The sequence below is a fragment of the Aulonocara stuartgranti genome, assembly GCF_965226115.1.
Source record: "Aulonocara stuartgranti genome assembly, chromosome: 3".
Classification (NCBI taxonomy): Eukaryota; Metazoa; Chordata; class Actinopteri; order Cichliformes; family Cichlidae; genus Aulonocara; species Aulonocara stuartgranti.
Window position 1 is genome coordinate 76,472,840 of NC_138941.1, and position 60,948 is coordinate 76,533,787.

Consider the following 60,948-nt stretch of genomic DNA (forward strand, 5'->3'; position numbering starts at 1 on the left):
CGCTTGATACCATAAAGGACAGGGCTGTGGCTCCCCACACTCCCTAGCAGATCATTACATGGAGAAACCTTTGGAATGCAAGCATGCTGATCCACACAGGTATGCACACATGGGTATTCACAGACGCGGACTAAAGCTTTCTTGGCTGCTGCCTCAAAGCACACTGTGCGCTGTCTATCTTGCGTGCTGAACAATATCGTCTATTATTTAGTAACTATTGATATCTATGACTAGCTAGTTTATTGTGATGGTGCTTTTTTTTCCCTATTATTATGTTGCTCTTTGTTGTTTGCTGTCTCCTCTGTTTGTTTTTTTGCTTTTTTTCTCCATACAGGTGACCCAGGAGTTTTTTTTGTTGTTTTTTTTTTTTTCTTTCTTCCCCCCCTTCTCACCGTCTCTTCTCCCCTTTGGTTTTCTTTCTTTCTCTCCCCCTCTTTCTTTCATTCATTCCCCCTGTCCTATTAAAAAAAAAAAAAAAAAAAAGATGACAAAGGATGAACTGAAGCTCCGCCATCACGTGATGTCGCATGCTGCTGTTTCTGATGTCATTTTAAAAAAAAGAAAAAAAAAGAAAAAAAAAAAAAAGAAAGGAGCCAGCTGAGGTGGTTCGGGCATCTGACAAGGATGCCCCCTGGGCGCCTCCTGGGTGAGGTGTTCCAGGCATGTCCCACCGGGAGGAGGCCCCGGGGCAGACCCAGGACACGCTGGAGAGATTATATATCTCGGCTGGCCTGGGAACGCCTTGGTGTTTCCCCCGGATAAGCTGGAGGAGGTGGCTGGGGAGAGGGAGGTCTGGGCCTCTTTGCTTAGGCTGCTGCCCCCGCGACCCGGCCTCGGATAAAGCGGATGAAGAGAAGAAGAAGAAGAAGAAGACCACTGCATTTATAATGCAGATGCTGCTCTATCGACAATTTTCATTCTAAAGAATTCTGCTCATGTTTACAAGCTGCTCTGTTTCCCGGTCACTTTAAATCACTTCAAAGTGAATGTAACATTCCAACTTCCCCCTTAGTGTGTTTGTTGGGCAGCTTAGATAATGTCACTTCAGAAAAGAATATAGCCCATATGGTTTTCACTGCCCTATGCATAGCCAAGAAAACAGTCCTCATGAACTGGAAAAAAAAAAAAAATCTTAATTCTAACCAATATAGAAATTATCTATTAGATTACATTAGTCTTCATACAGCCTCTGCCACCACATCAGATCAATTGCTCTGGGCTCCTTTTATCAGCTCCATCACCTAGTGGGGGTGAGGGGGTCATAGTTGGGTCCCGCCTTCACTGTTGTGATTGGTGTGGGGGTAGGGACAGGCTTGGGGCGTCCTTGGGTGGTTCCCCGGAGGCATCTTCCTTGGGGGGCTCAACCTGGGGTAGCGGTCGTGGGTTACTGACCTGGTAGCCTGGCTGCCCCGGGGTAGGTCCGGGACGGGAGTGGGGTTGTGGGGGTGCTCCGTCTCCAGGCTGGAGCCGTGGCTGGGCCTCTGGGGCTTGGGTCCTGGTTGGTGTGTTGCCAGGGTTGTGGGCGGGTGGGTGTATGGGGCCCAGCCCTGGCGCAGGGTGCCGCCAGTGCATCGAGCCACCTGGGGGGCTCTTCAACTGGTGGGGGAGATTGTCACATCTTGCAGGAGCTTTCCTCCCCTCAGGAACTCTCTGCAGGAAGGGGAGATACAGGAGAGATGGAGGAAGATCTCAGCCTGGGTGTCTATTGTCTCGTGTAGTCTGGAAGATGAGTGGATGACAGGGTTGGTGCAGTTTTCTCTGTGGTGGTGTCGGGTGGGCTGTCCTGGGCTCTGTGGGGTCAAGCAGGCGCTGCTGTCATGGGCCCCGGTCTGGATGGGCCTGGGCCCCCTTTCCCTGGCGGGTCGCGGAGTATGGGGGTGCCTACTGGGGTCAGCGGGGGAGCTGGCCCTAGCGAGGGGTCACTTGCCCCTCCCTTCCTTCCCTCCCCATCTCCAGCTGCCTCCCTCTTCCTGCTCCACCACAATCACCCACACATGCAGGGCTGTTGGGTCTGTGTTTCCACAAACCCCGCTAATTCTAGAGACTTATTCATCATGAAGAAAACAAGACAGTCGATCGATCCATTACTTGCGCAAGGGAGGCCTCTCATCTGTGTCCAGCATGACAAAGACCCCGATGATGGCCTCCTCTCGCTGCCTTTTATTGACAAACTTCAAACAATAGTTTACTAAACACCTCCCCTTGCAACCCCCTTTGGTTACAAAGACAAGGCACTGTATGTAAATGTATATGTGTGATCGTGTGTACAGCGTCTCTTTATGTCTGTCTCCACGTTGGTTGAGTGTGGAGTAAGTGCATATGAGAGCATGAGGGTGGGAATGGATGTTTGTATCTGTGTGTGCCTGTATGTCTGTGTCTATATGTCAGGTTGGGTATCAGACGCCACCTCTCTGGGGACATCTCAGGCCCTCCAAGGTTTGGAGGGCCTATCTCCACCCACCACCACTTCCCCTGCCGGTGGCGGACTCCCTCAGACATCGGTGCGTTGGTGGGTCTTTGTGTCCAGAGATGGGTGTCCAGGTACACACCGGCTCACTCCTTGGCGGCTGCTTATCGGGGCCTGGAGCCTGGGGCTCGCTCGGGCCACTTCGGAGGTGGGGTGCCCCCGGCCTCTCGGCCTGGGGCTCGGTCACTCAGGCACAGCTGGCTGCGGCGGAGCTCACGGGCGCGTCACTGCAACTCCCCCTGGCTTCTGCTCCGCGGCTGCTGAGTGAGCCCTCATCTGGGACTCTCCTCAGCTCTTTCTGGGACAGTGGCGCGGCTGCCCCTCTGTGGGTCTTCCTTGGTCTCTTGTGTTCTGAGGGCCTCTGGATGTCTGGAGTTTTGATCTCCTCCATACCTGCTTCATGCCCTGGAGGACGGGGCTGTGGCCCCCCCACACCCTCTAGCAGATCATTACATGGAGGAACCTTTTAAAAACAAGCGCGTCCATGCTCACAGGTGTACACACGGGTGATCACACACACAAACTACACCCCTTTTGGTTCCTACCTCAAAGCACACTGTGTTCTGTTGATCTTATGTGCTGCACAATAATGTTTAACATTTAGTATTTACTCTCCATACAGGTGATCCAGGTGTTTTGTTTGTCTTTCTTTTTTTTCTTCCCCCCTTTCTCACCATCTCTTCTCCCCTGTATTTTTCCTTCTCTCCCTTTTTCTCTCCCTCTTCTTTCTTTCATTCTTTCTCCCTGTCCTATCCCCCAGTCATGTCTGTCCCGTCTTTAAAAAACGAAAATAAAATAAATACATAATTATAATAAAGTTCAATCAAATGGACCAATATGGCAAGACCATGATGATCCACTTGGTAAAGTATATCCGTTGGGCATCTTTCTTGGCCTTCAGACAACAATTCTGATGGCTAAAGATCCAAACGGGTCACAAAAAACAAAAAACAAAAAACAAAAGCCACTTTAAATCATTAAACTGTAAATTGTAGATTTCAAATTCTAATTTATTTTGATCCTTTAATCCTTAGTCTTAAGTGTATATTTATTTTCTTATTCCTTTTATATCTATTTGTTTGGTCATCGCATATCTCTATATACTTCACTGTATATAGCTGAGATCACAATAAAGTTTAAAGGTGGAAAACAGGAGGAGTGATACACCTCCTGCTTTAAGGCCTGCAGGTATCAGGTTGTGATGTTCCCCTTTATCTTATAGACAGGAACTATTTTTTGCATTGACACAAATAATTTGTGTGAAATCCTATTTGATGCAGAACACCTGATTGTTCTGTAAACAGTTTTAAATGGTTATCAAAATATACCTTAGCTGTGTATAGGAATTTCTTTTACTTGTGTATTAATCACATTATTTTATTGTCTAACGCCTTGATGCTACTGGATTTTAACAAGTCTCACACTCATACATTAAGACAAATGGTGGGGGTCTAGTAAGGAAGTTGGGGGAAGCAGACAGCTCCACAGGAAGAAACTTTTGTCTCTTCGAGGACTCTGGGAGGTAGCAAGGGAGTGTGAACCTGAAGGTGTGAAACAGCTGTGTACTGCCTTTTGTTCCTGAAGAAAGTATTTAACTGAGAGCCATGCTAGGCTCAGGGAGACTCTGCTGACCTGCCCTGCGGTCATGTAGGCGCTCCACAAGCTTGGTTGTCTATTCTTTGTGTGTTTTGATTAAAGAATGTTAGCTACCGCTCGTCTGCAGGCTTTATTTAATGGAAAACTTCCACAACAGCTGCATTTTTAGGTAAATAGCTAAATAGCTAGAAAATAACTAAGGTTTTTATAATCTACAATTTATATTTGAATTTCAAGTTGAAAATAAAATAAAATTCATTAAATGTGTTTGAGCTTGTTACCGTAAAAAAACAAACTTTTTTCTACGCAGAGTTTTTTTTTTGTCTGATTTTAGATCAATTGTGTTATTATACCAATGAAGTAATAACAGTAAATTCAGACATGTGAGGTTGTGCTGAAAAGAATGATACCAAACAAGGCAAAGTAAATAGTTTTTAAAGTTGAAATGTAGAGGAAACATCAAAAGCAGTCAAAAACGGCTCATTATACCCTGGACCTCAGAGGGTTAAAGTTATTTTTTAAGAAACGCAATAGTTACTTTTCCTAGTAATTAGTTACTTTTAAAATATTGTAACTCAGTTACTTTGTTAAAGAAGTAACTACTAAGTATAACTAATTACTTTTTGAAAGTAACTTGGCCAACACTGCTGATGCTGACCTCTCCCAGTTTGAGTTCTGACTCACTGTCCAATCAAAGGTCTTTGTTTCTCTCCTCACTTTCTTCCAGCAAAGTTTAAGAACAGCTCATGTTGAACCATCTTGATCACATCACTGTAAACTTGTCCAGTCATTTTCACTCCACCCTCCATTTTATTGATATTGTGCCATATTGTAAGGTGAATACAGTATTACAACAACAGAAAGAAAACTTGAAGACTAATCCAGTGTTGGCTGTGGTTGGGAGGCCTGTGCTGTCTGAGCATGATGCTGGATACTGGTTAACTTGTACGTGTCTGAAACACATGATCAGGACGCGACTGGCAGAGGTGTTTATCTAGGACAGCTTTTATTGTGGAGGTGCCTCCTGTCAGAGTGCTACAGCTTCCTGTTGAGAGTCTCCTGAGAGGAGGGTGAGGTCGGAGGCAGTGAGGAGCTCTGTAACGGGACTGTGAGGATGAAAATGAGGCTGCTGTCTGTGATCCTGCTGCACGGTAAGAATTTCCAACCTCTGATCCATCACACACACTGAAAAAGCAGCTCCTTCAGTGTGTGTGTCTCCTTTACACAAACACACACAGATGTTTGCAGGGTTTATGTTCAGCCTCTGTCTGCTTGGACTTTGTGAAAGTTTCTAAAATACCACAGGTGTGGTGGACAGCAGGTTTGTTCCTCTGGGTTTCTTACCTGGATCAGAGTGTGTGTTAATAACTCTAAACTCTGTTAGAGAGTCTGCAAACTTTGAGCTCATCCACATGTAAATGCTCGTTTAGAGCAGTGAGCACAGAGTTTGGAAAAACTTCTTAAAGAGAGAAGGTTGTCATGAACTCTGCTTTTTTATAAAGTCTTTATGCATCAGAGCTGTGTGCCTTTATTTGGCTACATGTGCTTTGTTACCGTTTGCAGGCTTTATTGATCAGCACCTTCCTGCGACGGTGCTGGAGATCGATTTTGTGCATTTTATGTAAAAAGACTGTTTTTTTTTTCGTTTTTCCAGTGGAAAGTCTGCACGTTCATGTGGACACAAGCCTGTTCATGATACAAGTCAGGGTGATGCGGGGGTGGGATTGACAGTTTCTAATGTAAAGGACACAGAAAGAGAAAGAGAAGGATGAGACCGTTACACTGCTAATCCAGACGACTCTCCACTAGTCTGTACTTGTCAAAACTGGCATCTTACACCATGAAACTGTTCTTACACTCTTGTTTTATAACCTGTTCAAAACACTGACATGAGTCCACTATCAGATAAGATCATTTGTAACCTTCACTAAAGCTGTTTCTGTGCTGTGATGAAACCTGACTGAAACTCTTCAAATAAGCCATTCCTCTGCAGATGATCTGTTAGCTGTGTGACAACTACTCTTTGATATAAAAGGAAGGTTGGATACTGGCGTATAATTGGCTAAGGCTCTAGAGCAGCGGTCCCCAACCCCCGGGCCACAGACTGATACCAGCTTCGAGAGTTGAGGCTCAGGTTTGAAATTTATGGTTTTCAGGGTTTTTATCTCTATATTTTTATCATTTTTATCAGTAACTCGGTTTCCATGGGCCTTTTCCCGTGTGTTATGACCAAATCTTCTATTTTAGGTACTGGTACTGGTTTTATTTTGTTGTATTTATCCGCAACACCTTAAAGGGTGGCCCGTAAAAACATTGTTGGACAGAAACCGCTCCGTGGCTCAAAAAAGGTTGGGGACCGCTGGTCTAGAGAGTAAAGGTTTAACTACAGCCAGCTTGAAGGCCTGTGGTGCTTAGTCGATTATTAGAGATAGGTTAATGGCTACCCTGGGTAACGAAATTCTAATAATCAAACTGGAAAAATGTGGGTTTAGGGGTGTAGTATTGGATTGGATAAAAAGCTATGTGATGGATCGACAGCAATATGTAGAAATAAACGAGTTTAAATCTAAACTGGTGGATATTGAATGTGGAGTACCTCAAGGATCAGTATTGGGTCCAAAAATATTTATTGTGTATATAAATGATATTTGTAAAATATCGAAGTTACTAAAATATTTGCAGATGATACCAATATACTTTGTTGAGGTGTGGAATTGCAAGAGGTTTTGGACGTGATCACACAGGAGTTAAACACATTAAAGAAGGAGTTAGATAAAAAGAAAATGTCATTAAATTTAAATAAAACAAAATTTATGTTATTTGGAAATTATAAGAAAACATTAACATTGAAATTTGTGTTGATAATGTATATCTAGAAAGGGTTAATACCATAACATTTCTTGGTGTGATCATTGGTCATAAGGCCTGTTGGAAATCACACATCACTTATGTGAGGGTAAAGTTAGCTCGGGGCATTGCTGTCTCGGGGAACAAAACAATTTCTGGATAGGAAAGCATTGTACATGCTATATTATGCTTTACTAATACCATATATGAGTTATTGTGTAGAGGTTTGGGGAAATAAATATAAAAGTAATATTCAGACTATAATCATAATGCAGAAAAGGGCTATTAGATTAATAAATCAGGAGGGGTATAGGGCTCACACAAACGTACTCTTTATTAAGACGCAAGCTACAAAATTCCAGGATCTGGTGAAGTTTAAAACAGTGCAAATAATATATAAGGCAAGGAAAGGTTTATATCACTACTGACCTTTATTTCTTCTTTTAACTCATTCTAGAATTTAACTCCCGCTGCTGAAATAGACATCCTTTTCAAAGTTGTTCTTCCTCTTTGTATTTCTCAATTCCACTTCCCTCTAAACTCAAAAAATAAATTTTAAATAAGTATAAGAATGAAGAAAATGCAAGTAACCCAACACAGTAGTCAAAGTGATGTTTATTTTCTTTTGCAAATCAGTAAATCTAAATATATTTTTACTTGAATATGAGAAAACAATTGTGTGTGTGTGTGTGTTTAGATAGAATGATGAAGAAATGATTAAGATGTCAACCTAAGGGGTCAGAGTTAAATAAGTATATACTTCTGACTACTCCCTTTCAAACAACTGCATGGGATGATATTATGAAATGTTGGTGAATGTATGTGTTTGAAATAAAAATGAACTGAACTAAAATATTATCACTTCTGTAGTTGGGTAAATATCTGCTGTATCACCAATAATGATTGAAATTATAAACTAACACCCTTTTCAAATGCTATCTGCTCTACATCATCATCATGTTGGCCAAGAGGAATCTAATCTGTCACCATGCCTGTTCACTAAGAGATGAGCAGCTTTATGATGGCGCTGTCTGTGATGACAGGAGATTATGATGGTCCATTTTATGTCTAATGTCTTTTCAGATTTAATAATAATAATAATGGATTGCATTTATATGGCGCTTTTCTAGGCACCCAAGGCACTTTACAATTCCACTATTCATTCACTGGTGGTGGCTACAGTTTTAGCCACAGCTGTCCTGGGGCAGACTGACAGAAGCGAGGCTGCCATATCGCGCCATCGGCCCCTCTGGCCAACACCAGTAGGCAGTAGGTGAAGTGTCTTCCCCAAGGACTCAACGACCAGGACAGAGAGAGGGGGATCAAACCGGCAACCTTCCAGTTACAGATACGCTTCCCAACCCCTTGAGTCACGGTCGCCCCATATGTAGATTAAAGCACTGCTTGCCTTACCCATCCAGACAGAGCACACAACACCCCATGGATGGAGTGTGGAGCATAAGTCCTTCCCTTAAATCTAAGCTCTCTACGTCCTCTCATGTGCTTCTTTCTTATCTTCTTATCTTTCTCCATCTCTGAGTGATGTTAGCTCTCTTTCTTTCCTCTCTTTGAAATACAGCAGCTGGACCTTTAACTGTAACACACTGTGAGACAAACTGCACACAAACAGTTTGTGTGTTTGCTGATGTTTGTTGTGCTCATAGAAACGCTGCATTTGAAATGACCTGACTTATAATAAACTGTTACTCCCTTTATGCTCACTCCTCTTCAGCAGGGCTAGCTAGATGCTGAAGTAGTGTGACTTATTGCCCCGCCCACTTTTACCCGAGTGCACTTAATTACAGTAACGAAGTATTTTTACTTTGGTAATGCCCACCTCTGTTGATGAATCATGTAGGATTTAAGAGAATGAAGCTCGTACACCAGGGGTGTCAAACTCCAGGCCTCGAGGGCCTGGAGTTTGATATCTCAGGTTTGATATCTGCAGGTTTTATATCTCACCCTGGGTCAACACACCTGACTCCAATGATTATTTTATTACCAGGTCTCTGCAGAACTTCAAGACATGTTGAGGATGTTTTAGTTATTTAAATCAGCTGTGTTAGATCAAGGACACATGTGAAACCTGCAGAACACAAGGCTTGGAGTTCCCCACCCCTGTAGTACACAGTCACACTTTCTCTGACCCTCAGTGACCTCTGACCTTCAGTGACCTCTGTCCTCCTGTTGCAGGTGTGTGTGTGCTGCATCTCTCTGCACTGACTGTTTCTGCAGGTGAGTAGATGGAAGTGAAAACCATCAGTGAGACTCCAACAAGAACACAACTACATTTAGTCTGTCTGTGTATCTGTCTGCCCTTCAGTCTCTCTGAGTGTAACTCCAGATTACAAGCAGTTCTTCAGTGGTGGTGCTCTAGCGATTCTGTCTTGTGATGATGATGATGAACAAAGAGTTGATGGATGGACAGTGAAGAGGACCAGAGGAGGAGTCACTGAGAGGTGTGGAGCAGCTGAAGGCCTTGTTCTTAAAAATTCTATGTGTCAACTCAAGTTGCGTAACCCCTCTGATGGAGCTTACTTCTGTGAAAGCTCATCTGGGCAGCGTAGTGATGAAGTCAACATCATTGTTTCAGGTACAGATGTTCCAGCTGTGTCTGTATGACTCTGTGTGTTGGTGGAAGTCTGTCTCTGTATCACTCTGTTTGTGTCTCTGTTGGTCAGCTGGTTCCCTGATCCTGGACATCCCTTCATCTCCTGTGTGGACAGGAAGTAATGTGACTCTGCTCTGTGAAAGCAGAGACGGTGAACCGAGGAAGTCTTATTTCTATAAAGATGGGGACATGATTGGATCTGATCTTGAAGGAACGTTGACCCTCACTAATGTTCAGAAGTCTGATGAAGGTCTCTACTCGTGCTCCACTGAGGATCATCCACATACTCATGAAAGCAGGCTGACAGTCAGAGGTCAGTGCAATGATCTTTCTTATTCAACCTTTTTTCCTGGACTTTAGTAGAAATGTCATAGAGATCAATGAAAGGTGGTAGGTTATATCTTACTTTATCGATACATGTTCTCTTAATGTATTCAGGTCACATAAACAGAGCAGCCAGAGAAAATTATCCCATCATTACAAAGGTTGGAATATTAAAGAAGGAACAAAGAAGTCCATCTTCACTGTGGTGGCACAAAACCTCTATTTGACTTTAAAACTCTGCTGGATTTACTAAAGAGACTCAGTGTCAGATTGTGACTGACAGATGTGAACATTAGTTTCTTTTCAGGCCCATGTTTCTCTTTCAAGAGGAGAATATTTGAATGAATCACACAAATGTGAGTCACTAAGGTTTAACCGCAGAGAAAAGCACATCTTATAGCTGCTGTGAAAGATGCAGGGAGTCTGTTTGGAATGAGACCATCTCCTCTGCTGATCGGGCCCACCACAGTTGACACACCTGTCCATTGGTATTGTAGGCAGGCTTGCAGTCATGTGTGTGAGTACAGTATAGGAGAGGACTCAGGATAGGCAGAATCACTCGATCCAATCGTCTGCAGTTGATCCTGATCTAACTCGTTTATTCTATAATGCTGATTTCTGTCTGCGGTCTTGGGATGAATATGAGAGAAGAAGATGGGTACGCCCAGACCATCACTGCACTCCTCTCCATCCTGTGCCTGATAAAGTCCATAAATAAAGACTTTCATGACAGACAGTCTCAGTGTATCCTCAGTGTAACCTGAAGATCCTTTCTTTAGTCTTTCAAGAATTCAGACAGCTCTGTCTATCAGTGAGGAAGCTTCCACAGACTACTGGAACTGATGAGCTGACCAGATAATAAACTGACTGAACCATCTTTGTCATTGTTCCTGCAGATCCTCCCACAGATCCTCCTCCTACTACCCCTAAAACAACCACTCATGCTCCCAGTACTACAAGCCCCCAAACTACCAAGAAAAAAATCCCTCCTGCTAACAGTAAATCAATAGAGGAAGATGAGGAGGTCGAGTTCGACTACACCTGGTCCCTAACCTATGGCGATTTTGTCCGTGCCTGGTTCTGGTATTAGTTCTGCTCCTTTGGAGGAAGCTAAAAGGTAAGAAGTGTGTCAGCTGAGTCACAGAGCACATACATGTGTGTGTTAGGGAAGGTCAAAGTTCACCAGCTTCGAGCTGAAATCACTGATGTTTGTCTCTGAACAGGAAAGTGAGGACGCACTCTGCCTTATGGACGACCTTCATCCTACTGTCTCTGATTGGCTGCTGTTCTGTGACATCATTGGCCCCTCCTGAAGCTCCAGTAACCAGTATAAAAGCAGGGGGTGTGTCTTCAGAGTGTCAGCTTTGCTGTTGTATCTTTACTGTCGGCCTGGGATTTTACATGTTTGGTCTTATTATGCAGCACTTCGTGGGTTTTTAAAAAAAATGCTTTTAAGTAAAATATTTTGGGACGTTTAAAGGTTTTCCTGCAGCTCTGCAATGACTTGTATTTTCAGACATGACAGCTGTGACTGTGTGTGTATTACACAGGTTTTGCATTGTAATAATAAACTATTAAAGTTTCTCACCACAAACACATTAATGTCTGAGTCTTTGTTCAAGACTGCTGGAGAACAGCTGGTCGCCAAGCACAGCACCATGACAGGGTGGCAGTCAGTAGAAAAAACAGAAGATGTTCCTGCTCATCAGTGGGATGATATGTGATTAAGACTGTTAAATGGATGTTAATCCAGCCACTGGCCACGCCCACACTGCCTCAGCTCACCATCATGTTTGCTGTAAAATGTTTTAAAGGTAAAATATGATTTCTTCAATTAAGAAATTTTTATCTCAACCACACAAGGTGACAGCTTAGAAATCCCCCCCTACTCCTCAGTTATAAAGCATCTAAATGGGAGAGGCCGAGTTTCTGCGTTGTATAAATTATTTATGAAAAATTCCAAAGAATCAACACAGTCTATTTTAGAGGCTCGGAGGAAAGATTTGCAAATGGATATATCAGATGATGAGTGGTATAAATCATGGTCCTTGGCCCAGAGTCAGACAATTAATGTGCAATCTCGACTACTTCAATATAAATGGTTAACAAGACAATATCTTACACTGTCAAAAATGTTGTCAAAAAAAATATTTCAATTCAAACCCCGAGACACCTGTATTAAATGTGGAGTGGACAGGGTCACTGCATATGGGAGTGTCCACATGTGAAAATCTTTTGGGAAAAGGTAATAAATCTGTTGAGTCAAATTATTGGTGATGTGATTCCACTTCATCCTAAAATATGTACTTTAAATACATATACCCGAATAATTTTGTACCTGCTGCAAACAATAGAGCTCTGTTAACGACTGGACTTTTGGAAGCCAAGCGCTGTATTGCTATGTGTTGGAAAAATCAAAAAATATGTGGAGTATCTCAATGGCTTAATGGACTGACATCTATACTATCTATGGAGAAAATAACTTATACATTAAGAAATAAACTGGACAAGTTTTGGGCTATATGGTCAAAATTCTGGAGAACTGCAGCGTGCACACTGTGGATTTAACAGCCTTAAACTCTAACTTGCTTTGTATATCTGTCCTTCCCTTCTGTTATGGTTTGCTTTGTTTTTGTTTCTATTACTATGTTGTTTCTGTTGTTGTAATTTTTTTTATTTTTTTATTATTTTTTTGTAATGTTCACGGTGCACCATGTAAAACCGGTTAAAACCAATAAATAAATGTTTTTTTAAAAAAAAAGTTAAGTATGACATCTTTCGATCTGGTTTACTTCCTGGAGGGTGCTAGCTTTCTTCAGTGTCTCTGAGTCATGTTGATGATGGGCAGTGAGGAGGACCAAATAAAAAAACATAACACATTGTAAATGTGATACCCGCTAAGATCATTTCCTTTAACTTTGATGATGTTTTCATTTTAAAATCCCTAAATTCACTAGTTTAAACTAGAGGCCTAGCTCACGTACAGTACGGGCAGACACCGCTCACACTACAGTTATGATACTTAAAGCCCCATCTTTCTTCTTCTACTGGAAATCTACAGCAGCATCATGCTTCCATCTGCAGACGATCAAGCTTGATTTGAACTTTCTTTTTAAAGATGTTCGTGTTTGGGCATTCTGTGAGGAGCTTGCATGTCCTCCCACAGTCCACAGATATGCATCTGAGGTCAACTGCTGAGCTACGTGGATAATTGTGGCTCTGAGTGGGAAAGTTCCACCTATGTTCTGTGAGCCAAACTCTGTGGTTCACATCAGAGAGGACAGTGCTGATGAATGTCACTGTCATGGTCCTGGGCCATGTTGGCCCAGTATTCTTAGTTTTCATGTATTTTTGTATTTTGTTCCTTATGTGTTTTCCTCTTGTGACTTTTATCCCCTGTGTGCCCCTCTATGTATCTGTGAGCCCTCGTCTCCCCTCCTTGTGTTTCATTCCATGTTTCCCCAGCCCACTATGCCCGTGCTCTCTCTCCTCCTATTTGCACCTCTGTACTTCCTGTTTTACTTTGGGACTCCCGCACCTGTATACGTCATGTTATGTTCACCCCGCCCTGTCTCGTTATGATTATCAGTGTCACCTGTGTTCCCCATGTGCTCCCACTTCCCTCGTTTACCCTCTGTGTATTTATGTCTGCGTCTCCCTCAGTTCTGTGTCGCGTTCTCCCTCATGCTGCGTGGATTTCCCTGTGTCTCTCTCCGGGTGTTAGTTTACTTTTCCCAGTTTAGTTTTGTATTTCCTACGTTCTGCCTCTCCAGCATTAAAGCTGTGATTTTTGAGTTCATCCCCGTGTCTGTGAGTTTTTGCATTTTGGGTCCTCCTCCTGCCTGCCACACAGCGATCCATGACAGTCACGAGACCTTTGCAAATGCAGTAAGGAAGCATTTTCCTGTGTATGCAGATATCCTTCATTCATCCTTTTTATATAGTCAATATGATTCTGAGAATTGTGATTTATTTTCAGTATATACGTTTTTATTGCAGCTTTTAATGACTTTGTTGAACTTGTTAGTGCTCCAGGATATGGTCTTTGTACACTGTAAAATCTAGTTAGTTCACGGAACTCATAAAAACTATGCAAACTCATTGCCTCAAAAAATTGAGTACAGTTTACTTAAGGTAATTAAGTTAGGGCAACTTACTCATTTTGAGTACACTGTACCACCTTGTTAGTTCCCAGAACTCTAAAAAAAAACAAAAACCTATGCAAACTCTTTGCCTAAAAAGCTTACTTAAGATGACTGTTAGGACAACTTATTCTATGCTAGTGTTCAGTATTAAGAATAACTTGATGTTTCTGACTGTACAATGCTAATTGTTTACCTACTGACAAACATTTCAAGTTCAACTAAATGAAAAAAATATTTGTGGTAACCTGAATATGATTAGAAACAATTAACAACACTTTTTGTAATGATGTTAAAATCAGTCCAACTTTTATTTTCAAACACAACAAAGTGTAACAGCCAACATACTGGACACTGTTCTGCTGAGCAACAAACAATTATATTGCCGTCACTGTTATAATCTTACAATGAAACAAAGTCTCAGATGTAATTATTCTGAAAATAAGTTTAGGCCTACCACAAGTTTGTTTTGTACTTGCATTACTTATGTAATCAAAATAGAATATTTATTGTTCTGTCACAAGTGCAGTCTCTGATTTAAACAACACATTTGTTTTTCATTCCAACACAGGAGCTGGAATGTTGTAATGTTTTAAGGATGCTTGTTTTATTGGGTGTGGGTTGGAGATGCAATGATAAGTACATCCTTGGTTCCTGTTGTGCTTTATCTTCTTCAGCCTTGCTCCTCCAAAAATGAGAACAAAATCAACCTCAGCTCAAAGTAGATTAAGAGGATTAGTTTAATTCAGGTGATTTATTACCAGTGTAAGGACTAATGTGTTATTAAGTAACGTGTTACAGTAACTATGTTATTATTGTGGTAATGAGCACGTTAACTAGTTATCATGCCAAAATCAGGAATGCGTTAGTTGTTGCTGAGATTTAGATAGGCTCATTATTCGTTACTTCGTGTGGTGGCTATGGTGGAGCTTCCACAGATTCAGTAACATTAGCAAGTGGTGGAGGCCAGCAGGTGGATGAGGGAAAGGGGAGGCAGGAGGAGAGACCCGAGGCGGCTGCCGGTCCGAGTGTCAGATCAACGATACACAAAATTCACGGTTCGGTTCGGTTCGATACTTTGGTGTCACGGTTCGATATTTTTTCGATACAAAAAAATGTTCATGCCTTTTTAATTTGTCATTTATTAAAATTATAAATATATATTTTAACTCAAAAGTACAGTTTTTAAATTTAACCCTAACCCTTGTGCATGTTTTTTATTTTGACAGCGAATGCGCACCTGCGGACCACTTATGTGCAGCCCCGGTTATATAGCTCGTCATATTGCAGCCACAGAAATTCTTTTGTCCATGAAACCATGAAGCTGCACTTTCTTTTTGCCTTATAGTCTGATTTGTCATAACTTCTCCGTTTTGTGGTAAGCTTTTCTTTGGCTGTCACTTCTTCACCCTGACCTGTCTTATTCGGCTCAGCAGAACTAAAATATATATCCTGCTGCTTTTACACACGCACTCACATAAGCTCAGCGATTCTCTGCGCATCAACCTCTCATATGTTTAAGCTTGCTGCAGGAGATTTCACTTGTCATGTTTGCGTAGTAAGCTAACGATTAATAAGACGATGTCAGAGGAATTGGTGCACAAATTATCATCACTCACAGATCAGTGCTGTCGCTCTCTATACACAGGTCGCACGATTGCAAAGTGAAAGCAAAAAAACAAGCGCAAATTCAAACGCGATTTCAATATGTCACATATTGACAGTGGCTCACTGATGCCAATGACATAATTACCCAGCTACATTTCTGAAAGAATGCAAAAGCATTGACATATATTTTTCCTTCCTACAATAGCCCGACGGGCAGGGCAGAGATAGATTTTGGTAGCCCGACTGAAAGAATCGCTAGCCCGGGGACGTCGGGCTAGCGATATTGCGAGCCCTGTATCTGATCGAGGAATCACTCATCTTTGGAAAAGAGAGTTTATTACAGAGAAATGTCTCTTTCCAAAATAAAAGCTATACTATCCGCTTCTTCTGGGCTATATTCTCAGCAGCATATTAAACATATCAGGTCTCCATAAGGAGAATCCTGTGCTAACAGCTGTCTAAATGACTCGGCTAAAGTTAGTAGCATGCTTGCTTGTTTTTGTCTGCTTCCACTTGTCTTTGCACTAGGATGATGTCGGCGTAAATGTGCAGTCATATTCGTTGTGTTCCCACTAGTGCTTTCAGGTTAATCTCGTTGAAATGACCTTAACGCCACAACACGGCAAATCTCCGTTAACGAGCTACCCCTGATCGCCCAGTGCGTGGGGCTACACGGCCAACACGTTAACGAGCTAACTGCGCTAACACACTAGTTCCCACCCATGTAATTGAGCATTGCATGGCACATCCAACATACTGTTTTACTTTAGTCCATGACTCGCTTAACTTCAGGGTCATACGTCACATGAAAACCAAAATAATTCCAAACGCCAGATCTGAATGAGGGTGGGCGAGGTCCATGTTGCAAGGAGAGCTTAACTTCTGTCTTGCTAGCTTGCCCTGCGCTCTTCCTTCTGACTATGCTGTCTGTGTTGAGCGCTCAGTGGATCTGCGCTCGACAGTGCAGTCTAGGCGGAGTAGTCGAACGCAGATTCACTGAGCGCTCAACACAGACAGCCTCGTCAGAAGGAAAGTTGATAAAATAAATTACAAATTTTGTATTGTTCGATACATATGCGTACCGAACCGAAAGCACTGTATCGAACGGTTCAATATCGATACGAATATCGTTGCACCCCTAATATATATATATATATATATATATATATATATATATATATATATATATATATATATATATATATATATAAATAAAGTTTAGGTGGAGTTTATTTTCATTGTGCTGACTTTCTCTATACAGCTGGGTGGGTGCTATGATGCTACTGATGTTGAACTTTATTTTGTTCATAAGGTTAATTATTAGAGTTGCCAACCGTCCCGTAAAAAACGGAATCGTCTGGTATTCAGAGAAAATATTACATGTTTCGTATTGAGGTGAGAAGGAACAGTTTGTCTCGGACTTCAGCTACAATGAAAAAGACACAAAGCTGGAGTTATTCTGTGTCTTTGCTGCACAGCTGCCTCTTCTCCCCCCTCCCTCTCCTGTTTCTACTTCAATCATGAAACTGATCAATGATCAGCTGATCGTCTCTCTTGTTTGTTTATCGCCCACTTTGCGCCAGAAAGAGGACACCAGCGGAGGTCGCGTTAAACAACAGCTGCACGTTTAAGCTTGATCAGCTGTTGTTAGAATTTATTTAATATTAATTTCTAGTATCAGCTGATGTTTGCTGGAGCCACAGCTGTAAAGCTGCTGGTCATGATGTCGGTTTGGATATGTGGTGAGAGGGAAACATGAAGATGAAACCAGGAGATGTCCTTACTGAATCATCAGAGCTGAACAGGTGATGGAGAAACAGGTTTACCTTTTAGGTGACATGGATGAGTTGAAGTTATCAACTGTTTCTGAGAGACAAATAACACCAGGATCCTTTTCTAAGCAGCTGACAGCTGGTAACTGTGCAGGGGTGGATCTAGCAAAGTGTTGCCAGGGGGGCAGGTAGGGCATTAACAGGGAAAGTTAGAAATATTTGCTTAAAAATATACTGGTGGCAGGGGTGGGGGCCAAAGCCTAAAGATCCTACACCCAACACCCCCAACCCTGCAAACCCATTGATCACAAATAATGTGGTGATAGAATATGGAATTTATTATTAAGACTTTATGCATATGGTGAGCTAACAAACAGTAGACACAATACACACATTCAAATACAGTGTGTGTGTGTGTGCGTGCGTGTGTGTGTGTGGGGGAGTCTTTAGGCTTTGGCCCACACCCCTGCCATTTTTACTATTATATTTTTAAGCAAATATTTCTTGCTTTTATTTGAACATTCAGTTTCCTACCATCTGCTCTTAAAGGGTAATAGCCAGGCAACCCGTCCTCCCCCATCGCGCACGCGCGCGCGCACACACACACACACACACACACACACACACACACACACACACACACACACACACACACACACACACACACAGTATAATTCACACCCTCATTATAGTGTATAAATATTTATGCCATTTTACACCATCAAACTTAGCTAAGGATGAAGAACCTTTTGTTCTATTTGTAATAGCTAAAGAACCATCTACAAAATTAAAAGGTTCTTTGACGTATGATGGTTCTTTAAAGAACCATGAAGACATCTGAAGAACCATTTAAGAACCATAATTTTTCTGAGAGTACTGTTACAGCAACACACATGCACTACTGGTGCCCCACACAACAACTCAATGTACACTATGTGAAGCAGCCAAACACAGGCCTTCTGCTCTCGTTAATCTATAGCACCACATCATCAGTCAGTCACCTGTGACTTTGCCTCTTCACCTCTGAGCTACAACATGGCAGAGCTGCCTCTGTCACCTGATGAATAACAGTGAGACACTCCACATACATGCAGTCACACATGTGCTTCAAATACAACAATGAACCAACAAGTCATCCTCCAGTTTCACCTGTGACCTTGTGTCACCATTACTCTCTGAGCGTTGTGTTGGTTCTGTCACCTGACAAATAGGACATACATGAGAATAAGAATAAAATGTGCAGCTGCTTCAGTGTTTCTGTCACTTTGTGCAGATCGTGACTCATCAGTAATGTTTGTAGGCTGAGTGCATTTTTAAAACAATTTGTGCAAACTGCACTACAAGGTGGAATATTTGCAAAATCATGACTACCTCATGATATTTTGTCTCTAAAATTTACCCTATGAATATGTCAGTGCCATTAGGATGAAATTATTGTGTCACCAACATTTTAACATTAGACATATCACTTTAACAGCCTCTGTAAACTAATATCCTGGCTGCTCAAAGCTTACTCGAGGCTGCTGTTTTCTCTGACAGTTTCAATCAAAATTAGAAAAATGCTGCTCTGTGACTGAGAGAAATACACAGTAAATTTCCTAGTGTTAAATCAGCAGTGTTAAAGTGTATTTACTCTAATAGAGTCATTATAACAACAGCTGGAGCAAAACGACTCATTTTCAAACCGAGAGGATTTTTCACAACGCCGTTTTCTTCACCTCAGTTACATGGTAAGTTGCTCATATTCACTTATTAAACTAACAATTTGACATTTTAAACACAGGTAGCACGTTAAAATAAGGTTACCTTCCTTTTGTCCATGTTTATTATATATTTCATTTTGTACCAGAAGCAATTGTGATACTGTCTGTATGCCTACGTAAGGTTGTTAATTAGCTAAAAAGTTGACTGATATCAGTGTTGGACTGTAAGACTTGTTATCAAAATTTATTTCCGAAATTCCATTAAATTAAACCCTCCATGTGTTGGGAGCTACATATTAACGTTAGCTAGCTAACTAGCATTTTGGCTAACCTTGGCGGGCAGTTCGCTCATTGGTTTGTATTTGTAGTGAGTTAACTTGATGTTAACTAATGAGGGTATTGACACAAGTTACCCCGCTACTTTTTCCATTTTGGTTACCCGACTGTTCAGTATTTTAAGCTAAAGATGAAAAGAATACTGACTCCCTAGTGATAAGTTAGATCAGACAAACGATTAAAAGTACTAGTAATTATTTTCGTTTTATATTGTGGATTATCTCTCATGTAAATGAAATACTCATTCAGCATAGGCTAAAAACTACAAAGAGCTGAAACACCTTGTTACACTGAAATAAAAGTAACATACAGTGTAAGAAATATCACTACAAGGCTGTTTTGCTGGTATTTATAGGACTGTTTTAATATTCACATTTTCTGTTTACTGTAGTTCAATAAAGAGCACTGACTATAAGAAATTACTGTGCACAGGAAGGATGTTGCTTAAAGCAAAATTGGGAGGTGTGCAGAAATTTGTTAGAGTATCTGAGCCAAGCCTTAAGGAGTTTTTGATTGCCGGTAAGAAACCAATATTCTATAAAAAAGGTGTACAAGGGGCTTTAAGTTCTTTTTGTTATTTAGTCTCTTCAAATTGCATTTTAGGATTAATTGAAAATGATCTGCGTTTGGAATCATCTTGAATGTATATTTAGTGGAAAAACTGTATAATGTGAGTGTCACTCCTTTTAATCTACCACTTATCAAGCATGTTAGCGGCACTTAATAATTTAGTTTTTATTTACCTGAGTCACTTTTGAAAAAGTATCTTGACATGATCTTCATTTTAGGCTACAAAACATTAAATGTCATGTAATCTTTTTGTTTACACAAAGTTGTGTGCTTGTTTCCAGCATTTGCAAATTTTGGTGTGCCAGCCATAACAAAAGGTGTGAAAGTTTTTGATAGTTCAGGGACTGAGTTGGATGATGATGTATTTGAGCATGTAGTAACAGATCTCTCAACTAGGGTACTAACCATCAAATATGAAACAGGTTTGTTTGAGTGATTTGTGTTTCATTGGATGTCTTTTTTTTTTGTATCATTACTACATTGTTTATTAAAAAGAGTGTATAAAATGTGTCTATGGACGGACCGTGTAAACTCATTTGTTTTGCTCCTGTTTTTGAGGTCTGGAAACAGCTTCTGCAGAAGTGTCTCTTGAGCAGTCCCAGTTATCATCGTCACATTCATCAGATTCACAGACAGCCCTTTGAGGAAACGTCAGCAGCTGGATGCAGAAGCTAAGCAAGTAACAGTTAACAGATTTCCACATTCTTCTAATTGTCATGGTCTGGTTGGGCACCTGCAGGTCTCAGACAGCGGCTCCTCCTCCTTTAGGCGGAGTCCGGTTGCCCCTCCCGGGCTGACCACCTGTGAGCAATCGTGCCAGCGGTATATCAGACCTGCGCTCTCAACCCCTCATCGCCTGAGTATCTGCTATTCCCATGTTAGTTCAGTGGAGCATCCTAAACCTTGTCTTAACGCCGTGTGATGACTCCCCTGTCCTTTCTTGTCCTCAGTGATAGCACCCGGAGTGGAGATTTTGTTCCCCTCGCTCCCATCCTCCTGGACCTGGGCCGCCAACTGCTTACACAACGTGGCCTGCCGGCCCACCGCTCACCTGCCTGCCTCCCCACGCCTCGACCGCTTCCGGATTTTCCGCTCCATCTGTCCCCTCCATCTGAATCCAAGTAAGGCAATTCAATTCAACTGCGGAGGATTGTTGGTTGTCTGCTGGATCCCTCTGATCGTGATCTCCTCTTGTTCCAGTGCCCCCGGCCCCTGCCTAGTCCTGTTTCTACCTCCCCGCTGTCCCCGCTGTCAGCTGTCTCCTAGAGGTGTCTAGGTCGCCCTCATTATCCCCGACGAACCCTACGCGCCACTAGTGTGGTGGCGTCGCTTTATGTTTTACCTTTGTTTACCTGTGGGCGGAATAAATCATTTGTTTTCAGTCACCTCGCTTCCGGGTTGGTTTCTGCGCCTGTGTCCATCTCTGTTCCCTCGTGCCGCTGGGCCGTGACACTAATAGTGTCATTTTTGTTTGTAGTTTAAGTGTTCTGAACTGCAGTTGTTATATCAACACGTAGAATGCTTTTATATTGTGTCTTCCAGTTGGTGGAATCCATTCTCACCAGCAAACCTGGTGGAGAATGGATTCCTCTCCAAGGAACATTATTATGATGTCGAGGGTGGCACTGGGTACTTGGCCTGGAGGATTAAAACCATACAGAGATGCACTGCTAAAGAGAGGCGATTAACATCTGGAGGTAACATTTATAATTCAGTGGAAATACATAATATAGTTCCAAATTGTGGTTCTGTATTAATAATGGTTATCAAATGTTGTTATTAGTTTTGATAAAGCTGTATTTCATATTGTCTAGCACCAGGAGATGGATCATCGGGTGAAGACCAGTGTGGTGGACCAACTGTCAGATGAGAGTTGCAGTTTGTTACAGAGAGGTTACTGAGTGAGGATGAGTGCAAGGATACAATCTCTCTGATGAAACATTCAGCTGATGAAGACACACTCAAGAAGAAGATGAAGTTGACATTTGTTTATCGGCACAACATGGTCCTTGACCCCCTGCTGTCAAGCAACATACTGTCTGTGTTTCCACGTTTCAAAGATATCAAAGGCTTGGTGAATATTTTTCATTACTTTGACAATGTAAACACACTTTAATATTTTGTAGAAAGCAGATATAATTCTCTATCCCTGTTACAGATCGAACAGGAGTGTATACTGATGTTTGGTGAGGATGTATCAGGCAGGTTGCTGGAGAGGTGGCCAACAACATTCAAAAGAAAGATTATCCAACAAGGCAGAAAGCTTCCTTCTACCAGTGACCTGGAAGAACTCTTGCTGGCAGCTGACTCTCCTGAGGATGCCACTGAAGTAAATGCTGACATTGGCATATATAATGTTTGTCACAGAACAGCTGTATTTTTTGTATTTTGGGTCTACTCATACATTTTGTCAATCCAGATGCATTGAAATTTGTTGTTGATGATGATTCAACTTTATTGAAAACAAATATTTTTTTCAGGCTGGGACAGCAATTCTATTGCTATTACATCTGATTCCACCATCTGGTCAGGGTCAGGTTGTGTTTCATCTGTGGAGACACAGCTCGTGTCACTACACTTGTTGCTAATCTACACTTTTTGGTTCATAGGCCAACATAAGGATATCTTTAACCTCACAGAACAGCAAATCAACAGCTTTTTACCAGCTTATATTATCTGAAACAATGATGATCATGCAGCAGTGTTTTTTTAAATCTACGTAGATTCACAGAGTTAACAAGATTCAGCTCTTTGCGTCACTAAGATTTACTGCTCTTATTAACATTATTTGCCTTCATTAAATTAGTCAGCACAGCTCTGTGAAGAGCATCTGTGCCCAGCTGTGATCAGCTGATTGTGGAAACAGGAGGTGATGAATGCGTCTCTGCTGCTTGGACTGATGTTCAGCGAGTCACACACAGATCCTACACTCATTCATTCACTGAGTGATTCCAGCTCCCACAGGGACCAGACTGAGTCCAAGTCCAGGTGAATGAATGCTGAGTTTCCTGGGTGCTGCAGGAAGTAAGTTTGCTCTTCAGTTGGGCAGAGCTGCCTTTTTGTCAGTAGCCAGCTGCTAAATGCTAACATACAGAAGCTCCAAGGGCGTAGATTTGGCATGGACGGAAGATAACAACAAATAATGATTAGCTCCCCCAGCTGGTTCAAATATCTGTCTGTGTTTTTTCTCCCCTGAATGTGTCCTTTCATAAAGGACGCTCCAGTTTCTCCTCAGCTAAAGGAGACATTAAAGGGCGCACTGAAGCTCCTTTCCTTCATGTTGGCAGATTGCACTGGCCCTGATTTTGGCTGCAGACACTCAGACACTTCCTGTCACATCTGTCACTGTGGAGCTCTCCTAAGCAACACCATCCAACCTCCACCTGCAGCAGCTTGCACTGTAAGCAGGAGAAGCTGGACAAAGTGTTACAGAGGGGCTGTGAACGCAGCAGCAGCTCTTCATTCTGCCTGCACATGTATCTGCTCCTGCTGGATTCCTCTTGATTTTATGATAAACATATATTTCTGAAATATTTCCTCATATCCTAACATGCTGACGCTCGTCCTCTGTGAGCGGTTGGTGTCTTGGCTCAGGTGATCAGTTTCTGTTTCAGGTCACTTTCTACATGCTGATCATAACATGCAGGTGACCTCAGTCAGGAGGATGATCCAGGTGTTGTGTTTACCTGTCTGCTGTGGTTTCTTACAGATACCAGACTGCATCAGCTTGGAGCTTTTGTCCACAGCTGTTGGCTGGACACTCAGATAAACACTAACTCAAAACTACACTCAGATGTTATGTTTGACCTTTGTAGAAAAGCCCCAGAGCTCTCTCGCTCTTCCTAACTTTGCAGAAGACCAATTAGTGATCAGAGTGCATCACACCTGTAGTCTTCACATGCCTGAAGCAGAGGAAGGGCCATGATGAGACAAATCACTGTTTCTGGATCCTTTATTCCTTTTCATTAGGACTGGATCTGTGTGTGCAGATGAAACACGTAGTTCCTGCTTTTCTTTATTTGTCATGGATTTGCAGTGTTAGTGAGTGATGGTTGTACTTGTAAGCTCAGGTCTGCAGGTTTCTGCAGGTGTTAGCATGTCTGGTGCTGGCAGTCACGCTTTGCTTCATAAGATGAGGCTAAGTTGTTGTTTCTTGCTGTTTGTTATGATCTACTTTATTCATCACTTTTCCAGAACCACAAGCAACTCCATGTCCCTGTGTGACCTCAGTCAACACTCCTGCCATTAGAATCAGACATCTTCTTATGTTCTGGTCAGTCATCCTGCTCCTGCTGGTTTCTTCTTGATATTAAAATAAACATACGCTACAAAAAAAGAGGGGAACACTTGAACAACACAATGTAACTCCAAGACAAACACACCTCGGTGAAATCAAACTTCCATTACACAACTGATGTTGTTAATGGAATAGACAACAGGTGGAAATTATAGGCAATTAGCAAGACATCCCCAATAAAGGAGAAGTTCTGCAGGTGGTGACCACAGATCACTTCTCAGTACCTTTACTTTCTGGCTGATGTGTTGGTCACATTTGATCAGTGATTTCACTCTAGTGGTGGCATGAGACGGAGTCTACACAAGTGGCTCAGGTAGTGCAGCTCATCCAGGATGGCACATCAATGTGAGCTGTGTCAAGAAGGTTTGCTGTGTCTGTCTGTATAGTGTCCAGAGCATGGATGCACTGCCAGGAGACAGACCAGTACATCAGGAGACGTGGAGGGGGCCGTAGGCGAGGAACAACCCAGCAGCTAGACTGCCACCTCCACCTTTGTGCAGGAGGAGCACTGCCAGAGCCCTGCACAATGACCTCCAGCAGGCCACAAATGAGCAGGTGTCTTCTCAAACAGTCAGAAACAGACTCCATGAGGTTGGCATGAGAGCCTGACATCCACAGGTGGGGCTGTGCTTACAGCCCAACACTGTGCAGGACACAAGATTGGCAACTTCGCCACTGGTGCCTTGTGCTCTTCACAGATGAAAGTAGGTTCACGTTGAGTAGATGTGACAGACGTGACAGTCTGGAGATGCCATGGAGAACGTTCTGCTGCCTGCAACATCCTCCAGCATGGCCAGTTAGGCAGTGGGTCTGTAATGGTGTGGGGTGGCATTTCTTTGGGGGGGCGCACAGCCCTCCATGTGCTTGCCAGAGGTAGCCTGATTCCCATTAGGTACCAAGATGAGATCCTCAGACCCTCAGTGAGACCGTGTGTTGGTACAGTTGGCCCTGGGTTCCTCCTAATGCAAGACAATGCTAGACCTCATGTGGCTGGAGTGTGTCAGCAGCTCCTGCAAGACCAAGGCATTACCGCTCTGGACTGGCCCGCCCATTCCCCAGACCTGAATCCAATTGAGCACATCTGGGACATCTTGTCTTGTTCCATCCACCTACAACACGTTGCACCACAGACTGCTGAGGGGTTGGTGAATGCTTTAGTCCAGGTCTGGGAGGACATCACTCAGGAGACTATCGGCCACCTCATCAGGAGCATGCCCAGGCGTTGTGGGGAGGTCATACAGGCACATGGAGGCCACACACACTGAGCCTAATTTTGACTTGACATTGGACATTACATCAAAGTTGGATCAGCCTGTGTTTTTTTTACTTTAATTTTGAGTGTGTCTCCAAATCCATATCTTCATGTGTTTGATTTCTGTCGATAATTCTTGTGTGTTGTTTTTTGGTTTTTGTCAGCACATTCAACTATGTACGAACAAAGTATTAAGATTATTTCATTCATTCAGATCTGGGATGTCTTATTTTTGTGTTCCCTTTATTTTTTTTGAGCAGTGTATGTTTCTGACATATGCTGACTTATTTCCTCAGATACTAACGTGCTGACGCTCGTCCTCTGTGAGCGGTTGGTGTCTTGGCTCAGGTGATCAGTTTCTGTTTCAGGCCACTTTCTACATGCTGATCATAACATGCAGGTGACCTCAGTCAGAAGGATGATCCAAGTGTTCTGTTTACCTGTCTGCTGTGGTTTCTTACAGATACCAGACTGCATCAGCCTGGAGCCTCTGTCCAGAGCTGTTGGCTGGACACACAGATGAATAAGAAAAGTTCAAGGTCAAATGAGGAGAGAACTATCCCTGCAGTAGACAGCTCTTTGGCGATGTGTTTCAGTACAGTAGTTAACTTATAGGTTATAACAGTCTTGCCTGGGTTAATGCACAGTTTTCACTATTCAACATCTGAGTAAAAATAGTTGATGTTGTGCTTTGATGATGAAGGTCCAAGAAAAGGAAAATCAACAAGTCCTGTACAGCGTAACACCCGCCTGTACACACGGCATCAAAAATAATAATCTGTTTGTGTTTTTTTTTTTAAGCCAAATAACTGTTTAAAGTGCAAACAAGAATAAACATGACATACAAGAACCAGTAGACTAAACACGTGGCCCCTCTACAGCAAACATACATCACACACTATATATGTCACAATAAATGGAAAGAACTGCAGTTCATAATGCTGTGACAAAGGATTCACATCTTTCCTCTTTTATTATTTTTTCATGTTTCAGATCATCAAACAAATGTTAATATTCAGAGATGGGCAGTAACGCGTTACTTTTTTCAAGTAACGAGTAAAGTAAGGGATTACTATTGCAAAAACGGTAATTAGATTACCGTTACTTTCCCGTAGGAACGCTGCGTTACTGCGTTACTAAAACCGTGATTTGTTTTGCGAGAATGTCTCATGACAGTGACGTAAGCGAGTGCGACGTTCGTGACAACAGCTGTGTGCAGATCAACAATGGATCACATATCGAGTACTGGATAGAGTATGAGTGTGCAGCGTGGAAGTTTCAGGTTGTAAATCGTGTTTTTAAAAAGTAACTAAGTAACTAAGTAATTAATTACTTTTGAAAATAAGTAATCAGTAAAGTAACGGGATTACTTTTTTGGGGAAGTAATTAGTAATTAGTTACTGATTACTTTTTTCAAGTAACTTGACCAACACTGTTAATATTAGACAACGATCACCCAAAATAAATATGGAATTCACTTTTTAAATGATCCTTGAATTCTTGGGGGAAAGTTTTTCAAACCTACCAGCCAAATGTGAAAAAGTGATTGGTAACAAGAACTGCAATCAAGCTCTTTTGTTAACTAGCAATGAGGAACTTTGGCCCACTCTTCTTCTTCTTCTGCTTTTTTATAACCTTGTATTTTGTCATTTTCATGACAAAAAAGCACTAGCAAAACAAAAACAAGTACAAGCAGGCAACCAGGATGTTAACATTCTCTGACATAGGACCATGGAAACCAAACAGACCAAGACCAACGAGAGAGAGATTTCATAAGGGGAGTTTATAACCTTATAGTACAGCGTTCCAGGATTCTGTTTCAGTCACTGAGGTATCTAGTCACAAAGCTCCACCTCTGTGGGAAGATGTCCAGTTTCAGTTGCAAACTTGCTGTCACTCTCCTCCTATTGTTTTTTTAGCTATCAATAGGAGTATTGTTAGAATAGTTTCTGTCGGGACTATAGGTCTATCTAGGTATAGAGAGAAATAAGTTAGTTAATTAGTGGAGAAATAAGTTGGAGGATTTTGTCTGTTTCTTTTTTGATTCTTGTCCAGAATCCTTGGATTAATGGACAATCCCAAAATGTATGTGAATAATCTCCTGTTTTCCCACATTTTCACCAACATAGTTCTATATCAGGTTCTTTATAATATGAGGAGATAACAAGAGCTGTATTAAAAATCTGAATTAAAATTTCCAGTCAAATTCTCTCCACAGTTGACTGTTTATTCCTTTGCAACAGCTTTTGGAGAGCTCTTCCCACACATACATCATCAGTAATTTTAACATTTAAGTTTAGTTCCCATTTCTCCTTAATACATCCCTATTTTAGCAGCATTTATTTATAAGCTTTTTGCATACAAATCCATCTAAGTCTTTAGAGGGGAGTTGGAACTGTTTCTGAAGCTGGTTAAATGACTCGAGCTTTGTTCCATTAAATACTTGATATATTGTATGAAGGCCTGGATTGGCCCACGTCTTAAAGCTACTGTCCCACACAGAAGGCTGGAATTCTAGATTGCCTCTCACTGGTACGGCCTTTAAAACAGATAAATGACTACAGATGCTTGTTTTCCACATCTTCAGAGTATGTTTTATCCAATCATGAATGCAAAGTTGGGTTTTTGACCAACTTTGCATTCATGAGAGGTAGTGTTAATAAGACATGTTCTTAGCTGTACTTTCTTCTATCTGGATCAAGATTTCTGATCATTTCTAAGTTCGGCAGCCCCAGGCAGAGTGCCAAGTCTTATTCTGCGTCTCTTTTTCTGCCAAATGAATGTGGAGATTTGTGTATTTAGTATATCAAAGGTGGACAGAGGGACTCTTAAAGGTAATGTTTGGAATAGAAACAAAAGACAAAGAAGGTTCATCCTCACCACTTTGGCTGCTCCAAGTAATGAAAGGGTCAGAATATCCCATTGTGTTATGTCTTTCTTTATTTGTCAAATGAGCTTATTATAACTGGCTTTAAAAAAATCGCTGGGATGTTGGTGTGGGCCCACTCTTCTTTGAAAAATAGCTTTAATTCAAACACATCATTCATTTTCAGCATGAATGGCCCGTTTAAGGTCACGTCAAAGCAGCTCGGTCCAGACTTTGACTGACCAAACCTTCATTTTGCTTATTTGCTGCTGTATTTCACATTGGTCTTTCACACAGGGCAGCTAGGTTTGGATAACTTTCCCCCCTTAATTAATCATGATTTCAAAACTTCTGTATTTACTCGCATCATCTTTGTCTAAAATGACAATCTGTATGCTCGAGCTAGCACCACTCCTGTGCCAGAGGCAGTTCCCAGCATTTGGTCTCTGGCACAGGCTCAGGTGCCTGACAGGTGTACCCATCTGTCAGTAGAGAATGGCGGGGGAGGGGCAGCAGCACATTGCATTATTGGTTACTCTGTTGGCCCTCTGCCTCCATCCTTCAAGTATTGACTTTCCTTTGATATGAATCTAATGTCAACAGGTTTTGTCTGAGGGAACATTTGGAATGAACACTCACTGAATTAAGACATGAAACCAGTTCTCCTCTCTGAGTCCCTGAATACTAGCAGATCTTGGGAAGCCAAACCTCTCTGATGTATGTAGTATATCATGATCCATAAAGATTATATAGACATATTCATTTTCCTTGTTTCAAATAATATGAACCAATAAAAAACAATTAATCAGTCTGATTGATGCTGAGTCTTCCCTCGGACTGGGGTTGTTGAACTTCAGGACACACATGGACACAATAAGTAGGAGGGAAGCTAGACAGGAAGTTGAAACTTATTTTCCATAATAAACCAGAAAGATGTAGGTTAAAAAAAACCCACACGTATAAGATAGAGGGAAACATGATGCATGAGAAAAACGACATGGATTTACAGTAAAGTCAAAACACAGTGAGGACCCAGAGCAACAACACAAGCTGGCATCTGTCTCACTCCATAGATGAAAAGCGCTGTCATGCCGCTTCACATCACTTATGAATTCATCAACAAAGAAGAAAGCATTTGCAGACACTGAGAATAAAAATGCTAACACCACCATCATCCAGCTGCAGACTCCAGGACAATGTGTCTGCAGAGCCCTCATCGCTCCTCTGTTTGTCTGGGCGTCACATCAGGAGGGAGTGATGAGCTATAATCATGTTCTGCTTTGAAGCTTGAGCTGTCTGGCTGAGGAGACTGTAGGCAGAGCTGTGCTCTCTGGGCTGAAAACATTTTTCATTGACAAGGGAAATAAAGCCCCGCAACAGATTTCAGACCTTTCCAGGGTGTACCCTCCTTTCACACTGTGGTAACTGCCATGGGTTCCAACCCCCTGAATTGGATAAGTATAAGAACATGGATGGATGGATAGAATTCAAAGAAAAAAAGAGAAATAGTTTTATCAACAGGTCATGAGAGGAGTTTTGTAAACTGGCTCATTTCTGACTAAAGACTGTGCAAAGAGCAGAGGCTCCATTTAAACTGCCCCAGTGGTATTGGTCTGTGGCTCTTTTCTTATCCCTTTAAAACTGCTCAGAGTGTGCACACTTCGTTTTGTGTAACTGTTTTTAAATCACTGTAGGAACCACATAAGCTAGTGCAATAATTTTTTTTGCCTATGAAACAGGAGGAGTTGTACTTACATCTTCCATCAGCTTGTCCTAAGTGACGGTTTCCTTCCACATATAGCTTTGCAAAAATTGCATAAAAAGCACTTCCATCCATCCATCTTCTTCCGCTTTATCCGGGGGGGTCGCGGGGTTAGCAGCCTAAGCAGTGAAGCCAAGACCTCCCTCTACCCAGCCACCTCTTCCAGCTTATCTGGGGAAACACCAAGGCATTCCCAGGCCAGCTGAGAGATATAATCTCTCCAGCGTGTCCTGGGTCTTCCCCGGAGCCTCCGCCTGGGGGAAAATGCCCAGAACACCTGACCTTGCAGCAACAAAAACACAATATTCCAGGAACACGCCTTGCCGATCCGATCAACTGTTTGTAACATTTCCTACATTGGAATAGACGTCAGCGCGAACTATCTCATGTCCGCCATTACCTGCGCCATTACCTGAAACTGGAAGTGACGTCATTTTTGCGGAAAATGTAGTTTTTTGCCTCCAGGGCCTCATTAGTTTAAAAGTTATGTTTGACTTTATGCTTTTCTGTATCGCTTCTGGGATGCCTAGAACTCAAATTGCTCTGCTGGAAAAACGACATGTTTGCTGGGTATATGTGCTGTTCAGTTGTGCATATTGCAGTTGTGATCAATGACCTTTCACACCGCAGATTTTCCTCAGATAGTTCAGGTTTATTCCCACAGTTGTTGAGTTTTACTGGGAACTTATCTGACCAGCATCATTTTAAACATATAGAATCTTTTTTGACAGCATCAGAGCTCACGGCCGATACACTTGCGTCAGATGTCAACAATCGAATTGCCCCCAAATTTTACAATACTTTTTACAAAAAAAGGTAAATATGAACCTTCTCCCTGTCTCATTAGCTGTCATCCATAGTGATGTTGTTGGTAATGGCAGTTTTACTGATGTTCAACCCAAGACAACTCTGAGTCTGCATGTTTGTGTTAAAGTGTGAACATCAAACTATATGATAGTTTTTAAATTGTGTAAATAGGCCATGTAAAACCAGAGTTAAGATTAAAAACTATGTGCAATTTTTTTTTGCCTGAATTGTTCCTATTGGTGGAAAAATATACCATGCCCACCAATCAAAACATTGCCATTGTTGTTCATCAAGAGACATGTCAAAGCACATATGAAGACTAACCTTCCCCTGCTCATTGGATCTGCTGCAGTCCCTAATGGCGAATTGGTTTGCAGTATGTCCATAAAAAACAAACAGACAACCAAACACATCACATACACACACACGAATAATATAAGCCTGAGAAAACAACCTAGATTTTATCATCAAAAAAGTGCAATGTGCAACGGCAACAACACTCATGGTTTAGTTTTATTAGCTATGATAATAGCAGTAGGTACAAAAGACAGTCTATGTCTCTTTGTCTTCACTGCAGACATTTTATAATGATGATCAAGGAGTTGAAAGTCATTAAAGAGAGAATGATCTGAACACAACAAGACAGAGGTTGCCTTCCTCAGCACCTGCCTGTCTTATCAAGAACAACCCCCAAATACTTATAACTGTCCACCAGTTCAATGGCTGCACCATTTACCACTGTTAGCACAGGATGGGGGGATGTCATCCTGAAGTCAATAACCATGTCCTTGGTTTTCAAGGTGTTGATCTTTAAGAAGGACTGATCACACCACGAAACAAACTCATCCACAACAGGCCCATGGGAATCCTCTTCACCATGAAGGAGGCTTACGATGACTGTGTCATCTGCATATTTAATGAAATGCCTGTTGGCCTGTGTACTGCGACACTCATTAGTGTACAAAATATACAGTAGAGGAGAGAGACAACAACCAGTAGAAGAGTGCAGCTGTTTGGAGAAACAGCCGTTTACTCTCACACACTGAGATCTGTCAGTTAAAAAGTCTAAAATCCAACCAACGAGATTAAAATCAAGTTTAAATTGGTTAAGATGTTTATCAACTAAAAGATGTGGCTGGATAGTATTAAAAGCTAAAGAAAAATCAATAAATAAGAGTCGAGCATGAGCTTTGGCGCCATCAAGATGGCGATAAAGGAAGTTCAACAGAGTGACCACTGCATCATCCACACCTCTATGAGGCCTGTATGCAAATTGTAGAGGGTCTATAAGCTTCTCTACTTGCTGCAGGATCTCCTTCCTCACAAGTTTTTCAAAGGACTTCATCACTAAGGATGTTAGAGCGACAGGCCTAAAATCATTTAATGATGTAGGTTTTGTGATCTTAGCAACCAGAGAAATAATTGATTTTTTCCATACCTCCAAGTGATAAAAGAAAAACGTAATAAAAAAAACACTGCATAATTGCTCAGCACATGTTCTAAGCACCTGGCCACATATATTATCCGGACCTGAACTCTTATTAATCTTAGTTTTATTTGGGCTTTTTTTCATTTCTGATCTGATCTCCTTCCTAATTTCTCTGACTTTCAAGATATTCCCTTCAATAAAAGCTTTTTTCCTTTCATGAATCAGCCTCATAAGAGCTTTGGAAGACCATGGTTTGTTATTAGGGAAAAAATGCACAACCTTTGAAGGAATAATCATGTCTTTGCAAAAGGAGATGTAGCTGCAGACAACGTCAGTGAGTTCATTAATGTCTCTACATGATTCTATTAACACTGACCGGTCTATACAGTCAAGGCAGCCCTGCAGGGCTAAAGAGGCGTTCTGACCAGCTGCATATGTGTGTGGTTCAGAAACTGCAATGTTGGCCATCTCAGCCAGTTATAACGGATTAAAGTGGCTGCCTAAATCATCGTAACATCTCTCCCTCTGCTCTAGGGCATCTTCCACAAGCACTGCATCAGCAAGGCCTCCTGCATCGTGCTTGACCCCTTGTATGGACTTTTTTCTCTCCTTCCATGTGGACGCTATCGCAGCATCGGGGCCCAATCCTCCAGACTGCAGATAGCTTTTCCAACAAGCCATCAGACTCTTGAACTCCTTACCTGCTCTCCCACTCCCCCTCACCACACATACCCACACAGACTGTTAACTGACTGTATTACACTCAATACCACTGCATTTATAATGCAGATGCTGCTCTATCGACAATTCTCATTCTTTTTTTTTCTTTTTTCTTTTTTTTTTTGTGTGTCCCGTTTGGATCTTTAGCCATCAGAATTGTTGTCTTAAGGCCAAGAAAGATGCCAAGCGGATTTATTTTACCAAGTGGATCATCATGGCCTTGCCATATTGGTCCATTTGATTGACCTTTATTATAATTATGAATTTATTTTATTTTCAGTTGCTACAAACGGTAAAGACATGACTGTGGGATAGGACAGGGGGAAAGAATGAAAGAAAGAGAGGGAGAGAAAGAAAACCAAAGGGGAGAAGAGACGGTGAGAAGGGGGGAAGAGAGAAAGAAAAACAAACAAAACACCTGGATCACCTGTATGGAGAAAAAAACAGAAGAGAAAGCAAACACAAAAAAAAGAGCAACATATTAAAAACAGCACCATCACAATAAACTAGCTAGCAGTAGATAACAGTAGATACTAAATATTAAACAATATTGTGCAGCACGCAAGATAGACAGCGCACAGTGTGCTTTGAGGCAGCAGCCAAGAAAGGTGTAGTCCGCGTCTGTGAACACCCATGTGTACAACTGTGTCATACCTGTGTGGATCAGCAGGCTTGTATTCCAAAGGTTTCTCCATGTAACGATCTGCTAGGGAGTGTGGGGAGCCATAGCTCCGTCCACCAGGGTATGAAGCAGGTATGGAGGAGATCCAGGCCCCAGATATCCAGAGGCCCCAGAGTACAAGGACCCGAGGAGGACCACCAAAAGGGGGGGAACCGTGCCACCCTCCTGGGAAGAGCTGAGTAGAGCCCCAAATGAGAGATCACCCAGCAGCTACGGAGCAGAGGCCAGAAGGGGTTGCAGTGGCGTGCCCGCGGGCTCTGCTGGCAGCCAGCTGTGCCAGAGAGGACTGAGCTTCAGGCCCAGAGGCCAGAGGCCTGAGGGCACCCCACCCCCCGGAAGGGCCCAGTAGGGCCACAGGCGCCAGGCCCCACCAATCGGCCACCAGGAGTGATCCGGTACATACATGAGCGCCCAGCCCCAGTTGACAAGGACCAAACCCTTAGTGTTGGGTCTAAACTCAGACCCCGCTGTATCCAGGACTTATTCCCATGAAAGAAAAACAAGGCAACAGTGTTCGATCGATTTCTTGCGCAAGGGAGGCCCTTCCATCTGTGACCAGCACGTCGAAATGACCACACTGGTGGCCCTCCTCTCGCTGCCTTTTATTGACAAACTTCAAACAATAGTTTACAAAACACCTCCCCTTGCAACCCCCTTTGGTTACAAAGACAAGGCACTGTATGTAAATGTATATGTGTGAACTTCTGTAAGAGTGTGTGTGTGTGTGTGTGAGACCTCCTGCTGACCAAAGGGTCGTAAACGCAGGAAGCTTACATCAAAAGAAACAGATCTTTCAGATAGGATGTATCTACAATAAAACCTCCCCCAGCACAGAGTGGCTGGAGAGGTGGTCAGGATCAAAGAGATGGCTTTGATCCTACTGCTTAAACTAAGACTATACAAATTTAAGAAACACAATGGCAACATTCAACAATTAGACTTAACACTTAGTGTCTATATGAATTTAAAATTGAGGGTAGGGCACCAGCGCCAGAGGTGGGTTGGAGTACGCCGACCATCCTCTGGATGCTGTAAAACATGCCCACCCCCAAGGCCCTATATGTATGTGTTATGTGAGAGTGTGAGTAATGTGGGTGTCTAGGTTGCAGAATAAAATTGAGGCACAGGCGGCCAGAAGGGGACAGAGGGGGAGTGCCTCCCCTGCACCCTGGTGACATACCTGCACCCCAAGCCTTGCGTGTGTGGGTGGGTGTGGTAGAGCGGGAATAGGGAGGCAGCTGAGGATGGGGAGGGAAAAAAGGGAGGGGCAAGCGGCCCCTCCCTGGGGCCAGCTCCCCCGCTGACCCCAGTAGGCACCCCCACACTCTGGAACCCACCAGGGCAAGGGGGCCCAGGCCCATCCGGACCGGGGCCCGCAGCAGCATCGCCCAGCCCCACAGAGTCCAGGGCAGCCCACCTGACTCCACCCCAGAGAAAACTACACCCACCCCATCATCCAATCATCTCCCAAACTACACAAGACAATAGACACCCAGGTTGAGTTCATTCTCCACCTTTCCTATATCTCTCCCCCACCTGCAGAGTGAGCTCCTGTAGAGAGGAGACCACCTGCAAAGATATAACAACCTCCCCACCAGTTAGAGAGCCCCCTAGTTGGGCCGATGCACCAGAGGTCCCCTGCACTGGGGCTGAGCCCCCCTGCACCCACCCGCCCACAGCCCCGGCGACACAACAGCCAGGACCCAAGCCGCCAAGGCCCGGCCAGCACCCCAGACCGGGGGCGGAGCACCCCCAGACCCCCAAGCCTCCACGCCCGTCCCGGACCCTCCCAGGGGCAGCCAGGCTACCAGGCCGGTAACCAGTGTCCGCCAGCACAGACCCTGCCCCATCTCCGCTGTACGCAGCCACAAGGAAAACACCATCTAAGAGCCACCAGAGCTTCTAACCAGGTCATGGCCACATCCCCCAGGTTAGTCCCTCCAGGGAAACATCCCTAGGGACTCCCCAGACACCCTAAGGCCGTCCCTACCCCATATCAACCACAATAGCAAAGGCAGGACAAAATCATGACCCCCCCCCCCCCCCCACCCCCCACTAGGTGATGAAGCAATCAAAGGAGCCCAAAGGGATTGATCAAATGTGATGGCAGAGGCTGTATCAAGACTAACGTGATCTATTAGATGGTTTTTATATTGGTTAGAATTAAGATTATTTTTATTTTTCCAGTTAATGACGACCATTTTTTTGGCAATGCATAGGGCCGTAAAAACAATGTGGGCTATGTTTATTTCTTCAGTGACCTCATTCAAGTTGCCCAGCAAGCATACTAAAGGGGAGGCTGGAATGTTACATTTCAGACACTTTGATAAGTCTTCACATATCTCACACCAAAACTTCTGAACTGGACAGAACCAAAGAGCAGGGGCCCGTTCTTCGTACGTCGCTTACTACATCCAAGATCAAATGACACATCCAGAGACCAAATCATCGAGCTAACCGTGAGCTCGCTAATCCGGTTCCCCGAACACACCTGCTGTTGACGATTAGTACAGCTGGATGAAGTAATGTGAGATCACTGGGTGTCGTAAAAGGGGCTACGCATCGATAGTAGAAACATTGATCGGCAACCCTTTGATTGGTCGGCGAAAATGTCGAAGGAGCGCGTTCGGTATTTTTCGGCAGCAGAGCAAGAACTCTTGAGTGAGGGATTTCAGGAGTTTCAGAGTTTAATCAGAACGCAAGGGAACACTGCAAAGGCTGCAAAAGCAAGGAGAGAGGGCTGGCAGAAAGTTGCTGACAAATTAAACTCGTAAGTAATTTCATATCACACTATATTATCCAATATTATATTACATTATATTATATTATAATATGTTATATTATATCCCCTTTCACATTAGAGCCACAACAGGACCCACTAGAACATGGGAACAAGTAAAAGTGAAATATAAGAATATTCTACAGAATGGTAATATTTATCACTTATATTGCTTTTCGTCTCTTGGAAAGAGACCCTGGAACAATCTGTTTGTTTGTTCATAACAGCAACCAAGAAAAGGGCAGAGCAGAAGAAGACAGGTGGTGGTCCTGCACCCCCTCGTCAACAAGTTGGTTAAGTGAATAATACCCTCACGGGAATATCGATATCTCTCAATGAGCACACTGTCGCGCTGAGCTAAAGGATCCTGTCTATCCCGCAATATACGCTGGATTCTGAGGACTCTCCTTATCAATCTTGCACCTTCTGCAATGGGTTGCTCGCGTATACGGACAGGACATGGCTGCGACAGGCTTCCCAAATCCACCTTCGCTTTTATAGCCGTGGTCTCTCATCTTGATTACACGAAGTAATTTACAATTACTACTCTGAAATATGAATTACATCTGTAATAATCACATACATGTAATAGAATGTTAATAGTACATTTCCCTTTTTTAGGAAATGACCTGTATGTATCTGTGTGAAATCAATAAAAGGATCAAGTGCTGCATTATCTTTAGTTACATTGATAATATTTATTTATGGTGAAACAGTGGTGGAATATCGCTGTTGCTTTCGTATAAATGAAGCAGACATACCTGCGTGGCCGCGATCTAATCCTGTTTACATAAAGTAAACCTGCTCCCCAGCAGGTTTACGCTTACGGCTCTGTTGCTACGACAGCAAGTCCCGGATGAGCTTCGGGGAACCGAACGATCCAGGATCACGCGAAATCGTCAACAATCTAATCCAGCTAACCTACTTAGCGAGGTACGAAGAACGGGCCCCTGGGATGTAATTGTCCGGTGTATTTGCTGTGCAGTGTGAGCAGTTGTTGGAAGGTGTATAGCCCATCTTGAACATCCTATGACCAGTATAGTGCACTCCGTGTAATATTTTGTATTGTATTAATTGCAAAATGGGATTTCTGATCCATTGAATGTCACGGCGAGTGAGATAAGCCGTGTAAAAATAATAAATGAGGATCCAATTGCAGGCAGTCGTGAACATGTGAAGGTGGTTTATTGAATAAATGGCAAAGGAAAAATGGCAAACGAAGACAAACTAAACTATACTGGAAAACAGCTAAACTACAGAGCACAAACCTGAATGAGAACAAGCAGAGGAGAATGACGATGGACAGCAGGGAGAACACACGGGTGAGACATGGTGGATACACAGACGGACCAGCAACTACAATGACAGAGGACACGACTTAAATACACACAGAGAAACACAAGGGAATTAAACACAGGTGGTGGACACAGCTGGGAATAATCAACAGTACGAGACAGAGGTAAAACTGAACACACTCACATGAGACGCAGACCTTCACAATAAAACAGGAACAAGAAACCATCACACTAAGACGCAGACTCGACATAGAGACACAGACAGAAAATGACACATGGAACTAAACTAAACCTGCAAAAACATGACAACTCAAAATACTGGGTCAACCTGACCCAGAACCGTGACATTGAAAGGTTTTTAAGCATATCTGAGACCAAAGGATTGGGTCTAAGTTGATTGATAAATCTGCTTCCCATTTTGCAATAGGAAGGGATTTTGATTCATCTATTTTAGAAAGTGTTCTGTATATTTTAGACAATAATTTGGGGGGGTTTAGACTAAAAAATTGAACCACACTTGGTGGTGTTTGTAATTCAGCTTCACTGGAATTAAATTTCTTTTTTACTATGGATTTAATTTGTCTATATTCCAAAAGTCGTTTCTTGTTGATCCCATATTGTGTAACTAGTCTGTCAAACGAAATAAAGTCTGTTCCTTCCAATATATGTTCTAGGTATTTAATTCCTTTGCAACTCCAATCTGGAAAGTTTATCATATTATTGTTTTGTAATATGTCCGGATTGTTTCAGATAGGTGTACGTTTGCATGGAATTAATGAAGACTCTGTTATTTTTAGAAACTCCCACCATGCTGTCAGAGAAGAGCTAATATTGATGCTTTTAAAGCATTCATGTCGTTTGATGTTTGAGCTGATAAATGGTAGGTCTCAAATTTCTAGATTATTACATAGTGCCTGTTCTACATCTATCCAAGGTTCATCTAAGAGGGTGTGTTTAAACCATCTAGAGATGAACTGAAGCCTGTTGGCTAAAAAATAGTGATTAAAGTTAGGCAGATCCTCCTTTATCCTTGGTCTTTTGTAGTGATTTTAAGCTGATACGTGGGGGTTTATTTTTCCAAAGGAATTTAGAAATATACGAGTCTAGAGATCTGAATCTTGTGATGGCTTATTTGGGATCATTGAAAATAAATTGTTTATTTTTGGCAAGACCATCATTTTTATAGTGGCGAGCCTTCCCATGAGTGATATGGGTAAAGATTTCAATCTAGCCAGATCGCCTTCTACTGTCTTTAAAAGTGGGATGTGGTTTAATTTAGTTAATTCTGAAAGTTTAGGAGAGACATTAATGTGGTGTTTCGATAGAAGAACGGAGACGACTTGGTTTATAATGGAACGTGTATTCAGCAGTAGTTAGCCATCCAAAACATATCATAATACACTTCTCTTCTTCTATCCTTCTATCACTCTTAGTCACAGAGCCCCTTACTGGTAACTGAGTACATGTTCATAATCAGTCCCCCTTGTAAGCAACCCTTCACCATCTTAGAAGTGTACACTGTTCCAAAAAATAGTAATGTCAAATTATTTTACTGTGTAGTTTACAGTTGTGTACTGTTTTTCTAGAATATCATTACATTTACATAAGTAGACTGTGATCTGACACGTCAAATGTAAAATAACATAACATCACTGTAAATGTAATAAAACACAATTTACTTGTTTGTTATATATATTTTGTTGTACATATGCATATTTAGATCGTAAAAATACATCCAGGAATGTCTCCCATCATGCCTTGGGACATGTGCTGCTGTTTAGATGTTCTTGTTTTATTGTTTATGGTTACGTTACTTTTAACTGTTATCTTGAATGTTGTGTTTACGCCATGGTGCAGCGTCACTGACAGTTGTTGTTTTGTAGAGAGAGTGCTGTACCATGAGTGACTTCTGTTGTGCTGTTGTTGAACTTTGAGGCACATAGTAGCACCAGCAAGTGTTTAAATGAAGAGCTCCCCCTACCAGCTTGGAGTTAAATAACAAGCTCAATCTCTCTCTGCGAGCTTCCTTGTTAAGATTTCTCTGCATGCCAAAATGTAAAACATTGCACACACAGGGTGGCCTTTTGTTGTGGGCAGTCTGAGGTACACCTGTGCACTACTCATGATGTCAGATCAGCATCCTGATGTGGCACACCTGTGAGGTGGGATGGATTATCTCAATATAGCAGATGTGCCCACTACCACACATTTGGACTGATTTGTGACCACTGTCTGGGAGGGATGGTTATATTGTGTATCTGGAATGAATTTTAGGTCTCTACGTCCATCCCATGGGGAATGGGAGCAAAAACAAAAGTGTTGCGTTTATATTTTTGTTGAGTGTAGTTCAGCTACTCCAGGATCGGGCTCTGATTTGGGCTCAAGCTGTGCTTCACGCCAACCCTGAAATAACGTATTCTGACTTTCTGGATAAGTTCGAAGACGTCTTCGACAGAAAATCCACCACGCTCACAGCCGGCCAGCGCCTGCTCGCGCTCAAACAAGGCAAGCGGAGTGTGGCTGATTTCTCTAGTGACTTCCTCACCTCGGCTGAACAGACAAAGTGGGGGGAGGAGGCTCTTAAGAGTACTTTGCTTTCTAATGTTAACGAAGAAATAAAGAAAGAACTGATGCTTCGTGAACTGCCTTCTTCCCTAGACGCGCTTATGACCCTGTGCGTCCGGTTGGATGATCGCGTGCATGCACACCGGAGTGCACACACACGGACTGGACAGGAATCACTGGAGTATCACGGGGCCTCTCCTGCCGGCTGCGGGCCGCGCGACTCCGACACCTGTAATGAGGAGGAGCCCATGCAGCTTGGACACTCGCGGCTGATGCCTGCAAGAGCGCCAGCGCCGTCTGGCCGCCGGTGAGTGCGTCTATTGCGGCCGTAAGGGTCACTCTGTCTCCTCGTGCCCGACGCTGGCAAAAGGGCGCGCTCACCAGTGATTGAGAGGGTGCTGGTGGGCGATCTGTCTAGTAAAAACCCTCTCCCCAGACTTCTCTTACCCGCCAAACATCGAGTGCAATCTGTTTTTCACTCGCTTTCAGTACTCATTGACTCTGGGGCTGAGCAGAACTTTATTGACACCTCGCTCGCCACCAAACTAAACATCGCTTTGGAACCCTTGTCACGCCCTCTCCGCGTGCACGCGCTCTCTGGTCACCGCCTGCCCGATATCACTCATGTCTCGGAATTCCTTTCGCTGTCTCTCTCGGGCAATCACACGGAGAGGATTTGTTTTTTTGCATTCACAGCTCCGCTCACCCCGCTGGTTCTCGGTCACCCCTGGCTTGTGCTCCATAACCCGCACATTGACTGGGAGAAAGGTGACATCCTAGGTTGGAGTGTGAATTGTCACGTCTTGCCTTCGGGCGGCCACGTCACCTGTTCCGCTTCTTCCCTCTGGTTCGCCGTCCGACCCCCCGGATCTTTCGGCGGTCCCGCGGGTCTATCATGACTTGCGAGGCGTGTTCTGCAAGGATCGGGTGCGGTCCCTTCCCCCCCACCGCCCATATGACTGCGCTATCGATCTCCTTCCGGGGGCTCCGTTGCCGTCTAGCCGCCTGTACAGCCTCTCCCAGCCGGAGCGGGTCGCTATGGAACGTTACATTTCTGAGTCGCTTGCTGCGGGCTTGATCCGTCCCTCCTCCTCCCCGGTTGCGGCTGGGTTCTTCTTCGTGGACAAGAAGGATGGTTCGTTGCGCCCGTGTATCGATTATCGGGGCCTTAATCTGATCACTGTCAAGAACAGGTATCCTTTGCCGCTGCTGTCCTCTGCTTTTGAGCTGCTCCAGGGCAACGCCTACCACCTGGTTCGCGTCAGGGAGGGGGATGAGTGGAAGATGGCCTTCAATACTCGCCAGGGGCACTTTGAGTACCTTGTTATGCCCTTCGGCCTCACCAACGCTCCCGCGGTTTTTCAAACCATGGTGAACGAGGTGCTTCGTGACTGTGTTAATCGCTGTGTCTTTGTGTACTTGGATGATATTCTCATCTTTTCTAAGACGCTCGCGGAACATCAGGTGCATGTGAGACAGGTCCTGCAACGCCTCCTGGAGAACCGGCTGTTTGTGAAGGGGGAGAAGTGTGAGTTCCACGTGCCTGCAGTAGCTTTCCTGGGCTATATAGTTGAGAGGGGAAATCTACGAACAGACCCTGGAAAGGTGCGTGCGGTGGTTGAATGGCCTGTCCCTCCTAATCGCCGCCAACTGCAACGTTTTCTGGGATTCGCTAATTTCTACAGGAGATTCATTCGCGATTTTAGTAGGATCTCCCTCCCTCTCACTAAACTCACCTCTCCGAAGGTTCGTTTTCAGTGGGATCCTGCCGCTCAGCGAGCCTTCGCCCAGCTCAAGGAGAGGTTTTCCTCGGCACCCATCCTCCGGCAACCGGACCTCACACGGCAGTTCGTGGTGGAAGTCGACGCTTCTGACTCCGGGGTGGGGGCGGTTCTCTCGCAACAAGAGGACGGTAAGCTTCACCCGTGTGCTTTCTTCTCTCGCCGTCTCTCGCCCGCAGAAAGCAATTACAACGTCGGGGATCGGGAACTCTTGGCCATAAAACTCGCCCTGGAGGAATGGAGACATTGGCTGGAGGGAGCTGCTCACCCGTTCATTGTTTGGACGGATCACAAGAACCTGGAGTACATCCGTTCAGCCAGACGTCTCAGTTCTCGGCAAGCCAGGTGGGCGTTGTTCTTTGCTCGCTTTGATTTCACCATCACCTACAGGCCAGGATCTCGCAACGTGAAGCCAGACGCCCTGTCCCGGCAGTTTTCCACCAAATTCAAATTCAAATTCAAATTTTATTTGTCACGTACACAGTCATACACAGTACGATATGTAGTGAAATGCTTGGACAACTGCTCGTGACCTAAAGAAAACAAAAAAAGGAAAAGGCTATGAATAAGATAGGAAATAAATATGAAAAATTAAAAAGGGTAAATTTAACTAGGAAGGAATAGAATATAAATTAAGGTTAAAAATGAAATAACTGTACAACACAAATTAGAATGAAGGGTAAATTTAACTGGGAAGAATAAGATAAAGATAAATATATAAATTAAAGTTGAAAATAAAATAACTGTACAACAAAATACACAATACACAATATAGAACTATATAAGAATGTATGAAGAAATCTAAATATAAATAAATATATACACAATAACAGCAGCTGTACAAGTATTAACCGGAAATGAAGAATATAGTGACCAGTGTTGTGCAAAACCAAAGTCCAGAAAGTCCAGTGTGTGTGTAAGAACTGTATGTGTGGGTCAGTACTGTGTGGTGGTGTGATTGAGAGACCGTATCGCCTGCGGGAAGAAGCTCCTCCTCAGTCTCTCTGTGTTGGTCTTCAGGGAGCGGAATCGCTTTCCTGACCTCAACAGAGAGAACAGTCTGTTGTTGGGATGGCTGAGGTCCTTCACGATCTTCCTGGCCTTGGTCCAGCACCGCCTGCTGCAGATTGAGTGCAGGTCAGGGAGCTCGGAGCGGATGGTGCACTCAGCTGACCGCACAACCCTCTGTAGAGCTCGTCTGTCCTGCATGGTGCTGTTCCCGAACCAGGTTAAGATGTTTCCCGCCAGGATGCTCTCTATGGTGCACGAGTAAAAGTTCCTGAGCACCTTGGAGGGCAGTTGGAAGTCTCTCAAGCGTCTGAGGTGGTAGAGACGCTGACGGGCCTTTTTCACCACGGTGTTGATGTGACAGGACCATGACAGGTCCTGCGTGATGTGAACTCCGAGGTATTTGAAGCTGTCCACTCTCTCCACTGGGCACTCGTTGATGACGGGGGTCTGGTAGTTCCTCTCCTGCTCAATGCTGAAGTCCACTATCAGCTCCTTTGTCTTACTGACGTTTAGAAGGAGGTTGTTCCTCTGGCACCAGTTCTCCAGATTCCTAATCTCCTTCAGGTAGGCCGTCTCGTTGTTATCAGAGATCAGGCCCACCACGATGGTGTCGTCAGCAAACTTGATGATGGTGGTGGAGCTGGTAGTGGCCACACAGTCATATGTGTACAAAGAGTACAGCAGGGGGCTCAGAACACACCCCTGGGGGGCTCCAGTGCTGAGAGTGGTGGAGGCAGAGACATGTCCGCCCATCATTACTGCCTGTGGTCTGCCAGTTAGGAAGTTGGAGATCCACTGACACATAGATGAGCTGAGTCCCAGATGCTCCAGCTTGGTGGTGAGTGTGGAGGGAATTATGGTGTTAAATGCAGAGCTGTAGTCTATGAAGAGCATTTTAACATAATTCCCCCTTCTAGTGTCCAAGTGAGTGAGTGATGTGTGGAGGAGATGAGAGATGGCATCGTCTGTGGAACGATTTGGACGGTAAGCGAACTGTAGTGGGTCCAGTGTGTCTGGTAGTGAAGAAATGATGAAGTCTTTGACCAGGCGTTCAAAGCACTTCATCACTACTGAGGTGAGGGCTACAGGGCGATAGTCATTGAGAGAAGCAGGGTGGGGTTTCTTCGGGACAGGAACAATGATGGACTCTTTGAAGCATGTGGGGATCACCGACTGAGATAAAGAGATGTTGAATATCTCAGTGAACACAGGAGCTAGCTGGTATGCGCAGTCTCTTAGGATACGACCTGGGATGCCGTCTGGTCCTGCTGCTTTCCTGGTGTTCACTCTCTTGAAGGCTCTCCTTGCTTCATGCTCGGAGATGACGAGCACGTTTCCGGTGCTGGCAGTATCTTCCTGTCTGCAGCCGTTAGCGCCGCTAACACTAGCATTGTTGGAGACCTTAGCTGCAGCCTCGAAGCGAGCATAGAAAGTGTTCAGCTCGTCTGCCAGAGTCACGGCCGCGTTCGTCATACCGGTTGTTGGTGCTTTATAGTCCGTTATTGTCCTTAGTCCCCGCCACAGGCTCCTAGAGTCACTCTGTTGGAGTTGTGACTCTAGTTTCCTCCCGTAGCGCTGCTTCGCCTCTTTCACCGCCCTCCGCACGTTATATGACGCGGCTTTGTACGGGTCCATGTCCCCCGTCATGAGTCCCGTGTTGTAGGCAGCGGTGCGGGATCTCAGAGCGTCGCGGATGGTTTTATCCACCCACGGCTTCTGGTTGGGAAACGTTTTGATAGTCTTTGTCTCCACGGTATCATCCGCTAGTTTCCCGATGAATCCCACAACCACTTCCGTAAACACGTTGACGTCATCGTCGGAGCTGTTTCTGAACATGCCCCAGTCTGCGTCATCGAGTGCGTCCTGTAACGCGGCCACCGATTGATCCGTCCAGCGCGCGACCTTCCTCTGAACCGGAACTTCCTGTTTCAGCCTTTGTTTGTATTTTGGCATGAGGAAGATGGCGGCGTGATCAGATTTGCCAAACGGGGGGCGGGATTGTGCCTTGTAGCCGTCCTGTAGTGTAGCAGTGGTCCAGTGTCCTTTCACCCCTGGTGGGGCAGGTGATGTGTTGATAAAAGTTCGGCACTGCGCGTTTGAGGTTGGCGCTATTAAAGTCCCCCGTCACAATAAGCGCAGCATCCCGGTGTTGTGTCTGGTGCTGTGTGAGTGCCTCATGCAGCTCGCATAAGGCGGTGACCGTGTCCGCTTGTGGTGGAATATAAACGGCACTTACAATGACCGATGTAAATTCCCGAGGTAGATAAAAAGGACGACACATGATGGACAGTAGTTCCAGATTTGGTGTGCAGGAGCGTGTGAGAGGAACAACGTTCGCACTGTTGCACCAGTTGTTGTTCACCATTAAACACACGCCGCCTCCCCTTGACTTCCCCGAGTCCCGTGTCCTGTCCATGCGGTGAACCGAGAAGAACTCGGCCGGCTGGATGGCGTGGTCCGGCACCGCTGGGTTCAGCCATGTCTCGGTGAAGCAGAGGAGATTGCAGTCCCGAATGTCTCTCTGGAACTTTATCCTGGCCCTGAGGTCGTCAAGCTTGTTCTCCAGTGACTGGACGTTGGCGAGCAGGATGCTAGGCAGAGGTGTGCGGTGTGCACGAGCTCTCAGCCTGTTCCTGACGCCGGCTCGCTTCCCTCTAGGCCGCCGCCGCTTCCCTTTGTTCTCCCTCGAGATCTCACTCGGCCAGCTCGGATCCGGAGTTAAAAACTTCGAATTGTGAGTACATTGTAAACCAATAGAAACAAGAGTGTCACTGTCATACCTAATGTACCCAATGGTGATGATTTTGCCGATTTAGAAACGCTGAAAACCAACTTAAAAAACAAAGACAAAGAAAAAGTGGTCGGAGCAGTCGTGACGGCAGCCGACCTCACCGGCGCCATCTTAAATGAGGAGGAGGAGTCGGACCCTGAACCCGTTCTGCCAGCGGCCTGGGTGGTTGGAGTCGTTTCCTGGGAGATTGAATCCCTCATTCAGGAGGCACAAGAGACTGAACCGGATCCTGGTACCGGCCCGACTGGCCGCCTCTTCGTCCCCCTCGGCGGTCCGCTCCCAGGTACTCCAGTGGGCTCACACTGCCCGTTTCTCATGTCACCCCGGGGTCCTCCTCACCCTGTCCTTCCTTCGACGCTACTTCTGGTGGCCCACCATGGCGAGGGACACCAGGGAGTTTGTGTCCGCCTGTCCGACCTGCGCCCAGAACAAGCGGTCAAACCAACCGCCGTTGGGCCGTCTCCTACCTCTCCCTACGCCGGCCCGACCATGGTCACACATCGCTCTGGACTTCATCACTGGACTGCCTCCCTCTGCAGGTTACACCGCTATACTAACTATCATCGACCGTTTCTCTAAGGCCGCACACTGTCGCCCTTCCTAAACTCCCTACTGCTCTGGAGACGGCTCGGCTCCTCACCTCACATGTGTTCAGGCTCCACGGGATCCCCGAGGACATCGTCTCAGACAGAGGACCACAATTCACTTCCCGAGTATAGAAGGAATTTTGCACCGCGCTGGGAGCCAAGGTCAGCCTCTCTTCCGGTTTCCACCTGCAGAGCAACGGACAGTCCGAACGGGCTAACCAGGAGTTGGAAGCTGCCCTCCGGTGTGTTGCCTCCCACAATCAATCAACTTGGAGTGAACAGCTGCCATGGATCGAATACGCCCACAACAGCCACCGCCGCCACGGGCAGGTCACCCTTTGAGGCATCCCTGGGCTACCAACCACCCCTGCTCCCAGCTGTCGAAGGTGAGCACTCTGTCCCCTCTGTTCAGGCTCACCTCCGCAGGTGCCGCTGGGCCTGGCATGCTACTCGGGCCGCTCTACTCCGCACTAAGGAGCGCAACAAAGCCCTCGCTGACCGTCACCGGACACGGCCCCTGAATACTCCGTCGGTCAACAGGTATGGCTGTCTACCCGTTTTGTGCCGTTACGGACCGAGTCTAAGAAGCTGTCACCTCATTGGCCCCTTTCCCATAGACTCCATTGTCAACCCTGTGTCCGTTCGCCTCAAGCTGCCATGTACCATGCGGATTCACAATGTTTTCCATGTGTCCCAGGTCAAGCCTGTGCTCTCCAGCCCGCTGTGTCCTCCCGCCAGGGCCCCGCCGCCCCCCCGGCTTGTGGGTGGTCAGCTGGTCTACGACATCTCCCGCATCATGGACTCCCGGCGCCGGGGCAGGGGTTTTCAGTACCTGGTGGATTGGGAGGGCTACGGGCTAGAGGAACGTTCCTGGGTGCCTCCGGCGGTTATTCTGGACAAGAATATGCTTCGGGACTTCCATCGCAGGCATCCAGGTAAGCCCGGTGGGTCGCCGGGAGGCTCCCGTTGAGGGGGGGGGGGGGGGGGGGGGGTACTGTCATGGTCCCTGTGCCTGCCCAGCCGGCCTCACAAGGCTACACTTGTGTTTTTGCTTTCTCTCTCTCTCCCCTGCCTCTCTGCCTGGGCGGAGCTCACAGCTGGCTCCCGCCCTTGGCTCACACAGCTGTTGGCGATCAGCTGATTACCCATCTACTATTTGAGGCTGGGTCACAGATCCTCTCATCGCTGGATGATTGAGCTACTGACGTTAGTCTTTCTTTTGGTCTTATACCTTTACGCCCTACCTTCGTGATTTGTGAGTGATTTCTCCCTTCCCTGTTCCAGTTTATCTTCCCGGACCTGTGACCTCCCCGCGGTACGGACGTGTGTGAGTCGGCTGTGAGGACGTGAGCGAGCGTGAGAGAGAGAGAGAGCCTTCCCCTAATCCCCTGGAACCCTGGACTTTCCCCTTCACTGTATATAGTATTGCACTGGTGTGTAAATAAATCGTGTTCTGAGACGTCAACCTGCTCTGCGCTTGAGTCCCTGCTTTCAGTTTGTGACATGAGTAGTCTATTAAATTAAGTAATCTACGTGTATTTGTTGATGAGTGCCTACCTTTTATCAAACCAGTTTGGTCAGGATGAATTAAAAGGGGCGTTATTTTCTCTAATCTTTTTGAGAGAGCTTTGCAGATTATTTTAAGGTCTACATTAATAAGGTACGGTGGCTGGGAAGTGCAAATCGCAACAAATTAAAAAACCGCAACAAATTTAAAAAAACCCACAACAAATTACAAAAACCCCACAACAAAATACAAAAACCCCACAACAAATTACAAAAACCCCACAACAAATTACAGAAAAAACCACAACAAAATACAAAAACCCCACAACAAATTACAAAAACCCCACAACAAATTACAAAAACCCCACAACAAAACACAAAAACCCCACAACAAATTACAAAAACCCCACAACAAAACACAAAAACCCCACAACAAATTACAAAACCCCCACAACAAATTACAAAAACCCCATAACAAAATAAAAAGACTAAAGACTAAAGACTAAAGAAGACTAATCCACTGTGGACTGTGGTTGGGAGGCCTGTGCTGTCTGAGCATGATGCTGGATACTGGTTAACTTGCACCTGTGTGTATCTAGGACAGCTTTTATTGTGGCGGTGCCTCCTGTCAGAGTGGTACAGCTTCCTGTTGAGAGTCTCCTGAGAGGAGGGTGAGGTCGGAGGCAGTGAGGAGCTCTGTAACGGGACTGTGAGGATGAAAATGAGGCTGCTGTCTGTGATCCTGCTGCACAGTAAGAAGAATTTCTCACCTCTGATCCAACACACACTCTGAAGGAGCTGCTTTTTCAGTGTGTGTGTCTCCTTTACACACAGAGATGTTTGCAGGGTGTCAGGATGTGTGTTCAGCCTTTCTTTGCTTGAACTTTTTGAAAGTTTCTAAAATAACGCAGGTGTGGTGGACAGGGGGGTTGTTCCTCTGGGTTTCTAACCTGGATGAGAGTGTGTGTTAATAACTCTAAACTCTGTTAGAGAGTCTGCAAACTTTGAGCTCATCCACATGTAAATGCTCATTTAGAGCAGTGAGCACAGAGTTTGGAAAAACTTCTTAAAGAGAGAAGGTTGTCATGAACTCTGCTTTTTTATAAAGTCTTTATGCATCAGAGCTGTGTGCCTTTATTTGGCTACATGTGCTTTGTTACCGTTTGCAGGCTTTATTGATCAGCACCTTCCTGTGACGGTGCTGGAGATCGATTTTGTGCATTTTATGTAAAAAGACTCTGTTTTTTTTTGTTTTTCAAAAGGGAAAGTCTGCACGTTCATGTGGACACAAGCCTGTTCATGATACGAGTCAGGGTGATGTGGGGGTGGGATTGAGAGTTTCTAATGAAAAGGACACAGAAAGAGAAAGTGAAGGATGAGACCGTTACACTGATAATCCAGACGACTCTCCACTAGTCTGTACTTGTCAAAACTGGCATCTTACACCATGAAACTGTTCTTACACTGTTGTTTTATAACCCGTTCAAAACACTGACATGAGTCCACTATCAGATAAGATTATTAGTAACCTTCACTGTTTCTGTGCTGTGATGAGCTCTGAAACCTGACTGAAACTCTTCCAATAAGCCATTCCTCTGCAGATGATCTGTTAGCTGTTTGACAACTACTCTTTGACATGAAAGGACGGTTGGATACTGGCGTATAATTGGCTAAGACTGCTGGGTCTAGATTCCTTGTCGTGGTTCTGTTTTTTGTTTTTTAATTGATGGTTCTTAGTTATTTTTGCAACTCTGTGATTTCCTAGCCTTTAGGTTTTTTCTCCTTGCCTCCCTTGTGTTGCTTGTGTAGTCCCATTATGATACTTAATTCTACCAAATCAATGTTTATCCTTAGCCAGCAGTGTCAGGGATCCCTCAATGCTGCCTCGGGTCCACTATTCCTCAATCTGTAATGATAGAGCTATCCTCTGAAAGCTCTGTGCAGTGACCACCCCCCACTTCCGCACTTCTATCCGCTGTATCACCAATAATGATTCAAATTATAAAGTAAAGGAGTTATTAACAGCTTTTTCAAATTTTATATATACAGTGGGGCAAAAAAGTATTTAGTCAGCCACCGATGTGCAAGTTACCCCACTTAAAATGATGACAGAGGTCAGTAATTTGCACCAGAGGTACACTTCAACTGTGAGAGACAGAATGTGAAAAAAAAATCCATGAATCCACATGGTAGGATTTGTAAAGAATTTATTCGTAAATCAGGGTGGAAAATAAGTATTTGGTCACCTCAAACAAGGAAAATCTCTGGCTCTCACAGACCTGTAACGTCTTCTGTAAGAAGCTTTTCTGTCCCCCACTCGTTACCTGTATGAATGGCACCTGTTTGAACTCATCATCTGTATAAAAGACACCTGTCCACAGCCTCAAACAGTCAGACTCCAAACGCCGCCATGGCCAAGACCAAAGAGCTTTCGAAGGACACCAGGAAAAGTATTGTAGACCTGCACCAGACTGGGAAGAGTGAACCTACAATAGGCAAGCAGCTTGGTGTGAAAAAATCAACTGTGGGAGCAATCATCAGAAAATGGAAGACATACAAGACCACTGATAATCTCCCTCGATCTGGGGCTCCACGCAAGATCTCATCCCGTGGGGTCAAAATGATCATGAGAACGGTGAGCAAAGATCCCAGAACCACACGGGGGGACCTGGTGAATGACCTGCAGAGAGCTGGGACCAAAGTAACAAAGGTCACCATCAGTAACACACTACAACGGCAGGGAATCAAATCCCGCAGTGCCAGACGTGTTCCGCTGCTGAAGCCAGTGCATGTCCAGGCCCGTCTGAAGTTTGCCAGAGAGCACATGGATGATACAGCAGAGGATTGGGAGAATGTCATGTGGTCAGATGAAACCAAAGTAGAACTTTTTGGTATAAACTCAACTCGTCGTGTTTGGAGGAAGAAGAATACTGAGTTGCATCCCAAGAACACCATACCTACTGTGAAGCATGGGGGTGGAAACATCATGCTATGGGGCTGTTTTTCTGCCAAGGGGACAGGACGACTGATCCGTGTTAAGGACAGAATGAATGGGGCCATGTATCGTGAGATTTTGAGCCAAAACCTCCTTCCATCAGTGAGAACTTTGAAGATGAAACGAGGCTGGGTCTTCCAACATGACAATGATCCAAAACACACCGCCCGGGCAACAAAGGAGTGGCTCCGTAAGAAGCATTTGAAAGTCCTGGAGTGGCCTAGCCAGTCTCCAGACCTCAACCCCATAGAAAATCTGTGGCGGGAGTTGAAAGTCCGCGTTGCTCGGCGACAGCCCCAAAACATCACTGCTCTCGAGAAGATCTGCATGGAGGAATGGGCCAAAATACCAGCTACTGTGTGTGCAAACCTGGTAAAGACCTATAGTAAACGTTTGACCTCTGTTATTGCCAACAAAGGTTATGTTACAAAGTATTGAGTTGTATTTTTGTTATTGACCAAATACTTATTTTCCACCCTGATTTACCAATAAATTCTTTACAAATCCTACCATGTGGATTCATGGATTTTTTTTTTCACATTCTGTCTCTCACAGTTGAAGTGTACCTCTGGTGCAAATTACTGACCTCTGTCATCATTTTAGGTGGGGGAACTTGCACAATCGGTGGCTGACTAAATACTTTTTTGCCCCACTGTATATATTTCCTCGACATCATTATCATGTTAGCCAAGAGGAATCTAATCTGTCACTATGCCTTTTCACTGAGAGATGAGGAGTTTCATGATGGCGCTGTCTGTGATGACAGGAGAGGAATGATTTATAATGGTCTGTTTTACGTCTCATGTCTTATCAGACTTAGTTTAAAGCACTGCTTGCCTTACTTGTCCAGACAGAGCCCCAAACTTTGTACGCCATGGTACATCGCTACCACTCCATACAAACACCAGGTATTTTCTTACCTGTGTTAGAAAATACTCCAGTAAAAGATGAAGCACTGAAGAAACTTCTTTACTCAATAAAAGTTAAAAAGTACAGGCTGTGAAGTTGTTAAGGAATATATTCTAAAACACTTCTTCAGCAAAGACTTAGAGAAGAGAAACACACAGAACTTCTTGCTAGCAAGGGCAGCCTCCAGACTGAGACTCGTGCTGAGAAACTGCCCCGGTCTTTATTTATACTTCAGTGTGTGTGTGTGTGTGTGTGTGTGTGTGTGGTGTCCTGCTGATCAAAGGGTCATATAACATGAAAGCACAAAAGGTACATCCTTGGTCATCTATATGTAAAGAAGCACTTAAACTAAAACTGACATAGCTACGTTAATCCTGCCGTAAAACAATAAGACAAGGTACGACCTCTCTCATGCTCCTGGGATGTGGGTGTGAACACCTTAGAATGTTACAGACCTCCTAGGATGAGACATTCTTTCAATATGCCACCAACTATATACTTCTACACACAAATAACTACATGCAGTATTCTACCATATGCAAACTTATATCACTAAAAGATTATACTGATTACTAAGTACAATTTTCCATTGACATTCCCTCCTGTTGTCAGTAAAAACTTTAAGTGAGATATCAGTTTGTAACATCTTGTTGTACATTTTCTGTCACATCATCATTAATTACACAAAGTCTTCATGTTCCAACAGGTTGGGGTCATTATCATCATCACTTGTCATGGCTATGTATGCAGCAACAGTAGAAAATATTATGCGGTTAATCATGAGTTTTAGGCATGGCAATATACACGTTACAAAGACACAAAATAAAAGTAAAAATATCCCAACTCCGATGAGTAGTCTTTTTAGCACCTGTAACCAGGAGCCAGTGTAGAGCCAAGAAAGCCAGTCACTTGTATCACTTACATAGTCCTGATTTTGAGCCTGCTGGATCTGTCTCAAAGCATTCAGGGTATCAGTCATGTTTAATGAGTGTACATCGTCCAGTATGTAAATGCCGCATGTTTTATTGAAGAGGATGCAAAATCCCTCTCTCTCTGCTAATATCATAGAGTAGTTCTTCCCTGGGAGTTGGTCCAGGAACACATATAGTGTGGGGTATGTTGCCGTGCTGGGTAGATGGGAACAGACATAATAGTCTGTATTTGCCGATTCTGCTTTTGTTCTGTCGTGGATATAACGGTACCAGGCATTGTTCATCCGCGGAGGGATGTGGTCTTGCGTCATGTCTCTTAGGTGAGAGTTGTCATGTGTCCATCTTTTCTGCCTGCCTCCTGGTTCAGCTGTTTCCGGCACCAGCTGGGGTCCTGTAAAAGTGAGCGTCGTAGTAAAGGTAACCAAGAGGGTCCACCTTCCCATGGTTGCACACAGGTCCGTCACGCCTCGCACTTGGTTGCCCTAGAGTTGATCAGAGGCTGGAGGTTGAAGTGCGAGCTTACCCTACGGGGGCTCAATCAGCACTCCCCCCTCACCACTGAAACAACCAAGTGTGAGATTTCTCTATTGTGCTGTCTTGGGGGTGCTGGGGTTTCCTGGGACCTCAACCTTTTTGCAGTGGCTCTGATAAATCCAGGAGGGTCTCTCTGCTATTTTGCAGGCAGTTGAAATGGTCAGAAGCACTTGAATTGGCCTCTATCAACCCCCATCACCTCACTTCAGGCCTTCATCCTGCAGTAGGAATACTTATGACTCCTCCATTGTCCAACCTCTGCAGAAAAACCCCTCTGTGGAAAAAGGTGCTGGGTCCAGTTATCTTACTGCTGTTATGATCCCAGCAGTCTTCAGCGTGCCATCGTATGCACAGTATAGTGGCACAGCATTAGGTGATGGTCATAGGAAACTGCTGTCATCACCACCATAGCTTCTGGTTCCTGTGCTTTCACAGAATCATGATGCCATCCTTAGATTCCCTCTGCGCTGTCGATGGAGCTTGGCACGCTCCCCTCATCCTTCAGGTGCCCGTCCGTCGTCCACAATCTCCTCTGTTGGCCTCTGGAAATCCCCCTTGGCACAGCTCTCATTCCAACGCAGTTTCATGGTCCTTGCTGTGGCTCCAAAGTCTGATCTCATGATGGGCCCCAACCAGCTCGACCTTTGACCTCAACCACTGCCTGGGCTGTCAGCTATGCCTGGAATGTTTCTCGCTTCTCACTGGGCCTCTGAAGATTTCTCAGGAGATCCCTTTCACTGCTGTACCTGTATTTCCTTGCTAGGAGGAAAAACTTCTATTTGGAGAGCATGTCAACAATCATCAAACCACATTCTTTAGTTCAGTGAACTTCACTTATAGGCCATCAAAGCCTCATCTGAACATGGATGCACCACTTGCATAGGTTTAATACCCGTTGAATGAACTGTTAATCACACAAATCGCTGCAAAAATCATATAGAATAGAATAGAATTCAACTTTATTGTCATTGCACATGCACAGGTACAGGGCAACGAAATGCAGTTTGCATCCATCCAGAAGTGCTTTAGTGATATAGATATATTACAATATATATTAGCAATAGTATAGATATGTAAGTATATTACAGAAATGGGTCTATTATGGTATGTTATAATGTACACGGTATGAAGTATGTTGTGAATATTCTATAACTATAAGTATGTACAGGCTGTAGTGAGTACAAGCTATGTACAGGATATGAACATGATATAAATATGAAAAACTATACAGAATATGAAATAAATAACTTTACAGAAATCTGAGATATAGAGCTATACAGAAATGTGAACTATGCAAGTTGTAAACAGTTGTAGAATTAAAGATTATCGAATGTACAGAATGATTATTTACACAGAGCTATACAGTAGTGCAGTTAAGATAAGTGAGGGTGTAGATAGTTTCTACAGAGGCTATATAAAGTGCTAGTGGTTGTGAGTGGTGGTTCAGTCCATGTTATTATTGTGTTTGAGGGTACAGTTGTCCATTGTGGGTGTGTGTATGTTCAGTCCATGAGTTTAACGTGGGTCAGATGTCAGGAGGCAGAGTTCAGGAGTCTGACAGCTGTGGGGAAGAAGCTGTTCCGGTACCTGGTGGTCTTAGTCCGGGGGCTCCTGTAGCGCCTCCCAGAGGGCAGGAGGGTGAAGAGTCCATGTGATGGGTGACTGGGGTCTTTGATGATTTTCCCAGCCCTTTTCAGACACCGCTTCCTGTAGATGTCCTTTATGGCAGGAAGTGGTGCTCCGGCGATGCACTGGGCAGTTTTCACGACCCTCTGCAACGCCTTCTGGTCCGAGGCAGAGCAGTTCCCGTACCAGACTGTTATACAGTTGGTCAGGATGCTCTCGATGGTGCAACGATAGAAGTTCACCAGGATGTCTGAGGACAGGTGGTTCTTCCTCAGAGTCCTCAAGAAGAAGAGGCGCTGGTGAGCCTTCTTGACCAGCTTGAAGTACTGTGACTTATTGCCCCGCCCACTTTTACCACTTAAGCACAGCAACAAAGTATCTGTACTTTGGTAATGCCCACCTCTTTTGATAAACCATGCAGGGTTTATGCAATTTTTTTTTGCACACCCTATAAGAGGATGAAGCTCGTACACCAGGGGTGTCAAACTCCAGGCCACAAGAGCCGGTGTCCTGCAGGTTTTATATCTCACCCTGGGTCAACACACCTGACTCCAATGATTATTTTATTACCAGGCCTCTGGAGAACTTCAAGACATGTCGAGGATGTTTTAGCTATTTAAATCAGCTGTGTTAGATCAAGGACACATGTTATCTGACAGTATGTTTGCACTGAAGCACCGCAGCAATTTCCTAATGTTGTAAACCTGCTCAACATTTGGCAGTAAAACCCTTTCTGATTCTGATTCTGATTCTGAAACCTGCAGAACACAAGGCTTGGAGTTCCCCACCCCTGTAGTATACAGTCACACTTTCACTGACCCTCAGTGACCTCTGACCTTCAGTGACCGCTGTCCTCCTGTTGCAGGTGTGTGTGTGCTGCATCTCTCTGCACTGACTGTTTCTGCAGGTGAGTTGATGGAAGTGAAAACCATCAGTGAGACTCCAACAAGAACACAAATACATTTAGTCTGTCTGTGTATCTGTCTGCCCTTCAGTCTCTCTGAGTGTAACTCCAGATTACAAGCAGTTCTTCAATGGTGCTGCTCTAGCGATTCTGTCTTGTGATGATGATGATGAACAAAGAGTTGATGGATGGACAGTGAAGAGGACCAGAGGAGGAATCACTGAGAGATGTGGAGCAGCTGAAGGCCTTGTTCTTAAAAATTCTCTGTGTCAACTCAAGTTGCGTAACCCCTCTGATGGAGCTTACTTCTGTGAAAGCTCATCTGGGCATCAGCGTAGTGATGAAGTCAACATCATTGTTTCAGGTACAGATGTTCCAGCTGTGTCTGTATGACTCTGTGTGTTGGTGGAAGTCTGTCTCTGTATCACTCTGTTTGTGTCTCTGTTGGTCAGCTGGTTCTCTGATCCTGAAGGCCCCTTCATCTCCTGTGTGGACAGGAAGTAATGTGACTCTGCTCTGTCAAAGCAGAGACGGTGAACCGGTGAAGTCTTATTTCTATAAAGATGGGGACATGATTGGATCTGATCCTAAAGAAAATTTGACTCTCACTAATGTTCAGAAGTCTGATGAAGGTCTCTACTCGTGCTCCACTGAGGATCATCCACATACTCATGAAAGCAGGCTGACAGTCAGAGGTCAGTGCAATGATCTTTCTTATTCAACCTCTTTTCCTGGACTTTAGTAGAAATGTCATAGAGATCAATGAAAGGTGGTAGGTTATATCTTACTTTATCGATACATGTTCTCTTAATGTATTCAGGTCACATAAACAGAGCAGCCAGAGAAAATTATCCCATCATTACAAAGGTTGGAATATTAAAGAAGGAACAAAGAAGTCCATCTTCACTGTGGTGGCACAAAACCTCTATTTGACTTTAAAACTCTGCTGGATTTACTAAAGAGACTCAGTGTCAGGTTGTGACTGACAGATGTGAACATTAGTTTCTTTTCAGGCCCATGTTTCTCTTTCAAGAGGAGAATATTTAATATAAATATAAATGTGAGTCACTAAGGTTTAACCACAGAGAAAAGCACATTTCATTGCTGCTGTGAAAGATGCAGGGAGTCTGTTTGGAATGAGACCATCTCCTCTGCTGATCGGGCCCACCACAGTTGACACACCTGTCCATTGGTATTGTAGGCAGGCTTGCAGTCATGTGTGTGAGGACAGTATAGGAGAGGACTCAGGATAGGCAGAATCCCTCGATCCAATCGTCTGCAGTTGATCCTGATCTAACTCGTTTATTCTATAATGCTGATTTCTGTCTGCGGTCTTGAGATGAATATGAGAGAAGAAGATGGGTACGCCCAGACCATCACTGCACTCCTCTCCATCCTGTGCCTGATAAAGTCCATAAATAAAGACTTTCATGACAGATAGAGTCTCAGTGTATCCTCTTCTACAGGAGGCGACACAGGAAAAACCTGAAGCTCATTTCTTTAGTATTTCAAGAATTCAGACAGCTCTGTCTATCAGTGAGGAAGCTTCCACAGACTACTGGAACTGATGAACTGACCAGATAATAAACTGACTGAACCATCTTTGTCATTGTTCCGGCAGATCCTCCTACTGTAAAACCTACCACTACTACTACTACTACTACCACTACTACTACTACTACTACTACTACTACTACTACTACAACAACCACAACCACTCGTCGTCGCTCTTCTGGCCCTCCTCTCACAGCCTCCATCATGTCAGGTCTGCTTTCTGTGGTTCTCCTGGTTCTGGTTTGAGTTCTGCTCCTTTGGAGGAAGCTAAAAGGTAAGAAGTGTGTCAGCTGAGTCACAGAGCACATACATGTGTGTGTTAGGGAAGGTCAAAGGTCACCAGATCTGAGCTGAAATTGCTGATGTTTGTCTTTGAAGAGGAAAGTGAGGACGCACTCTGCCTTATGGAGGACCTTCATCCTACTGTCTCATCATTGCCCCCCCCCCCGAAGCTCCAGTAACCAGTATAAAAGGGGGTGTGTCTTCAGAGTGTCAGCTTTGCTGTTGTATCTTTACTGCTGGGCCTGGGATTTTACATGTTTTGTCTTATTATGCAGCACTTTGTGGTTGTTTTTAAAAGTGCTTTTAACCCTTCAAGACCTACCATTGAACCAATTCTGCCAGAGCTTTTCTTTATATTTTTACATGCTGCCATTTTGGGGAGCATTTCAAGTTACTGTACACCAATACAACCATTATAGCCCAGATTTTAATAACATGTATGCATTAAGTGCATAGTAATTACATAAATTGCAAAAAAAGTGCAACAAACTACAAAAAAACTGAAAATCGCTTTTTTTTGTTAACATATATTTCTAGTTAGCGAAATTTAAGATGCTTATTCCTCAAAACTGTAAATACAAAAAAGTTGCACAAAATAGTTTCCCATCACAGGAAATTTATTTTATTAAGTGTCTTCATAGTTTTATTTTTGAAATACGCCAATTTTTATATACTGCAGGAAAAACGAAAATAAGTATTATAATGCAGATTTGCAAAAAAATAGTTTATTTTGATGCATATGCTATTTCCAGCAGTACAATTTGAATTCTAAGCATCCCAGAAACGACACAGAAAGTCATAAAGTCAAACATAACTTTTAAAAACACCAGTATAGGCTTAGAAGGGCCTGATGGTAACAAACTACATTTCTGCGAAAATGACGTCACTTCTGGTTTCGGGCAGGTCACGGCGGATATGCGATAGTTCGCGCTGATGAACGTAGGAAGTGTTACGAACAGCTGATCGGATCGGCAAAGCATGTTTCTGGGATATTATGTTTTTGTTGCTGCAAGTGCTTTTTATGCAATTTTTGCAAAGCTATAGGACAAGCTGATGTAAGTACAACTCCTCCGGTTTCATATGCAAAAAAAAAAATTGCGCTATTTTACATGGTTGCAGTGCTACTGGGATTTAAAAATAGTTATGCAAAACGGAGCATGCCCACTCTGACTGGCTTTTTAAGGGTTAAGTAAAATATTTTTGGATGTTTAAAGGTTTTCCTGCAGCTCTGCAATGACTTGTATTTTCAGACATGACAGCTGTGACTGTGTGTGTATTACACAGGTTTTGCGCTGTAATAATGAACTATTAAAGTTTCTCACCACAAACACATTAATGTCTGAGTCTTTGTTCAAGATTGCTGGAGAGCAGCTGGTCTCCAAGCACAGCACCATGACAGGGTGGCAGTCAGTAGAAAATGTGGAGATCAGGGAAATATTTTACTGCTACTATTCATAACCATCATCATTACCATTACATTAATTATCATTTCATCAAAGCATTTATTCAGTAAATTACACATGTTCTTAGTTAAGATTATTACACCGATCACAGAGAGCTTCTGTCTAGTAAAAGGTTAGAAGCATCAACGGGCGGGGTGAGTCTGAGTGCGTTGGAGGTTGAGACACACACACAAACAGTAGTTAGACTCATATTTAGGTAAGAGTTCAAATAATAGTTTGCAAAAGCTTGTGACTGCAAAACTGTGTCTGCCTAAGGGACAGTTTGTTCCAGGAGATGAGCGAGAGTTAGAAGATTAATAGGAAGCACCTGGCCTCGAGACGGAGAAGATGTACTTTTAAATGTGTCAAAAGTCATCAACAGAACATTTGCATATCCATGTATTGTATCTGCTTTGACGCATGAGGGGGCGTCATAAATAATACCCTGATGTTATAAAAACAACTGCTTGTGTATCATTGGGCGGAGATCAATGCTGTCGGTATGCAGTGTTCATCTCCCCACGCGTGTGTTCATTGTTTGACCGAAGCTCTTCTGGACCATTGTAGTTTTTGTGCTCACCCTCAATATTTGAACTCTATTAGAAACATTAGAAGACGTTTCTGATCATCAATGGGCTGATATGTGATTAAGACAGTTAAATGAATGTTATGCTATCACTGATAAGAATGAAATAAATCGTGATATACAGCAACAGATTGATTGCGATTTTGCATTCTGACCAGTTGAGGCCAATTTTAACCGCCCATTGAACCTCATTATTAAAAGGTAAAATGTTGCATCTTTTGGTCTGGTTTTAGTTTCTGGAGAGTGCTAACGTTCTTGATGTGTTGATGTTGGGCACTGAGGAGGACTGAATACGATAAAAAAACAAAACACACATTGTAAATATGATACTCACTAAGATCATTTCTTTTAACCTTGACTGATCTTTTCAATTTAAAATGTCCTTAATTAACTAGTTTCAAATAGAAGCTCAAGTAACCACTATAAAAGCAGGGAGTGTGTATTTGGAGAGTTTGCTGTGCTACTTTCCTTTTTAAAAGTTTTCCTTCAGCTCTGCACTGACTTATTACCTGACATTACCAGAGATGGGCAGTACTGCAATCCAGTAAAGTGTAAAGCAAGGGATTACTATGGCAAAAAAGTAATTAAATTACATACTGCTTGAAGGTATTCCACTGAGACCCATTGTTAGCAGCATGAACTCAGCCACTTACAACATTTCAAAACACCTTGCTACAACCAACTTCACCCCCGAACAGAATGGCACACTGTTAGACCTCTGCCTTACCTCCACAATATTTCAAATATAACGAGGTTTTCTACAGACACGAACATGGATGTGCCATAGGCTCCCTGGCGTCACCTACTGTAGCCAACCTTTACATGGAGGAAGTGGAAAGAAAGTCTCTTGGCTTTTTAAAAAGGAGAGTACCTAGCCACTGGTACAGATATGTAGACGACACCTGGGTCATAATTGTTGGAGTTGTCATTGTTGTCATTAAAACTGTAAATCTTCTCCCAAACTGCATGTTCGTATATTTTCTTCACGTGAGGAAACTTGTCTCCTGGGGTGACAAACAGAAGTCTTTATCACTGTAATAATAATAATGATAGATTGCATTTATAAAGTGCTTTTCTA

At 43.8% G+C, this 60,948-nt stretch overlaps 2 protein-coding genes across 2 annotated transcripts; both read left to right on the top strand.

The window, feature by feature from the left end:
• Positions 1 to 5,110: 5,110 nt before the first annotated feature.
• Positions 5,111 to 11,443, top strand: LOC309703644 (uncharacterized protein). Its single transcript, XM_082528577.1, has 6 exons — positions 5,111 to 5,214; positions 9,104 to 9,145; positions 9,234 to 9,503; positions 9,592 to 9,834; positions 10,742 to 10,962; positions 11,069 to 11,443. Exons 1-5 carry the CDS (start codon positions 5,178 to 5,180, stop codon positions 10,933 to 10,935), a joined length of 786 nt encoding a protein of 261 aa, XP_082384703.1. The 5' UTR covers positions 5,111 to 5,177; the 3' UTR covers positions 10,936 to 10,962; positions 11,069 to 11,443.
• A 37,319-nt stretch (positions 11,444 to 48,762) lies between these two features.
• LOC309703645 (uncharacterized protein) lies at positions 48,763 to 59,172 on the top strand. The gene is made up of 6 exons (XM_082528578.1): positions 48,763 to 48,858; positions 55,968 to 56,009; positions 56,098 to 56,370; positions 56,459 to 56,701; positions 57,628 to 57,834; positions 57,939 to 59,172. The coding sequence occupies exons 1-5, from the start codon at positions 48,822 to 48,824 to the stop codon at positions 57,804 to 57,806; spliced, it is 774 nt and encodes a 257-aa protein (XP_082384704.1). The 5' UTR covers positions 48,763 to 48,821; the 3' UTR covers positions 57,807 to 57,834; positions 57,939 to 59,172.
• Positions 59,173 to 60,948: the final 1,776 nt, after the last annotated feature.

Excerpts from the sequence above, each read along its gene's own strand:
- LOC309703644 (XM_082528577.1), top strand. The coding sequence starts at position 5,178 with ATGAAAATGAGGCTGCTGTCTGTGATCCTGCTGCACG. Across the intron at positions 9,146-9,233 it reads TGCACTGACTGTTTCTGCAG|TCTCTCTGAGTGTAACTCCA; the intron begins GTGAGTAGATGG and ends TCTGCCCTTCAG. Across the intron at positions 9,504-9,591 it reads AGTCAACATCATTGTTTCAG|CTGGTTCCCTGATCCTGGAC; the intron begins GTACAGATGTTC and ends TCTGTTGGTCAG.
- LOC309703645 (XM_082528578.1), top strand. The coding sequence starts at position 48,822 with ATGAAAATGAGGCTGCTGTCTGTGATCCTGCTGCACA. Across the intron at positions 56,371-56,458 it reads AGTCAACATCATTGTTTCAG|CTGGTTCTCTGATCCTGAAG; the intron begins GTACAGATGTTC and ends TCTGTTGGTCAG. Across the intron at positions 56,702-57,627 it reads AAGCAGGCTGACAGTCAGAG|ATCCTCCTACTGTAAAACCT; the intron begins GTCAGTGCAATG and ends TTGTTCCGGCAG.